Here is a 72,089-nt window from a genome sequence, read left to right as displayed (position 1 = left end):
CTGGACTGTGAGCATGACAAGGTCAAGGCAGGGATTACTCACCAGAATAGAACTAGCAGGCAAGGTAACACACTAACCAGCCAAAAACACGCTAGCGCTAGTCAGTCAGAATAGCTCTTTGCGCTTCTATTTTCTCTGTACTGTGATGTTTGCTCCCTCCTGGCGTTTTGCTCTCATGAACGCACTGTTTGCAGTTAGTCAGCAGTTTGAATATGCATGACAGATTTCACCAAAATTGAATTCGATTAGATCTGTAAGCTTCCATTGAAATAAAGAGATGTTTCTGTGAAATATTGCTATTTTAAATGCTGGTGTGGTTGTGAGTTTCATGTCATAGTGTCATATAGCCTAATTATTCTAGGATGAAAGAACCTGCTGTTATATTGTGTACCTGATATACTCAACATTAACAAAGACAGTTAGTTGTCATCAGTTCAGTAAGTAGCATCAGTTGAGGATCATGTTCCCTAATTCTTGCACAAACACAAACACATGTTGATGGATTGATGTCTACACACCATAAGCACACCAGGAAAAATTCACACACAGACACACACACACCCACAGAGAGAGTCAACAAGGACCACTTCACTACACAGAACAACCAACTGGAACCCAGGTTCCTTCAGAATAGCATTAACCCCATGACTTCCACAGACAAAAACATTGGCTTCTATAGAAACCACTCTATAGGATGTTAGTTTTGTGAAGTTTCCAGGCAGATCGCAAACAAGAATCCTCCTTTGCCCTCCTTTTCACTCCAAATTTTTACTTCACACAAACGGACAGGCGTCATTCAAAACCCATCTCGTTCCATTGGCTGACCCACAAAGGCTGAAAAGCTGCCATTGACAAAAAAAAAAAAAAAATTGCAAAGAGGGAGAGTTTTCATGTCTCTAAGTCCACGGTCAAGCTCTGAGCACCCGGCTGTGAATGAGCCTTTGGTGAAGTTCAGGCTTTTAATGAATGTTATTAAGAACATCTTGAACTGCACCAAAGTCCCAAGGTCAGCAAAGGCCATATCTATTCACTCTAAATGATAAAGCTTCAAGGCCACTTCCCCTTGTTTCTAGATCACTAACCTTTCTCTGTTTTGCACCTCAGGAATGCCAGTCAGAATCACACAGTCCGTCCATCTGCAAAACACACCTTGGCATCGGAGTTACACTCAAACAACTGTGTCCTCGATGCACAGATGTCGTTTTTTGACTGCTTTCCCGTAAAAAGTAAACATGAAAGATTACGGTGCGCTTTGCGCCGCAATAAAAATCCAAAGTGTGGATTCTGTTAAGGAAATGAGCTCTGTAACACATCTGCTACAGCGTTTTAGGACACCATCTCCCTCATACCTTTGTAGCTGCGAAACAAAGAGGCAAAGAGCATCTCAGTAAAAATATTTAAGAGGTATGAAACCCTGCTGTTTTTGCATAGAAATAGAAGTATTTCTTCTTCTAGTCTTTCATTTACCTTGTGAGTCTTGAAATAACTGTTTGTGCTGGATGCACAAAGAACCATTACATGTATCTAACAGGCATACCTTGTCATTTTTTGAGAAGCCTCCCAAGTTAAAAAAAATGGCAGCTTCAGGCTTCAGTGTCAAAACTGGAAAAAGTTTTTTCATCTTTAGCCACCTAGCAGCATTTGTTCATGTTATTAGATCTGAAAGCCGACAGCAGCTGAGTGCTCAGTTTCCAGTATTTCTGCTTGAAATCTCAGTAAAGTCTATAAAATGTGTTGTTTATTATAGTACATAATGTTTAAAGCCAATCAGCAACATCTCATTATTGATTTGGTCACATAATTACCTCTCCTTAAGATTCTTTTTTACAATTGTAAAATATTCATCAGACCATAAGTCTAGACTGTACAGTCTGAATGAGACCTGATTTCTCCGGTCTTAACCCCGACTTGGTCTCAATCTTCACTTCATCTGCTCTGGAAACTCATTGATGTAATTCAATTCCCTCTTGTGAGAGATATTTATAGGCAGTTTAAACAAACCATCACATCATTTCATCACCTCATGTGATAAACAGTCCTCTTCAGTGTTCCAACAAGTTTTTCTCCCATTTTTCTCAGGGGTGTCTATCTTTCAATATCTTTTTATTCACTCTCTCTTTCTCTCTCTCTCTCTCTTTCCAACCGTTTTATCTCCCTACATCAGCTCTTTGTCATGTCTCTCTCTCTCTCTCTCTCTCTAAGGCCACATCCTATCAGCGAGCTCATCTGAGTGCCGTCTCAGATCGCTGTTACCTCGCTGACAGGCTATGATCCCGGCAATCACTTTGGGGGGAAAGGAAAAGCCAGTTGGGGGTCTCCTTTCATGTTTATCTGACACTAGAATCATTAAACTGAATTTACAGAGAATTTGCAGCACGGGAAAGTCATTTTGTAATCGTTACTGAAGATAAAATCAAGCCAAAACCTCACCAGAAAGACTAAAAACCTAAAAACATTTTTGTCATCTGTAACGTCTCCATGCCAACACTTTCTTTCTTTTTTCTCTCTTTGATTCATGCTACCACCTCGTCCCTTATGTTTTGTTTTTTTTTGCTTCATCTCACTCCTCTCATCTCATCACTAATCCACACAGCTGATAAGTGTTGCAGAGCAGCGCTGATTGGTGTAGATAGTGATAAAGTTAACAGTGCTCCATCTTCTGACCCCCTACAGGTTGTAAACCAGACCAGATGACTTTTAGATGAGAGTTATGGTCCACTTAGAGGGAGCAAAGGGTCAGGCTCTGGGACACACACAAGCATTTAGGGAAAGTGTTATTGTGGGCTTGGCATGTGTTTATCGTGGATTTACTTAATGGATGACTGGATTATATTCTGACAGCTGAGGTGCTGTGGTACCAGAGGCAGCTGTGTGTTTCCAGGTTGAAGCAGCACAGCAGAAATATTTATATATGTATTGTGTAGAACAGCAAATCAAATGTCCTGAAAGAGATACATTGATGTGTTGAAAATGAAAGATTAATGCCCTTATGAAATGTGTACTGTAGCTCTGACAGCTGAGGTTTTGTGGTCACCAGAGGCTGATGTTTCTTTCCAGTTCTTCACTGCGGAGATTTAAAATAAAAACAAGAGAAGACACTTTACAAGTTTTAGTCACATATATCTTGTTAATTCCCACATTTGAAGTGTAAGAATATCTTACAGGAACAAGAAGAAAAATATGTTTTTGAGTGGAGATAGTCTTTAATGTGGTATATGGTTAATTTTGAGACTTATGATCTCTACTGCACTGATGTGTTGTTGTTGAAATTTTAACATTCAATTCCAATTTGTCAGACAAACCAAAAATATTTATAATTGTTGAAGGGAACTGCGTCAAGCAAGGTCTTGTAGCCTGCATTTCTTCAAGGATACGTATTATGAACTTGAATAAGGACAGATAATCTGACTGTAAGTAAATATTCATTAATCTAAGAATTTTGTTGACAACAATTGGCATGCTCATTCTGTCCTTTGTGTGTTTTGTAATTACTGTACATAGCACAAGGAAACAGTTAAGAAAATATCAGTTGGACAAATTTTAATATATTTTGATGCGTTCCTTAATAAATTAAGGAAATAATAAACGATAAGTTTATGAACTGTGTTCTACAGATGTAGTTGGCTGTGGATCAGCAGATCTGAGGTCTGGCTGGCGCCTTTCATGCTAGCTCGCTGCTATCTTTGTGTTTGTGTGAATGAAGAATAAGAGGCGGTTTGGATAAAAGCACCATATAAATGCGGTCCATTTATCATATACTGCATGGGCTAGGGTTACCTTAAGGTTAAGGACAATAGCTTGGGCTCAGTTTTCGTAATAACTAAATCAAATGAATTTAACAGAAAAATTACTTTGTATGAGTTGGGAATAAAACTTATCCTAACTAAACTGAAAGCCACTATGTTATCTAAATAAACACAATTTCCTGGTTGCCTTTCTTTAGTATAGGGATAATGTTTGTGTCTCACTTTCTGAAATACTGTCCCAAAGACATGTCATATAGATGTTAATGTACAGATAACATCTGGATGTCTGGCTGCTACACAAACCTGGATATTAGTTCACTTCAACAAGACCGTAATCACCCGCAGAGGGACTGAGAGGAGGAATATCCTGAGTCCTGCTGCATAAATGGTATCAGACAGTTAGAAATACTGTGGATCAGCAAGAGGATACGAGTCTATGCAGACAGTATACTCCTAATCCTTTGACACTTGCTTGTGCATATGTATTCATGTTAAAGCATAAGCATGCCTCAAGTCAACAGACATCGTTGCACCTCTCATCATCCAGAATCGATCTCACGTCTATTTCCAGGGGGATAATGAATATCATTTGAAATAAATAGTCCCATCGTGCAGGACCATTCTTATTTTTACATCTGTACAGAGAGTAGCGGAGCATGCATGAGTGGAACAAATTCATTAAAACATTAAATCATTGCTTTGTTAAAAGTCCAGAGTGTAAAGAATTAAGTTGTCCTCTCAAACAAAGAAAACAGGTGAAGTGACTTCCTATCTCAGCACCATCTGAGGATCGTTCAATCATTTCAGGCCTCACGCAGAGGCAGTTTCATTCTTGCATTCATATTTTTCAATTTTTTTGAATTATGTTTCACCGAACTTACGGGCAATCCATTATACTAATATTTCAATTTGAATTACAGAATATTTATACCTTTCATCTGGTTGACAAATCATTTTAAGTCATAAATTTGCCATTTTTTATTTGAATTGTATATAAATTATCCAGTTGCATTTGTGTTGGTTGTTGAAAGCTCTATGAAAATGTAACACATGGTGATTCATCTCTTTTTACTTTTTACAATTGATGCTTCAACATAACTGGTGTAACTAAGACTCTAGTGTAACTCAGCAGATGAAAGTAGAGATTTCTAGACCTCATTTACAGATGAGGTTTGCATCAATCAACCTAATATAATTCACCCGTGTGCCAGTGACTATAATTAATTTAGTTAGTTACTTCATATAACTGAGACATTAAAGCTAAATATTATCTTAATAAACAACAATTTAACATGAAATTGAAATAAATAAGGCTACTAAAAATAAAGTTAATCAATTACTGAAACTAATAAATATTAGTTTATACGAAGAAATAAAGATTTCAAAACCCAAAAGTGAAGAAGCCAAATAAGAGCCTTTGTCCTCTATTCTCATCTATTTTCAGTGACAACAGACCTGCCAACATAATTACTACAATTATTTTAAATATCAGGCATATTTAGATTTGTTTTGTTTTTACCGTGACTGAAAGTGAAATTAGATAAATGAAAGCCCAAACAGCTGTCTCAAAAGCCAAAATGATATGGATTAGAGGAAAATGAAATTAAAATCTTAAGTAAATTGTAAAATCATAGTGACAGATGTTTAAACATAAACAAATGCCGACATCTCTAATCACCCCCCTGCAAGACAGATACAAAAACCAAGACAGAAATGTATGAAACTACGGGTCCTCCCTGCCTTGATGTATGTGGGAGACGTGTTGATTTAGCCGTAACTCCACCATCTGTCATGTGAACCATAACCAGAGATGTAAACCCGTGGTGCTGAACCCAGCTGCTGCTTTTATGGACGGCCCTGACCACGTTTAGTTGTCCCGTCTAAAACTGTCACCTCCAATTTGTGGGTACACAGGTAAGAAAACAGTGGAGCCTGTTTGCGTTGATGGACATTATGAGCTAGGAGAGGTCAGCTGCCGTAAAGTTTGACCACCGAAAGACATAAAATAGACTGCGAAAATGCATAAAATACCGTGTTGCCATGTGGAAAGATGTTTTTAGAGAATGTTTATGTGTTTAAAAAAAGCAGAGAAAGACAAGCAGGGAAAGAGAGAAAAAAGACAGAAAGAGAAAAACACAGGAGATAAATATGAAATCCAATCAAATCCCAATCCCTGAATCCCAGCTCTTTATAAAAGTTGGACAGCTGTCTCAATTTGTCTTACACAGAACAAGCTTCTGTTGAACAGAAGCCATTTTGTAATGTTCACCTGACATTGAGCTCTTCATTTTTTAAAAAAACAAAAAAAGCATTTTCAGAGCTGTTTCTGCTGTTTTGGTACTACAGACTATCATTTAAATGTCATATGATGTTCTCATCGTGAATTTTTGAAACCTGTGAATAGGTCATCCGCCAGGTCGACCATCTGATAAAACAGATCCTTGGCTGTTAAATTTAACATCTGGGGAATTTTTTTTCTTCTCACGATTCTTCTATTTTTCCATATTATCTATGGACTGTCAGTCATCAGTGAGAACTCTGAGAGAAGAATATGCAGATGGAAATAAAGACGATGAAACAACATTTTGGGAAATTTGGAAAAAATCTTATTTGTTTTCTTTCTGAGAGTGTTGACACCACTCTCATGTCTGTACATTAGATATGAAACTACAGCCAAGAAACTGTTAGCTTAGTCTAGCACAAAGACGGGAAACAGGGGGAAACAGCTAGCTTTGTTTTGTCTGCCTACCAGCATCTCTAAAGCTGACAAATTCATTCAAGATCTGATGTTTGTTTAATTCGTACAAAAACCAAAGTGTAAAAATGATATGTTGAAGTTTTACGATAATTTTTGTCTCAGCTGTCTGCCTGTCACAAGACTCTGCATGTAAGACTCCCCCTTAAAAGTACAATGGACAAACAAGATATAAATTGTTAGTGCGCTTCAAAGATGCTGGTATGTGGATTTTGTTACCTTTGGAGAAAGTCAAGTTAGCTGTTTTCCCCATTCCTAGTCTTTACGCTAAGCTAAGCTAAGCTAAGCTAAGCTAGCTAGCTGCTGGCTATAGCTTCATATTTGCCGTAAGCAAATAAGTGTTTTTCTTACAATGTTGAACTACTCCTTTAAAAGACAACAAATTTGATAAAATCAGGACTTTTGCAATAACCCAATAAACTTCAGATTATCACTTAATTTCTATTGTTTGGCATGACAGCTTTGTGATGACAAAAAACAGGGAAATCTGGAGTTGACACACTGTAAAAGTCTAACCTGGACTTAGATAACATGAGAGATAAATGCATGAGGCACATGAAGGAAAAGTTGGAAAAGGATGAGGAGTTTATTGGGGTCTCCTCTAGTCTTTGGAGACAGGAAGAGTGAAACTGGGGTGGGGTTTGAAGAGGGGAGATGAGTTAGGGAGCTTCCGAACCACAGCAGCGTTTTTATTGGTTGCTCGTAAACCTCTGATGATCCCGGGGCTGACAGGTCACTCATAAACCGTCATTTAAGAGCGTCCCGGAATGCTCCAAGCCTAGACTGATGCTAGGTAGGTAAAAGGACACCGTCGGGTTCGACAGGTTTTATGAGACCCCCCCCCCCCACCACCTTCTTTAAAACAGACAGGCTTTTAGCTGTCTCGGAGGAAAGAGAGGATTCCATTTCTGTTGATCCGAACAGGGAATTCCTGGCATTAGTGAACCAGAACAAGTGGGATCAACGCTTCTCTGTGTCAACCCAATGAGCTGGAGAAGAGGAGACAAGGCGGGGTTGTCAGGATGGAGTCAGGAAGACAGAAGGGAAGGGACTCCGTGTGTTTACCTCCACACATGGCTGCACGACATTGTCAGATTGTCAGCTTAGCCTGAGAGCGGTCAACACGTCCTGCCGGTTAGACATAGTGCACCTTTCCCACAGCATGCTGTTTGCAGCTTGAGAGATTAACATGGCTTGTATTACAACAAAATTAATATTTCCATTTTTTTTATAATAAGTCATAAGGAAAATCCATCAGCCTGATGGATTTCAGTGCTTTGACGTTCTTTTATTGGCTTAAATTCAACGACAGAATATTTGAGCACTTCATGAGAAAAGAAACCATATTCATCCCCCGTGTGAATACATCTACTGGCCGTCACCCCTGTCACTTCCGAGCGCCCAGATGTTGTCTCAAGTCTGTTTTTCCTCTATTGCACATTATCGCGCCATAAGTAAAAAGAGGAAATCATGTAAAATCAAAGTGGCCTTAATGGATCCGTTATCTAGATGATCCTAATGTGATACTGTGTAGGCAGCAGGCCATGACAAATGTTTTTTAAATTTTTTAACTCAGTCATATAACAGTGTGCTCATTTATCAGTCTCTCATTCAGGCCAATGGCAAACACAGAATCTCAGTGTGTCCTTGAGAGATAAACACTGACTGCAAACTTGAAAACATGACTCCCGCTCTGATGAATGGTTATTGGCAGTAACACTAAGCTCAAAGTTCAGATTTTTTTAAAATTAAAATATAGTGAAGTACGTGTGAGGTGCTAAGCAAGACAAACATACTGAATTTTCCACTAATGGGCCCCGTAATAGAAAAACAACATTAACTCCATCATTGAAACACACACATTCAAATAGAAAATGATTTATATGCCTGTGCAAAAGCTCTACTGCTGCTGCAGCGTGTGTGCAGCATGACACTTCTGTTTTTCTTTCAAGTGAGGAAACTCGATACACTGAATGAAACAAGCACTTTGGCCACAATGTCGGCTGTTTGGAATCAGCACTTAAACCATTACATTCCTGTATCATCGATAGGAATCAGAGGTCACTCCTCGAATAGCCGAAGTGGAGACCATTACAGGAAACATGGACAAAAGTCTGAGGAATTTCTGGAGTGGACTATTTCCTCACTCCTCTTTATTGACTCTTAAAATCTCACTGTTTAGCCCTCAGGGTGCGGAAGTCGGTTTTGAGAGAGGCTAAACAAAGACTTTATTAAAAATGATCCCAGAACAGAAAAAAAAACCAGAAACAGAAAGTCCCTGTCTCCACAATCCTTCTTTTAATGTTAAGAAAGTCACGCTCAGGTTGTTCATATGAGGTTGATGAGTGATGGAGGTTGACCAGGGAGGGTGATGTGCGTGTCAGACATATGGTCTCATGTCGGCAAGCGTGTGTGTTATAGATAAGATAATAGGATAACATTTTTCTGTTTTCTAAGAATCACGTTTCAGTCAGGTTGGAAAAAGTCCTTTTTATTAAAAGAAAAAATCCTTATTATTAAGCTTTTCTGAGCTGAAAACAGCCACACTGCCTCACATTCACAGCAGGCAACAGTATATTTGCATTTAGCATAGACTGCACAAAGTTATTTCTTATAAACGTCATAAATCAAGTCTTTTTTAACATTTTCGATGTTTATCAATGCTGAAAGAATTTAAAATGATCGCCTTACATTACTGGGTTTCATTACTACTCGAAGGAATAATTCATGCAGATAGAAACAGATAGAGTCATCGACACTTCAGCGGACCGTCTCCAGCACAACGTTCGTTTGATTTCAGATCTTTTTGCTGCAGGGCTGTTACTTTACCTCCCAAAACCATATGCACCTGTAACTTGTTAGACGGTGCAATTGTTGGATGTTTTACCACCTCTCATGTGGTGTTGAAGTGAGACACAGAGCGCTCTACAGTGGAAATAGAGCCACAAACTGTTTATTGTCCTGTAAAATCCACACGAACATGTCAGCAGGCAGCTGATGGACCAGTCTGGAGACACATATCACAGACTATATCTATCTATCTATCTATCTATCTTTCCGTCTGTCGGTCTGCTCCTGTTTATTGATCTATTGACATCTATCTACCAATTACTCACCTTAGTTTAAATTGAAATTCAATTATAAATTTAATTTAATTTAATTATGAACTGGGATTGCATTTAATATGTAATTAAAAATGTAACTTAGTTACATTAAATTTTAGATTATATTATACAAAAAAATTTAATTAAATCAATTTATATCATATACTGAATAAATAAAACAGATAAATGTAATCTTATCAATTAAATGAAACATTAAATAAACAAAAATTCAATTCAATTCAATTAAAAACTAAGCCCAAAAAAATTAAATTAAATTTAATTAAAATTAAATTAATTAAATTTGATTTAAATAAATACAAATTTTTAAAAAAGTTTTGAATTGTTGGAGAGCTGATTTGATTAAAACTGCGCTTTTAAAACTTCATTATTTTTATACTTTTCCAAAACACTGACTCGATGAGGCTCGTTACCTGCAGCACTGAGTGCTTGTGAGCAGGTTGTGGTGACATACGAGCCCTCTGAACTTCCTCTCATTTCTCTCACACTAATGAGCTCCTTTCAGCACTAAAATGTTTGTGTATTACTCTGAGACCAAAAACTGAGTTCTCAAGTTAGGACTGACACACACCTTTATTTTATTTTAGGGGTTTCTCCGAACTTTGAGAGAGTCTTGACACAATTAGTAGTTTATAATACAGCATTTCATTTTTGTGTGAGGGTTCAGCCTCATCCTCTCATCCCGTTCTGTATAAATGTGCAGACACATTTAAAGTGTAACGGGGGTTTTATGCCAGTCTTACACTCCAAACAACTTAATTGATGAATATCTTGAAATGTAAATAAAACAGACAGGAGAGCTAAATGTTATCCTCCTCTTTCCAAACATCTGCCAGCACTAAAATCACTGGTTAACATGGAAACTGACTTTCTCTGATTATTATGTTGGTGCTAATACCAGTGATGATGAGCCTTTCAACACATTTTTGCTCAACATACAGAGAAAACACCATATATGTTTCTATAGGTCTCCGTCAGTACCTCATTCCCTCTTACTTTTGACCTCTCACCTGCATTTTTGGCCATCTCAACTATATACCGACCGAGCTTTTGGCCCCACGGATAGCTGGGGCCAACGGGGATATTTGCAGTTCCTATGGGGTCAGAGGTCAATTTTGGCCCCCTTAATGGAAACTTCTCCTGCGAGCTGCCAATCACAACTGCATATGCCTGAGCCAATCACGATGTCCCATTACCCCACTGGAACTCAAATTAATTTCAGCCTAAAGTGCATTTGGGAGCAACAAATGGAGCAAAGCAGCTTTGGATGGTGATGTAATGACTGAATTACTGTCGCTATGGAGAGAAGAGGTGCTCATGGGAATGTGTAGGATGTACTAGTGAGTTATTGTTGTAATGAAGACATACCAGACAAAGCACTTTAAGGTACATATTTGGTACACTAGCTCATATGAAGTGACTGAAGAGTGTTTAGCTGCTAAATAAAGCTTCATGTTCTTTATTGTGTTTTTATCCTGTGTATTCACCATACGATTCAGTGTGTGGCCTATACCTAAGCCTCTTATATAGAGAGCAATAAAGATCTTATTGAAACCATATTAAGTCTTTGTGGAAACTCCAAGGGGGTCTTCCTAAAAAAAAGATTAGCCAACATGCATTCAGTGCCAGCCTAAAAAGCACAGGATTAAGTTTCAATATATGGAGAAACATGTGAATATCAGACAAATACCTGACAAACTCCAAACATCTATGTATGTGAGTGCGTGCATCTGACTTTCATAATACAACGAATAAATCACCTCTTTAAAAAGAAAAGTTTCCTCTTATTCTCTGAGGAAAACTGATAAGAATGCATTAATTCTTAGTTGTGCAAGAACAACGGCCGGAATATAATTTAATAAAACTCTGAGCCAAGTTTTTTCCCCAAGCTATGAGCTGCAGTGCGGACCTTAAGTTGAACATAATTTAAACATAAGCAGAGAAGCATGCCAAAACCTACTATTTTGATGGTTTAGAGAGCATTTCATACAGAAGTAACTGTATCCAAACAGTTCATCGGACAGATATTGCTTCCTTTTTAGATCGTTCAGCGAAATGTGTAACGAAATGAGAGATTTGACCGAGTCAGATGTCAGAATACATGTGCAGATGTCAGATTCCGGTTGAGTTGATGAATGGATAATGAAAGGGGTGGCAGCTATATTTGATTGAAACAGAGACATGGACAGTGTGATGAAGCACGTTTATCCGGTGATGAGCCATCCATCATCTGACAAAATCAAACACAGCGTACTATAGTTTGAACACCAGCCAGGTCTGAGTACGCACCGCTTAACATTACTGTCTGCCATGTGTGTGGCTTGTACATGAATGTACTGTTCCCTACTTTAGTGTGTGTGTGTGTGTGTGTTACATACAGTATCTCATATGGAAGCGATTGCCTGAGCCAGCCTGAGACAACCTGTTTCTCTTTAGAAGGCAACAATTCCATTTATCATGATTTATAGCCTGTGATGGATGTCAGATAGCGTTTCATGGGCCTTTTCAAAGTGACCTGAACAAAAAAAAAAAAAAAGTACAGATATTCGTAGGACATTTAAATGGTAGAGATCAGATTAAAGTCTTGGAAATGGCTACTAAGTGAACAAAATGCTGCCATTAAGTAATTGAGAACTCTGATTATCCTCCTTTTATTGGCTGAAATATGTAAAGAATTAAAACACTGCATTTACATTAGAAATTCTTTCATATTAACCTTGACTGCACCATATGTTTGAAATATCAAGAGATTAAAAAAAAAACCCAAAATAATGTGATTATTGGTTTAACTTATTTGATCAAACTAAAAAAAGCCAGATTTTTTGACTAAAATAGATCACATTTGATCAGACCTTTTTACTTACTGTAGTCTTTGATCCGTAATGTCATTATTGCTACCAGACCAACAAAAATACACAGAGATAGAGAGAAAATACTGATCAGAGGGATAGATACACATAAGATTACAATCTGTCGGTTTTGCATTTACATAATTCATAGATTAAACCTTTAAAGTTCAGATTTGTCTATTTTCACTGAGCAGATGGGGAGCTCCACCTCTGCTGGTCGTCGTCCGTTTCTCCTAGTTTTATGTGGGTGTAGATTTATCTTGTCTGCCGCAAAGTGCTGTGTTGTGGTGAGAGCTGCTCCCCTCTGTAATCCTTGTGGTCAAGTGTTTATCGCTTTTGGCACTCGACTCTCTCTCTCTAGCTCAGCTGCAGATTTCATTCTGTTTGCTTTGTCAGTATAGATGTTTGGGTTTTTTTTATTATTATTCTACAGCCAGGAGCAGGTGCATGGGGTTTCTGTAGAGTTAAATCAAAAATCAAATGTTTTAACACCCATAGTTTATATTGTATATTACTGTAAACCTATTGTATATCATTAAAATAAGAGCTTTATCTGCCAGAATTAAAGAATAAAAACAACATATCTGTGATAATCCTTACAAGACTCACATTAAAACATCAAAGACATGCTAAACAGGAAGTGAACAGCTGTTTGTGTTCCTACAGAAAAGGTACATAGAGTTTACACATAATTAGTAAAATAAAATGTCACAAGATGATTAAGAGGATGCTTACATATATAAACTCAGTGTTTACTTGTACTGTACAGGATATGGTTGTTCATCCTATATTGGTATGATGCTGGTTTCCAAATATGTTTTCAGCTGATTTGATCCAACAGCAAACAGCATAAACTACGATTTATAAAATCATATATGGAATATGAGCCTTAATTTATTTACCATGTAAAATGTCTCAGCCCAACTTTTCTAGTGTGTAAAGCTTGTAAATTCTTCCAGCTAATGATTATTCAGTGAGGATAAATAACTGCTCCACATGTGTGCATCCTGAGGATCAACATCTTAGTACGGTACAGCAGTTGGTCTGTTTTTTGGAGCCATTAGAGCCTTTGAAATATTGTGCAGACATGTTTGAATTCTAAGCACAAATAATCAGTAGCAGCAGTATTATTTGTACTCTGTGAGCGTGTGGAGTGAAATGTTGTAAGCAGGCCTTCTGCCAGTCGTCCACATTTTCTCTTCATGTATCCCAAAACAGAGCTACAAGCAGAATAGAATAAAAACTACACCAGAGAATGAGATGTCACTCTTGGTATTCTCAGAAGCCGACAACAGAATGAAAACCACAAATAGAGACTGACAACAAGGGTGTGGAGGGCTGTCATTTCTCTTTTAAAAAAGAGGACCACATTGTATTTAATGTTCATCACTGCCCTGCTCTTTACTGCTACCAATGTTACAGTATTTGTCTGTACTAAATGGTCCTTTCACAGCATTGGGAATAGAGTTTTGAATGGGGTCGAGGGAGAGCAAGGGATCGAGGGCAAAGATGCAATGGCATGCAGTCTGGGCACAGAGACAAATGGACAGTGGTTACACACTAACACACAAACAAACAAAAAAGAAAAGAAACCACAAAATAACTCTTGGTAAGTTTTAAATGTTAATTCTTTATATCTAATAATGTATGCATCCAAAGATGTTTTTTTTTTCCTTATTTTAAATAAGGAGGCTAAAAAGGGCATCGTCTTCTCACAGCAATCCGAATGGTCAGACTATTTATTTAAACTTAATGCAATTTAAATTTAACAGGATAAATGTACAGCCAAACCTCAGTTGCACTTTCAAATATTTGCTGGTATCTTGTCCAGTGTAGCTGGTTCTTGTTTGAATGTTTATCAAGACAATATTTGTGCACAAGCAAAGATTTTCTGCCAAAGATGGGCTTGACTGTTGAGATGTACTCCCATGTTGATCATTCTTTTGCAATAATTAACCACAAGGGGAAAAAAAAACAATACAGTGGATTTTTGTAAACCAGAATTGGTATGTTGATAGCCAGCTGCTGAGCAGTTGGGCGGTAATCAAGAGGACAGACTGCAGAGAGGGAACCTGCTCCAGACAGTCATTTATCAAAAGGGCAAAAACATCAGGATGTCGTATCCCGAGGTTGAAGAGGAGGCCTCTGGGTTATGTTGCTCTAACAGAAAGACTGATATTTGAAAGGAGCAACAAAAGAAAATCAAGCGGTCTGCAAATTTGATCATCACTCACTAGCAGTTGGAACACAGTGTGTTGCATCCTGGAGAAGACTGAGATGGAAACCAACTGGCCCTAAAGAGCAACCTTCCTCCGGAGCAGGGTCCGCCGGGTCCTCATTCAGCGCTTAAAAATGTTTATCGACTCAATCAAATTAATACTTCTGGACCAGTGTGATTCGCTGGATGTTTTATTTCATTACTGCATTACTGTGTGGGATATATACTGTGTGCATGTGGTCCTACGAGCAGTGGTAGTAGTAGAATGAGGTAGGTAGGACAAACACTGGGGCTAGTTTATCTAGTGTCGTTAACACTGCAGGTAATTTAAGCACAGCAATAAGAGAAGCCTTGTGGCTTATTTCAATGTCTCAACCAATTTTCTCACTTTCATCTCAGGCTAGGAGTATGCACGCATATCCAAGCCAAAGAGGGATAGGTGCTGGGCTCAAAGTGAGCAAATGTTGAAATAAACGTATACACAGCTCCAGTGTCCGCTTATAATTTATTGCACCAAGATGACGTTTCGAGCACTACTGCTCTTCATCAGACTCAAGTGACTCACTTTCATCTCAGCCTTATTTTGATGTCATGTAATCCTGTCACACAACTTAAAAAAGACAAAAATATGGAACTGCAACTTTACAGGTATGTTAAATTTATATAGCTAAATTTATATGAATTTTGTGAGCCTGAATCAAGAAAGTAAGAGAAAGACAGAAGATAAATGGAAAGACAGAAAGCAAAGGAGCACCTACAGCTAAGAGGCTAAATTTCCTTCCTTCTATCAACGCATCCATTGTCTGCCTGCACCAGTATGACTGTTTTTGGTAAATGGAAACTAATCTACCCTCACACCCTCATACTCCTGCCCCGCATGATGCACCTGATCAGCATCTTGGTGCTTGGACATTAACTGTCTGCACATCGCCATCATGTTAGATTAACTTCAGTTTATCACCAAAATTGTTATGGTGGTTGTAGCTTAGGTTTCTTTTTTCAAATGCCAGTCTGAAGTCTGTGTTTGATTTAATTCAGGACTTTTGTCCTACAAGGCCTTAATGGTATATATAACCATGATAGTTAGGTTGTTTAAGAGTCGTCACCTTATTCAGATATTTGGATACCGCTTCAAGTAAGAGCCTTGCTCTTTTAAATGGGAATTTAAACTACTTGCATTTCAAGTAGCCCAAGTATTTTTTCAGAGGCTTAGAAATACCTTGTGGTCTCATAAGTGTAATTTCAGCTCTATTTCCAGCTTTTATCAAGGCCTCGGCTTCGTTAATTGTTCTCTCTGAGGACCCACAGATGACAATTACATCTCTACAATAATCACTGCTGCTCAATTTATTAGCAGCACCAAAAGGTTTATGTGAGCTTTAAAAGTGCCAGTTGTGCAGGGGCTCAGCTGGTTTCCATTTTTTTTTTTTTTTTTTTTTTTTGTCATCATGGTTTTGTCTTTAAACACAAAAGGCTGCAGAGCACAAAGAAATCAATACCTTATGTCCGAAGACCATGATAGTTAATGCTCATGTTGCTTTTCCTCTAATGACGAATACAAGATGATAAAAGGCCTTATGGGAACTGGGATATTGCACTTCTGGAGAGATTCAAGATGTTCTCCACTTCCACAATAAACTGGAGATGATTTTTCATGTTGTGATTCACTGGTGTGTGTTACTATGGAGACAACATGTTTCAGCAGCAGCCCACCTTGTGGATGTATGTTCCCCAGCGAGAGCTCGCTAATAGCTCACCACGCCAACTGTCCCTCCAATGCCATCCTCAATTACACTGATAAGAAAATAATTAATGAGCCACTTTGCTTTCCCCCTGAATCGAATCCATTTTCATATTTAGGTGTGAAGCTAAAATCGGGCCCATCGGAGTATCGGGTTAAGCTCTAATTGAGTAGAAATAATAAACTCTGTTCAGGTTCACAACTTTGGCCGAGGGGGAGGTGCGGTAAAGCTAACACCGCCCGGGATCTCCACACTGACGAGCTGATTGCGGCATTGAGTGCGACGTAGAAAAAATGTTTGGGGTAACTCTTTGCACTTCTGAGGTGTACCATGACGGGACTCTCAGAGAGCTATGAAGAGAGTCCTTGTTTTCCCAGTGCACGAGTGCACCGTGAACGCGGTGTGAATCTGCATCTGTGTCTGAAAGATGTGGTGGGAGTGAAGCCCTCAAAGGCAGAGGGTCATTTCTGTTTTATGTTCACCCAAACCTGCTTGTGTAGGCCTCATTGTATTCAGGAGAGGTGAGGATCCATGTGATGGCTCACTTGACCAGAATGAATCATGTTTCGTCATGCTTTCTTTCCGTCTAGAGCCATTTGTATGTTGCCAAGACACATTTTATAGACGTACTCCTCATCTCCTTTGACAATATAGTGACATAGAGTCATGCCTGAGCTTTATTATCAAATATGATGTTTGGCCGGTACAGCCATGAACTTGTGGTGGAATTTAACCTGTACAACCACATGCTTGACCTTAGCTTTTAAAAACAAATACTCTGAGCGCAGTTAGTCATCTTTTGGGTCTGCAGCAGCTCTACATGTGTTGTTTCAGTGTGAAGGTGTGAAAGGAAAGTAGTAATGAACAAACCAAACCACCGTAACTGAGGCTGGAAATTTACGATTATATCAACCACAGATAAATCAGTTTAATGTGCAGAAACCATTTAGCAATAACACAGGCCAAGTGATCTTACTGTATACTGACTGTTTCTCCTTTTCAAACAATGACCATCATAAAGCATTTCTATAGCCACATTAAACTTGTTGTTTAACATCTTGGCAAAGTTAACTGGCTTCAGTCTTTGACTTCCTATTGGTATATACACTGTTTACAATCGGCAATTATATTCGGAACTTTAAAATGGCTGTAGGCCAGATAGCAGGATACACGTATATATTACATATATACACACACACACACATAAATAATACACATAATAAAATGATAGAGTATAAACTCATATACTTGAATATATACTGTTACCCCCAAGTCATAAATAATGTTTGGAAGTTTTTTGTGCTCATAGTTGGAAACTATAGTAGGTGTATTTGCTCAACTACTGTCCTTAAAGGACACATCTCATGCACATTTCCAGGTCTATTTTTATATTCTGGGGCTCTGCTGGAATATCTTTGCATGATTTACAGTTCAAAAACACTCCTAATTTATCGTATACTGGTCCTTTACGCAGCCCCTCAGTTCAGCCTCTGTATGAAACAGACCGTTTTAGCTTCTGTCCCTTTAAGGCCCGCCTCCCGATGACCTAACTCTGCTCTGATTGGCTCCCAGGAGCTGCCCCTCAGCAGACTTCTGATGGCTCCAAAGGCAACGTAAAGAGAAGTAGTAGGATTTCACTTCTTTTTCTTGTTCTTTACTCGAAATGTCAATTTCTCAAATACATCTGTACATGTTCAAACCTGAATCCGATCAGAAAATGCGAATGGACAATCTGAACAACCTGAAACAACCTTAGCAACTACCTTATTCACAGCCTTAGTGTAGCCAGGTAGTCTGAGCAGTCATTATAAAATCAAAGTCATCAGACAGGTATGACAATATTAGAATAACTACTCAGTATTTGTATTTGTATCTATTTGTTGAGGCAGCAAAATTATTTATATTTGTATTTGTACTCGAATAAGAGTGGAAATAGGCGTAAAAATCCAGTTTTTGTTTTTATTATGCTTTCAATGTTATGATATTAAAATAAAGATAAATGAGGAAAGGTTCTTGGAAGCTGAAAGAGAAGTTATGTGACGGAGCTGCTAACCCCGTCCAAACAGCGTGTATATCAAACATTTGGCCTGTTTTTTTGTTTTTTTTTGTCTTTTTGTTGAGACTATACTACAGACAGAACTGTGCCTCCTGGTCTCCATCTCCATTATCACGATCTTCTCGCTGCTCACTGGCTCTTCACTGCCATCATAATCTTCAGAGTCTGCATCTCCATTACTCATCAGCTTCCAACTCCTTCATCATCCTCATCCTCTTGGGAGCCAGTTTTCCTTGCCAAGTGTGGTGGTAGGAACTTGAGGGCACTCAAAAAAATCATAAAATAGAGTTGAACAAACATAAAGACTGATTTCATGTTACTTCGGTTATTTCTATGAAGAGTACAGACTGTTTCTGTTCCAAGATCTCTCTTTTTTTTTTTTTCGTTGTTCTTGTTGAGGCCCAACATTTAAAAATTGTAGGTGAAATACATTGGGTCTGAACTTAATTGCCCTTGCTAAATCTGGTTCCCATATTGAATAATTTAGGCTTTCTGTGAAAACACTATAAATATAATATACTATAAATTAGTCAATTATAGGAATTTCATATCATTTCAAGTTTTAATTGGTCCTGGTTGTGGGTGAAATTTTGTTTCAATACTCAAGATGTCTACAAATTCAATGACTCCTGTAACAAAATGGAAAGTGTAGTGCTGTAAATGAAAGAACATATGCAAGGTTATTGTTCTAAGGAAAAGGAAATAAGACAGGAAAAATAAACAATAATGCACTACAGTGAAACATTAAGGTATTCAGTTGTTGGTGTGTCGAATGTGGCGACACACGCCAAGTGCATTACATTAACAGCCGCGGCTGTGGAACAGACAGTCCAAACAATCTGACGTCATCACAAAGAGGAAGTACAGGTAACATTGCAAACGATGCGTTCAGAGCAGGTTGCAGCCTGAGCTTTTGACTTGCAGGGAGCATTTCTACATACGTTCACCTCAAGTTTTGGAGCCTTGACCATATGTCAAGCTGGATATGTCCCCTTTATGTACAATTTTGAGGTATTTTGATCTTATGAGCTTATGTTTCTTTACATTTTTTAATTTAACCAATGTATACTTCAGAGGGAAATATAGTACCTTTTAATGCAGTACATTTATTTGACAGTTAAGTTACTAGTTACTTTGTAGATTACGATTTTACATACAAAACTTGTAATATAACAATATGTAACATATGTAAAATGAGCTTAGTCTTGAAAATCCTTATTAATCATTTTATGTTAATGCATCCCTATTATGTCCTTTCATTTGCAATGGAGCATGTTTACGTTGAGGTATTACCACTTTTACTTATGTGAATGATATCAGTTACTCTTCTACCACTGCTGATGCTACATAAAAGATAAAGCAGTAGCTCTCGATGCATGTAAAGAATCTGTCTTTTTTTTTTTTTAATACTCAGACACATCATAATAACAACTACAGTTCTTTGTATTTCAGTATAACACTTGTTAAAGCTTCAGAAACCTTCATCATCTCTGTGAAGATTCAGATCAGAGCTAAATTTTCCATGAAGACTATGAACTCAACAGCGACATCAGCTGCAGCGATTCATCATCACTGATTGTGATCAGATGACACACTTGGAAAGCGGTATGATAACGGTGACACTGATGTACAAGTAGGGATTTAAGGCTTATCGTAAGTGCCTTGTTAAAGCTCTGTGATGATTAGGAACGTTTGTGAAACATGCAGTGAAACATGTGTCGCTGATAAAACTGTCACTAACAAAGCTTTAGTCACCTTGTTAAAGGCCCCTAATGATGAAAATGATATATAATAACTGAGTGAATGACTGTGTATACAATTGTTGAAGTGATCTTTAGGTCCTAAGTGATTTTTTTCTTCCCACTGAGAAAAATATCCATAAATCAATAGGAGATGTGACATCTTCACTTATACCAGTCGACAGTGTAATTCGTCATCATCGGCCAAATGTCACACTGTGACAATCTGCAGCTGGACCTAAAGGAAGGATAGTATAATTGTGCCTTATAACAAATCAACCATCAAGTAAAATGCGAGCATTCCCACAGCGGATACTGTATAAGAAGGCTATAACTGCCTCCGTCTTTGTTAGAATAATAGACGATGGCTGAGAACGCAAAAACAATATAGAATATGTTAACAATAATATTATTTACATTTACAAGTAGTTTTGGTTCATTGTCCCATCAGGTTTTCACTGGTCCTGCATGCAATAGTGACATTTCAATTTACAGTACTGCACATATATGCTGTTGAGATTTTACAATAATACATACACGCATTATGATACCATAATACATTATAGAATTACACAATAATGTACAACATATTGTTACACTTAATTTGTTGTTTGTGCTGGCCAAAAGATCTGGATGTGGTGGATATCTAATTTTGGAATTAGACTAATTGAATCACTAAATGAACATTTAGCCTGATTTGAAAAGGCCCCCCCTCAGTGTTTCAGGTGTCAGCAGGACCTCAGGAGCGAAAGAGCTCCATCACACCGGGCCAGGTCAGCTGGCCGAGGCCGTACAAGCGTAGCGCCTCCAGTGTGTCTGATCTCTGGGGAAGCGAACCTAATACCTCCCTCCATCCTTTCTCTCCACGCTCGGACGAGTGCGCTCACTGTACCATGAGTCGCACAGTATGTGATTTCACTGTTTGGGTTGGCAGCCTGGACCAAAATCATCTTAAAGAGCAGGCTGTGCTGGACCGTGAGGGAAAAGACAGGTATCACAGAGGAGGTATTTGAAAAATCCCCCTGTTTGGTTCAGTCGAGCTGTGCATTGTCTGTTCTGTTACAATAGGAACATAATTCATGACAATCACCTTTGTGCTGAGGCATTTCAGTGGTGTTATGTCATGTGTTGCTTATGTTTTTGATGTTCACAGCTGAATTCAGACACTGAGGTCATATCCATAAGGTCACACACCTCACATTTCTCTGTTCCTTGTTCTCCACTTGAGTCCCCCTTCCCTTCCCAGCAATGCCACGTTGCCAAGTTCTTTTTTTAAGTCTTATAGGGCATCATAAATGTACTTCCATACTTCATTGAATTGCTTCATTTTATTGTTATCGTCAGACAATGTCTTTTCTGTGGTCAAATAATATCTCATCACTTCTCTCCAAATCTCTATGGGCCTCTGTTTTTTTCCAGTGTTTTAAAATGAGCTTCTTATAAACAAGGGAGGAAAACATCATCTGTCTTCCATAGGATACCTTAGTTTTTTAGGGATTTAAGAAATTTCAAAGCAACATAGTTGGTATCATGTAGCATGTTTTAGTCACTTTACTACGAATTGTGTAAACTTCATACCGCTGCTTGCTTTTTCAAATCATGATATTAATTAGAAGGCATTCATTTCACTGCACTTTGAAAATGAACTTGTAAAGTTTTGAAAAGTAGCTTATATATATATATAACAATCTCCCTGTTAGTATGTTCAAGTACACTTGAACTCCAATTTCCACAGTCACCAGCCAAACAGCAACCTTTTATTAAATAAACGACCAAAATTAAATTATCCTCTTTTACAGCTCATTTCCTCTGGGCTTGACTTTCTGAAAACATTATTGCTTATATAGGCAACACTTTGTGGTAGCTGACTCTCAAATCTCAGATGAATGTCCTTGAACAGAAGAACAGGGAGGATCTCCAAAACAGTCTCTGCTAGCACCTGAATTACCACAGGATGAATAATGACAAAAAAACAGTCATGGAGTATTTATGTTGTCCAAGTATTTGTAAATTGATTTTCACAGTACTGGGAAACTGGCCTGAACAGAAATCAGTGGCCACATGGGAAGCAGGAAATCTTTGAGACGTTATTGATCTTACATGATTTGTAATTATTGGGCATACCACATGCAATATTTTCTAATAAATACTTGAAATGCCATCATGTTAGGTTGTCAATTGTTCGGCTTTCTGGTTTATTAAAAGAGCACTACGGCCACAGATGCTTCCTTTCATAGACTGTTTTTACAGTCTATGAAGAGACGTTTTTACTTCTCATTGTAGGGGAACCAGGATGTTACTAATGACACTGAGCTCAGTTCTACTGAAGTGTTACAGTAAACCAGTATGAGTGAGCCAGCATGCATCAAATATGTGACATTTTATTGCACAAAATTTCAGCATAAAGCTTATTTGTAAAGCAGATATCTAATTCTTGGATCAATCTCTGCATTTTTAGTAAATAGTGTATTTGTTTCCAGTGTGATTGCTGGTTGCTAAAAGCCGAAATACTTTGACCCTCCTGGGACGAGGCCTGTAGAAAATTCCCAAATTTACCAAACTTAATATGAATGTTGAGATTATTGTGGTTGGTGTTTCCAGCAGGATCTTTGTCTCTTTCCCGTGTCCATCCTGTGAAAACTAATTAATGGGGGGTAGGGGGGGAAGGGGGCAGCATTCCTCTAACCATCTCCACACAAGAAGTCTGTATCTATTTTTGGGTACAGCTCCTGCATCCCACACATGCATGATTCCCCCTGGAGTGTCTGGCGATATCTTTTTCCCAGAGATCTATGTATACATGCGTCTTGGGTTATCTTTATTTGTCATGTAGGCACTTACACATCAAGTATGCAGTTCCCAGAAACAAGGTTTGCCCTTTAGAAGTGGGCAACATGGTGAGAAAAACAACAGAAATACAGATTTGTTTGCCTATGCCAGCATAAATGAATAGGTTTTGGCATCTAACTCATAGATTAGACATGTATGTCAATATTGAGCCTATAATAGGGCACAACCAAGGTTTACTGTTTTACTTATTACATCAGCATCAGATATTTTACATACAGTAATAACATGAGTTCTTGGCTCGTATTAGATTTCCACTGCCCCAAATAAACATGTCAGATCTAATAATTTTGATTTGAGATCAGATGGTTTGGTGTGCATCCTCTCCAGAGGACGATGGTGGAAAGTCTCCCAGAATGCAACATGGTCTGGATCCTCTCTGACAAAATGTTCCACTGTTTTCCAAAAAAAAGTGACAAATTGTATCAGTGGCAGTAGCTCAGTGTTGTGTTTCACAAACCATTATAGAGTCAGTGATTTCCACAGTTTATGAAAAGTAGTTTGGAAGAAAATTTTGCATGTTTTGCATTAATAGTTAAAAGAAGGAAATTTATATTAAAGGGTCAGTTCATCCACATCACAGGGAAACAAACATAATTCCCACGTTCCCCAGAGGTATTTAGTCATGCAGATTTCTGTTTGATCAGAAGGGATTTTGAGACCTCTGCTGTTGAGAGATTTGTTGCCAGTTGAGTCAAAGTCAATTTTATTTATACAGCCAAAAAGTAACTTAGATACTATGGAGAAACAGAGTGACAATATTTGAATAAATAAACATACTGCATATGAAGAGTGTAGATCAGAAAAAATGTTGAGAAACTTCCAGGTGCTGCAGAGGAACGGTAGGACAAAGAGCTGGAAGGAGAAGAGAGTCCACACAAGAGGCAAGACTCAAAGATAGACAGAGAGAGAAAGAAAGAGAGAGAGAAGAGATGCTGAGAGAGGATAAAGCAGTAACTGCAGATAACAAATGACGTGAGAACAAGAATAAGCAAAGACAGAACAAACACTAGCCGACATTTCATTACAGTCAAAGCATCGAAAGAACTCAACAGCAGAGTATTGTGCTTATCTGTCGTCATTAATTAATAGCAGGGGAAAAGAAAAGACCCAGTCACTCAGAAATATATGCAATCGGCATATTTTTTCAAATTGAGAGGTCACTTTAAGTTGAATCTGACATATTGTTTTAGGAGTATTGCATGCCGTTACAGATTTAACATCTGATAAAAGGTGTAATGCTTACATTTAGCTCGGGCTTAGAGCCCTCCTCTTACTGTACCTACAAATACAAGATGAGGTGAAGCTCCCTGAAGCGCTGAGAAAAGCCATCTGAGTTGCGCCATGATAGTTCATGTTTTCATCATTTTTGGTACAGCAGCCAAAATCTAATTTCTTGGCTGGATAAGTGAAGACCCGACTCCATTTTAAGAGCACTTAGAAACAGGCGTGTGCTCCGTCTTTCACAGTTGTAAAGATTATCAAATCATTGAGCGGAACAAGTGACTGACCAAAGACATAAACAATATAAGGCTGATCAAACCGACTGTCCACTTTCTTCCATTAAAATATAGGGTTTCAGGTTAACGGTCAGGGTGTAATCTACATTTTCTCTGCTGCTTGGTTGACAGATCTATGCATCATTTTCAACTTGGATGTTTCAGAGCTTGACAACGAGACAGCAGTCATTTTTCCTCGCTGTATCTATCTGCAAAGGAACATGATGCCAAGTTCCAGTAAGAAAATCTGTTGCGCAAAACTAAAAAGGGAACTGACATTTAGTTGGCAAGTGACTGAGAGAGATTTTAAAGCTTTTATATTCAACATTTTGTCAGTGGAAAAAGTCAGCCATATATGGATTTGTTTGTTAAAATGACAATATAGACCTACTGAAACTTAAAGAGACTTAGCTTTGTTGATTGACTGTCATTAGCCTCAAAAGCCAACCTGTTGCTAGGTGTGATCATCTCTGCAGCGATGATTAAATGTATACATGAGAAATTGTTTTCAGATGAGTAAGCCATTGCACAAGGAAGAGTAATGACTGCATTGTATGACACACTGAAACATCTGAGTGTAAATGTGGTTTCAGCTTGCTGGCGCATTATTCACGTCCAGTCATTTATCAACAAGGGGGCAACAGTCAGGAGCAGAAAATGACTTTTTGATCCAAAAAACAATCAATCACGTTGCACAATATACTGCAATAATAGTCGATAGATGGGCATTTGAATTGCAAAACACAGACTATCCAATGAAAAATATATGCTGCAATGAATCTCGTTTCATCATTTTGAACATAGGTATCTACAGTAAGAATTAGGCATTCCTTCCTTCATTCGACCGTGCCATTAAATCTAATTGTAATAGCTTCTTTAGACAGTTTGAGCCTTTAGGCCTGACAAGGCTGGAGGTCCTGATTTTGAATCCATGAAGCGTGAGAGTCATGGCGGACAGAACTGCACTGCACTGTATAAGGCAACATGGAAACAATTTGATTTGATGGAATAATCCGGTTTACTCTAATACATCATTTTATAGAGGTTTCTTTCCTCTAATCACTGCAGTCTTCGCTTGCAGACAGTGGAGTGATCCCAGCTCGTCTGTGTATGTCCCGTGGTTTGCAGCGCCATGATAGAGTGAGGAACAAGGAATGTTAATGTTGATTCCTCCAGGAGCCATCAGTCGCTCTGCAGAAAACCTAAAAATGGCCACGAGCTAGTATACTCATCTTCCCACATGCACCTTTGCAAGTTTACTGTGATGCTTTGCCATCATTCTGATATATATGTTTCTCCCCTCAGTCGGTATTTGTTTGTGTCTTGCGAAGTGTGTAGTTAATTTATTTCAAAATCCTTCATAATAATTCAGCCTTGACTTTTTTCATCATCCTAGTACCATACCCCCCCCCCATATGTCTGTCAATGTTTTTTTACATGAATGCATAACAACATTAGGTCCACTCTCGTATGAAGAAAAGAACTGCACAATTAAAAAAGCTGTCGATCTACCTTTCTTTCTTTTAATCTATATGCTTGTTTAGTGGTGTTTTAACCAAGAATAACTGGCCAAATACTAATGATGTGACATCAAATTACAATATAAACAAATGTAAAAAAAAATTGTGTCGTCATTCCCACAGAATCAAAAAGCAAGAGCTTATTTTTCTTGATGAAACCCATCGGATGCAAACGAGATGTCCATCAGTTAACTGGAGCCACAAAGTCCACATTTGGTCAACGGGTAGAAACCTGAATGGAGCTTAGGTGGGTCAAGTGGCATTGACCTGTGCTGAGTGTTGAAAGCTGACAGACCTGTCAGTTAAATTATTGACTCTGATGTAGTACTTTGTATTTGTACAGAGGATTTGGGGGTCACTTCAGAGTTTAATTTTGGAGCCAACATCCAGCAACCATTAGAGGAACTGCATCTGCTGGCTGTGGCACCTTCTTTCAGACATTGTGGATGCCACTTGAGAGAAATCCTTCAGACACAAAGGCTGATAGACAGATTTCTCTGCTGAAAGCAGCCTCAACAAACCACAGCGAAACACAGTGAGAAGACGTGTTGCATTTTGGGGATGTGATGCTCATTTATATGTACATACATATACGTATGTACATACGTTTTATGTACGTTTTATTTTAATTTCTACAGCTTCCTCTTGGGTCTCGAAACAGATTTTATACTACGCAGAAGGAGGCGGGTTCCTGTAATGCACTGAACATTACAGACTAATGACAGTTTAAGGGTGGATTTTCCCCCAAAGTCAGACTCAACAAAGGGGGTCTGGACTACAGTACTGCCACTATGTCACCAAACACAGTTTGACATTACACTGATCCATCACAGGGAGGTGGGAGGGCGAGGATAAGTGTTCCTGTAATGCGCTACTAATGTATAATCCTGAACATGGCACACTCTGACACACTACATATGTCAGGCTTTACATTAATAACTGCCAATGAGAAAAGTACACAAAGCCTTTAAGTAGACCATTAAAATTGTACTCTTATAGGTTGTAAAAGACCTTCAATTGAAAATTATTCTTTAGGAAAAGTATTTGATCTTAAATCAAGGACCAGAAGGAATTTACCACAACTTCTATTAAGATGTGGTTGAGTGTTAATGAATCCCCGTTTATAGTTTTTCAGATCTGTATTTGCAGACAGGTAAAATAACTTTCGTAAAAAAAACTGTTAATGGTTTTAAGATCATTAGATAACACAAAAGTACAGCCTAAATGTATTATTTGGGGCAACATTTTATTCAACTTTGCAAGGAGATTTTTTCTTTCTTAGACATTAAACAGGTTGCTAAAAGGTCAACTGTGAAGTTCAGCTAACGACATATCGCCTCACATAAGGCAACACACATTTATCTTTCTTCAGATCCATGATGAATGATTCATTAATCTAAATATAATTTACACTAATGTTATTTAGATTGTTACTTCATCGAGTGACACCATCATTGTACATTTTCCAAAAAGTGCCTTATCTTATCTGGGAGCTCAGAAAGAAAAGAGTTCAGAATGGGTAACCCAGTTTGACTTGATGGATTGCAGAAAGTAGCTGTGTTATCACATACTATAACAATATTGGAAGTAGATGATCAAGACAGAGGCTGCCCCTGCACAGGCAGTATAATAAGGCTGCTGTCAAATACTATAAATGATGAGGAGAAAAGAGGAAAAGAGGAATTTAAAAAGTGCAGCAACAAGAAAAAAAAAAGTAATAAAAAAGAAATATAAGTAAGAGGAGAGAAATGTCATAAACAGGAAGTGTCACTGTCCTCTCTTTCCCATATGGCATATGTACTTTTCTGCAACATACAAACACAAAATAAACTCTACCAACACGAGCAAAGAGTAGTTAAATATTTCCGTGACGTTGTTTCTTTACTCCTTTCTTCTCCAGAGAACGGCTCTTTGGCCTCAGTTCCTCTCTCGAGCCGCCCCAGTTCAGACTTCTTCTGGCCAACAGCAGCTTTGGCAGAAGGAGTTTGTTTTGCAGAAACTGTTTAACTAAGACTCCCCAGTCTGCTTTGTCACACAGACCAAGATAAATATACATCTGATGGGCTTTTTTAGATAACACTGGAACCCTAGGGTCCACACATACACATGCAAGTATGTGAGTGTGTGCTGTGCTCTATAAGAGACATATACACAAGAGCACACACGTAGTACGTATTCAGTATATCACTCTATTTCTTTCATTGAATTGAAGGTTTATCTGGAACATAAACTATGAACCCTTAACTTCACAAACATGCCATATATTGTATGTATGGATAAAGTCATTAAATTGTCACTGGAATACTTAAAAATAACTTAAATAGCAAAGAATGCATTGAATGTTTTTACTGAAACACTGAAGTTTCTGCAGGGCTACCCATGGAGCTCTAATTAAGGATACAGGTAATCGCCTTTTTCCAAATATGGCAACATCCAGCGACTGCAGGCACAGAGCAGTAGTTAAGACATTAAGACATTTTTGTCTAGTTGCATGCATTTGTTTTATATTTTATGAAATTAAAAATAAAACAATTAAGTGACCCAACAACTGTGATCATCAGTCATCTTGTCACCTTTAACCTCAGTCTGTTACGCTGACAGGATATTTATATTGTAGTGTTGTTTTTGAAGTGAAGCGATCTTGCAATCCTACCACTGCTGTGTGGTAGTGAGACAGAGACCGTAGGTGGTCTTGGTTCATGGGAACTTTTTCTGTTTTTGCTCATTTGCAGTGCAATGATTGGCATGACGTCTGTCCTGCTCCTCAGTTATAGTCCAACAGGCTGTCATTAAGCATTTGTCAGAGTTTATAGTGAGTTGATGTGGTGGATGGAATTGACATTTTCTGGAGACCTGCAACTAAAGCTGGATTTATACTTGATGCGAGGGCTTAATGGGAGTCTGACTGTAGTAAAGCCTCAGATTTCACTTGTTGATATCACCAACACAACACTAAACGGGTATATCAGTGATCAGGCGGTATTGTGCTTTCATTAAATACCCCACAGGTGGAAAGTTTTGCTTTGTTTCATTACGTATGTAAGTATGTTGTTCCATTCAATGTGATAGTGAACAGGGGCCAAGGTGAGCCAAAGGTTTTCAGTGGAAATGGTTTTGCTGGATGTGAACAATGCTGATCAATCACAGTTCTTGTGGCCCCCCCTACGGTATCTCCATAGCTGCAGTAGTCCCGACATGTAGTTACATTTTTGCGGAGGTGCACAACAGCTTTGAAACCTGTGCATGAAGCTGCTGTAGATACAGTGTAACCCCTCAACGCAGACGCATAAATCAAGTTGTCATTACTATTTCATTCCTATTTGAATGAATTACTGACTCTGTGCAGCTTTTGGATTCAGTATATCATAATATATCATTTCAGTTCACATTATAATGTAACTCCGTTGCACCAAAGGTGATGTCTAATGATATTGCTATTGTGTTGCATTATTTTTTAAATACCTGTCTATTACAGTATCGCTAAATGCTATTTTATTCCATTTATCATATGGATTGAGTTTTGAAGCAAAATATCAAGCACATTATAAGAAATCCAGGTATTCTGAACAGCCTAATTGAACTGGCAATTAAAGTACCTGCCACACACCTTTGAGTCCTGGTTGTTAGTTTGGTTTTTATGCACCCCAACCCTGAAGAAATCTGCTCCCACACAGTATTTGTATGGCTAGTCCATACTAGCCCATTAGCTTATTCAGGTGTAATATAAGCACAACTTTTGCAGGCTGGTTATTCCTCCTTTTGTTTGCATGCAAACATTTAGAACTGACCTTTTCATCGCCCAAAGTGACAAATATTTAAATTAATTCACTCCAAAAACAGCCTATTGGTGCAAATCTTCTATTATGTTTTTGTATTTCCTCCTTGTGGAAATATATGGAGCTACTTTAGCATCTTTATTATGCAACCAAACAGAATAGGTTTGCAATCAAAAAATAGATTTGAGAGTAACACTATTGACACTGCAATCAAAAAATGTTTTATTGCAAGTAAAATAAATTTGTGATTAAAATATGAATCAAAAAGTGTTGCTTGCTGTTGAGCTGAATTTCGTGGGCGGGAGGCTACACTGAAAGATGTAAGATATGTATCTATTGAGTGACAGCTTGGCAACATCTACAGTTAGTAAATGAGAGAGGGAGTTTGGAAGTCCAACAGATAATCAATGCGCTGGTAATTTATTTTACTTGCAATAAAACATTTTTTGATTGCAGTATCAATAGTTTTGCTCTCAAATCTATTTTTTGATCGCAAAACTAGTCTGTTTGATTTCATAATAAAGACACAAACGTAACTCCGTATGCATGCAGACTCCTCCAACAATCTCTTGCAGAATTTGTCCAGAGAGGTCAAACAGCCACAGCCGGTGTGTTACTTTTCGTCTAGCGTGCAGTTCCCACACATAGCCTCCGAGCCCATTTGTACAGTATTTTCTACTGGCAAGAAGAGGATTAGGCCTGGATAACTTCAGGGATGCAGCAGGCTCTTGGTGGTCGGCCAACAAGTGCACGGAGCTGGGCTGAGACTGAGCACAGAGGTGTGGGGGATGAACCATCATGCTTGCGGTACTGAGGTGGTGAAAGTTCATGATTTGAGAGATAGATGTGAAATGCAGGTGGTAGTTGAGCAGATAGGGCACTCCCGTGGGATTACAGAGATATTTCAAGAGGTTTAGTTCCCAGCAAAGAAATCTCAAATAAAAATCAAGTGGCCAGCTTACCACACACAGATGCTGTCATATTTGGACAGTATACAAAATTAAGTGAGTTTTTTTTTGTTCCCTGATTCAGTCAAATCCTCCATTTGTTAAATGTTGTTTATTGAAATACACAAACAACGTGGCGATGTAAATCAAACGCTGGTATTACGGTGAAGCAGCAGCCTGCGCCTGCTAACAGAATTGTAAAAACAATGCAGATTTAAGACCTGCTATAAGCTATTACTGAATTTACAACAGCTGGGCTCATTACTGCACACAAAGTTCATGTCCTCACTGTACGCTTGACAGCTTTGTAGTACTTCTACCATGAAAAAAAAAACAGGTGACTGCAGCTACCTCGCTACTGCAGCCAGCTATTAAGGTGCGGTGGGCAAATGAGACCGTTTGTCTTTGTCACTTATAGGCTACTTGTTTCTCTGTGCTTCCAGTCTTTAGACTAACACACTTCAGTCCTATCTCTGAACTGAAAATGAACTTTTGACTTTGAATAAGACAACAAATGTTTCTCAAAATGTTGAAATGTTTTCTGTTCTCTTGCAGGAATCTTGTTTTGGCAAAGAAATATCAAAACATTAAGCAAATATATAAACAGTAATCTCTACATCTCCATGTGGCTGTCCACTTAATCATTATAATATCAGTGATAACTCTCCTTTTAGGTCTATTTTCAGAGTCTAGCTGCTAGATGTTGAGTTTCTTCACTTGCTAGTTGCTAACCTTGTCTGACTTTTGTAGCTACAGCAGTAGGTGGTGTACAGTGGGTTCACAAGAGTTTGTTTGGTGTGAGGATAAATGCGAGAGACTACAATAAATGTGAGTAAAACGGAAAAACAATGAGCTAAAAGAAGAATCGTGTTAAATCGTTTCATCTACACACACACACAGATGTTTTCACTTACCTTCCTGATTAGAACCTTACATCTTTATCATTCTGTTGGCGCATTGACTAATGTGATTCCCAACATAGCTCCATTCAGCCTCAGCAGATATCTAATTAGTCAGATTAATTGAAAACACCTGTTTGGGTGTGCCTCTATATATTATTCATATTATATTATTAAAATATCGATTAATGCAAGTTTAAGACCTTTAAAACAAGCTACAACCTATTGTACAATTAAAAAATTCAAGATTTTGAAGAGATGTCAATCTGCATATAATGTTACATATTTTTAAAGAGTTGCTTGAAACATGTAGACACTTACTTTTTCATATCTGAGAAGAATATTGTATACTTATACTGGCACAACATGAAACACAGCCTGAGGAGTTCCTGTGTCTTTTGACTGCACTAGGATCAGCACAGGCTTGGGAGCAGCGAATCCCTGAATTGAAACAGGAGATTTTCGGATATATATTAAGAGATTACATATAGGCTATACTGTTTATGAAAATTGCTTGTTTTTATAAAAGAGAGAAGAAATGATGAAGAGTAAATCTCCACTGTAAATCTTTAGGTCGGTGCTGGGAGAACATAAAGTGTAAACAGACTATATTAATGTCCTTTGCTACACTGGACACACTTAAACACACACAAAGAATGTGTTTCTTCTCGCTTTTCGTCTGTATAGGCCTCAGTTTTCCTTGTTGCCTTGAACTGTTTGTTAGCTGCAATCTAAATAAACTAAACTTGATTTGCCTCAGAGTACATTTCCCATGTAGTACAGTGAGGAGTCCAGGGGTCAGACAGGGTGGCGGAAGTAGCACATTAGCATGTTTTATGGGTCACGCACCATGCATAGCCTCTTTTCTGATACTGCTTGGTAAAGTTTCACAGGCGTCCACCGAGGGCCACAATATCATATGTTCGGTTCTAATTAGACAGAGTAGCGATGACAGCAGGGATCATTAAATCACACGTAAACGCAACGTCTGACTTCTCACGGCTCTTTGGTGTCTCCTGTTTCTGACATTAAATATCCAACGCTGGTCTTTTTTCTAGTCTCCTAGCTGCCAAAATAGATTTTACCTTCATGCTGCCAAGAGAACGGATCATTCGAACATCCGTCAGGACAAGTCATTTAGTCTTAAAGCTTAAAGACTTTTTACAGAACGAGAAGAAATCGGCCAGTGGAGTGAAATAATCCTAGTTGTTACTGAAGGATTTTCTAGAAATTGATATATTGACACCACACACCACATGTAATTACTGTTTGATATGGCAATTCTTTGCTGATTGTTTTTGATGTATATAACCAGGGATTCCCGGAAAGCAGTATTGATACTGAGTGGATTCTCCAGGTTACAGTGAAATGAAAAGAAATTGATAGGGATTGCGCAAGTGTAATGTCCACTTTAAGTTGATTCCTATCATTTACATTATGTGCATAATCTGATGTATCTGAAGTGCCACATGGCTCTCTGAATACACACAGTAGGTGAACACTGAATATTTGTGATTGCAATGATCAGGTGTGAGAACAGATAACTTGTTTTTGCAGTTATAAATGAGGCACTAAGTCAGACATCAATGTCTCATAAATAACTTACATTGTACATTTTCTTAGTAATAATGTTGCAACTAATGATTATTCATTATGGATTAATCTTCATAAGATGCTCTACTCAATTCATCAATTGTTTGGTTTATGAAATGTCTGATCGGTCACAGTTCGGTTGCAGTTCAAAACACAAAGATATTACATTTAAAATGATATAAAACACAGAAAAGCTGAAAATTCTTACAATTCAAATAAATTAATGTTTTTTTCTAGAAAAAAGTTAGCAGTTTATGGTGTTTAATAGATCACAGTCACATTAATTCATATTTTTCTCTACTTATGTACATACATTTTACTGTACAAATTAAGACAATTTAGATGTTTATAATATTCAGTCACAGTTTACTTTTTTCACTTTGGCACAGTACTTACTGTTCTGTCTGTCAGATCTCAGCATGCAGTTTTATTGTATAAATACCCTTTCATCTAAACTACAAGAAAAAGAAAATTTCTCCTCCTGCATGACTGTGTATTTGAAAAAATAAATCAAGCAAACTTTACAATATGAACCCTTGTAATAATAATTTTGCAATTTCCTTTCTCGTATTTTCTACATACTGTTTATATTAAAGTTCCATCAACAGTGAGTCTTTCACCATGAAGTCAGTGATACTCTGCGGTATGATCACTGATACAAATACCAATCAAAATCAGAGAACAGGAGCAGCATGCGGTACCCAGTCTGTGTATTAAAAAAGTTACCTCCAGAAGTTTAACTGACAAGTGTAATAAATCAAGGCAGGACCTTCCAGCTGAACCAAATCAGAACAAATGGATCACGCCAGAACGCTAATTCCCCACCAGCCTCTGTATAAACACAGAGAGGGGGGAGGCAGAAGAGCGGCGTGGACGAGAGGGTGAGGGCGGGTGAAGAGGGGGTGAGGCGGGGTGAGGCAGGCTGATGAGGGATGGTCAGGAATTCACTGGCCACTCGCAGAGAGTAGGAAGAATTATAAGAGAGATGATTGATTGACTTTACTGCATTTTATGATATAAAGAAAATATAAGAAAATATAAAATAAAGGACTCCATTCACTCCGCTTGACCCTCAGCAGATCCACTCTGTAAATGCACTCATATGGGCAAACAAGGCCTTATGATAACATTACATGAAGCCAAAACTGTATTCCATTTTAGGGCAATAGGGAGCAGATGCCACCTATTTCAAATAAAGAAATCACATTTTGAATCAAATAGAAAATAAACACAAGCTCAGAAGGAAGAGAGAGAACAGAGGAGACTGAGAAGAAGTGAGTTTGAAGGGTTACGAGCCATTATGTCTAATAATCAGCAGTCATTGAGCAAGATTATGAAATATCACCCTCTCAGTAATGGAAAGCTGGTATGTATAGAAACATCATAAAAAAATGCCTGACATCTAAATGTAAAACATAAAGTGCTATTGCCGTCTGATAAGGGACCTCTGGTGTGTATGTGAGACCTATAGTGGAAGTAACAAGGCCGTATATTAACAGTCTGTTATGCTGATAAGTGAGGTGCTGGGTGTGGATGTGCTGCGAAACTAAGAGCATGCATTAACACTGACGTTAAATATTTTACTCACTGTGTTTCCTAAAGCTGACATGCCCACAGATACACTTCTTATTTAACCTGGCAGCACATCAAGATGGTTTATGTTATATAAACAGTATAAATACTTTCCCTCCTCAGTACTTAATTTCTGCCCCCGCACCCCTCATCCCCCTCCCTAAATGCAAGCACCCTGCATTAGCAGCTGCCAGATGTGGCAACGGCTGCGGTTGTGTAAGGTAGCGCACTAACACGAGTGATATATAGTATGTGCTATGTCCTTCACAAATGAAATGAAAATCTCTTTGCATTCTTTTAAAACTATTCTCACTGAATTACAGACAAACTGCTCTAGCTGTGAGTGTTTAGTTGGAATATTAAGATACATTGTTTTTATATATTTATTTTTAAGGATTTTAATCTGCTCCGCATCTCTTTTTATATTCCCTGTCATAGTAAATTTATTGCTGTTCTATCTAATGTTACGTCATTTTTCTGTTCAATATTACATCTGGTACTGATATTTGGCCCGGACACTCCTGACAATTCAATTTCAGTGAGGTCTTTGGTTAAATAAAGTTATCTACATATGAATAATGTTATGATATTTTACAAAAAGCACTGTTGTAAAAATCCGCTAGAGTATAAGCAAAAAATTTGCTAATTTGAAATTTGTCTGTAACAGTTACAGAAAACGTTTCAGAAAGGAAAACATTGTTACCGGATGATGGATGTAATGTTTTCCATGCACCTCTCAAAGGACGAAAAAGAAAAAGAGGCTAGAGAGTATTTTAATTGGAAACCAAGTGAAATAAGTTCACAAAGCAAATCCAGATGACTCTCAGCTATTTTTATTAACTGACCATTGTTAGTTTATGAGGTTTTCCAACACAAAGACAAACGAAGCACACAGAGCGGAGCTCGAGATACAGCGATTCCCTTTTTCTTTCCCTGCTGACATTCAACCAAGTGACTGTGAAACACTGAAAAACTTGGTCATTCCTAATCACTTGACTGTAAAAACTCCCTCCCGTGATCAAGAGAGTGTGCGAGATTTAAAATGAGGATTTAACACTCAAATCTCTCTGAATTACAATGTATTATTATGGGTATTAATTGTAAGTAAATCTCATTACATCTGCAGCAACAAAGACTATACATGGGTTCAAATTACTCTTGCAAACAAGTACAACTCCAGTTAAAGGAGTAAATGTCATTATTGTCGTTTTCTCAGCCCAGCAACTGATTAGCCATCATGATAAATAAAGTAATTTCCTCCTCAGTGTTAATACATTAGTTCTGGGTGAAACGGAGAAAACACTCATTCCCATGATAGCAGCCACAGACAGAGTTGGTTTATGCATACTGGGCTCACTCAAATAAACCATACCAACGTAATGCCACCCACATGCCCCTTTAAATCATAACATCTTAACTCTGCAGTGAACCAGGATGGATGTGAAAATTAAACAGGCTTTAAAGTAGTTTAGGAGGCGAATAAACAGATATTTCAGCCTCTGTGTCACGACTTATTTCCTAATCAGTCAATCTCTCTCCATCTGTTTTTCTTTACTGTACGCTGACTTGGAATACAAAGGACACCGCCGTCACTCAACCCCAAATTGCCAGACTGATAAATATCACGGAGCTGTCCTTTTACTGAGCTACGTGGACGCCAGACTGATGCTCAATCATACAAGCGAGGTCTGACACCTAGTGGACGATTCGTTAAACATAATGGACATTCCCATAATAGGAAAAAGAAATCAGATTTAGTTGTCTGATTTGTAGTTGCGTGCTGCAGTTACTAAGTACTTTGTTTTCATAGATTTACCTGATAGTCTCTTTGTTATATAACTGATACTGTTTAAGTGATGCATGAGAAGTAAAAAAATAAAAATAAAAAAAGCTTGAGACTGTTTTTCCAGGTGGTTAAGGTCATGGATGTAATAGCTCAAATAAGCAGTTTAGGGAGGTTTAGGGTAATATTGTATCCAGACATATACAAACATCTATTTAGTCTCAAACTCAGGAAATAGAAATAGAAATGAAAAATCAGACAAAAATAGCAAGAGAGAGAAAATATCTGGGAAGATATCAGAAAGATATTTTCATTTCCAAGACGTTTGACCAACAGCTCTAACATTTATTTGGTACTTTTAATTGATCATCTACTGCTAACTTTATACTATTATTAGTCAAATCCATTCTACTGATATTAACATCTAGAAGTCAGAGTATGTGCCAGTATCGGACATCATTGCCTTGATGACAGCCTGTGCCTGAAAACTCAACTGCAGTGCATTCCAGCAGCTGTGTATGCATGGATCCATCTCTTTCCAGTCACTTATGCAGTAAATAAATACTTTGTTTGTGCCAAGTTGTCAGAAAAATACACTAAAAGGAGTTACAAATAACATTCTGGTCATATTTTTAGCTTACAGCACACATTGTGTATCATCTGATGCATAATCCACCAAGCAGGTTAACGCAAAGGTCACTCAAAGAGGTCAAATTCTCTTCATGTTCACTCTACACAGCAGCTGGTCTTGTCAAACAGGGAAACAAAACCCTCTTTAATTAGATGTTCAACTAATTGCATAATATCTCCCATGGGGCTGCGGGGTGAAGTGAAGCATAAGGCAAAAGGAGAATGCTGTCTTTGTTTCCCTTTTTTGCTGATTTTTTTTGGCTCTTGCAGCTGATTTGAGTGATTTGATGTACTTTACTCTTGTCCCCCAAAAAACACACCAAAGAAGCAGCGATGATAGATAGATACATAAATAGATAAATGCTTTATTTATTTTAAAATGAATTAATCAATGAACATAAAGGTAACAAGTGTGAAAACATGGCAGACATGGACATAAAATCTGTTGTTATTCTAAAGGAGAGGGGTTTTGATGATTTACTGATGTGTTGTGAGATTTGACACAATCTTTTTGAAAGTTTAAGACATACAGTAGCGCACAAATTACAGCATGTTGATCACAAGTATGGAGGGCGACAAGACGTCAGACATGAAAAGGATGTAAGTTGCTTTTAAAGAGAAAGAACTCATGAGAAAACCCCGTCAGCTTTAGTTAAATTCCTCTTTGCGTCCTCTCACACATTTCCAGTGGTAGTCTTTGCAAGCTGAACGTTTTGGGTCACCACTCAGCTTATTACAAACAGTATAAAAGGCCCAACATCTCCCTCCCCTCAGCGTCTCCCCCCCCAAAAAAAAAACGCTGAACAGAATAATGAGCAGTAAACAAGAGGAGTAGCAGAGAGGGAGAAGGGGGTATCCAAGTTGGACCGCAGGGGTGACAAAAGAGGGGGTGTCTCCACAGCGACTGAGTCAAGCTGGTTGAGTCACATGGCCCGGGTTTCTATTGAAACCAGTGAGAGAGGATTGAAGCTCAGCCTTTTAGTCCATGTTTTGGAAGCCAATGGCAGCGACATGAGTGGAGCCCAAGCGAACGGAGCGATGACGGCGGACGGCCTCCATCTGAACGAGACTGCAGCTTTGGGACTGCAGGATGAGGAGATGAACACAGCCCTGTTTGGTGTGTTATACTCTTTTTATATCAGTTATTGACATTTCACAGTATTTTTTTGCAAGTGGTTTAAAGAAGACCTATCATTTGCAGTCTCTTGACCAACCTATTTTTTTTTCTACGTAACAAAACAGGACTGATCTTAATAATTCTTAACAAAATTGAACTGAATGATCTCTCAGTGTTCCTACTAAGTGGAACTCTTGTGTTTTTATCCTCTGCAGAGTTCAAAGTGTTTAACATTGTCATGATTGCCCTGGCCTTGTGTATCCTCACTATCACCGGCCTGTACTGCATCACGGTCTGCTACAATCGCACCAGGTGACAATCGAATATCATTACTACTGTGAATAGTTGTGTATCTGCTTTTTACACCTAGTTTAATAGCATCATATCCTGTCTACTTGTAATTTTAGTCTTTACTGATTACTGTAAATTCAGTACAGTAAAATGACATTAAAGTCATTAATACAATTAGTGCCGTCTTCTTCATCAGGCAGTCAAAGAGAGCCCACGTGTATGAGAGCGCAGTGACCCGAGGCGAGCCAGTGAACCCCGTCGCGGTCAAAGCAGTGAAGAGGTCGACCAGTTTTATCAACCCTCTCGCCTTCTTCAGGAGACCAGAGGCGGCGAAGGACAACTCCAGGATCTATTACATCTACAGTAACCCGTTGCCTGTAGGAGTGAAGGAGGAAGAAGACGAAGTAGAGGAGAAAACCGCACTGTCGCTGCCGCTGTCGTTTCAAGAGTACGCCAACGATCCCAACAGCGGCGTCATCCTGGACCCTCCGATTTTTTACATGCAGCTTTAGAGGGCGGTGAGGTGTTACCCTACGGGGGTGGGAGGGAGAGACTTGAGAGACTTGTCCTGAATCTGAAAGGTCTGACCCGTGCAGCTGCACTGAACAAAAGTGATGTCACCGTGTACACGTCATTAAAGGAGCACTTAGGGCCAGTTTTACACAGGAAATTCAGTTTACTTGTCAAGGCGAGTACTCAGTCTTTAAAAAGTAGTGATGTCATCAGGCTTATATCAGCATAGACTACAAATTTATAACAGAAAGCTTTCAGCCTGGAAAAAGAGGTTTGAAAGACGCAGGTGTTCACCAGGTAAGGAAGGTCTAACGAAAGACACTGAGTTGCATTATGGGAATTGTAGAATCCAATCCAATTTTGCAGCTTGACCCATATTAAGAGATTAAAAGTCAGGATATCTTGGCCTCTGCCTCTGCAGTTCTTCTTCTAATCAAATATACAAAAATCACTGGAGTACCCCTTTAAGTCTTAAAAATCTCTTCATGCATAACAACTAACTAACTGCAGAGTTTCAATTTCAGAATAAGAGTTTTTTTAAGACTGTTTCTGCCAAATCCAAAAGAAAAATTAAAAAAATAAACCACAAAATAAACTACATAACTGGACAGAAGTGCAGCATGGTTTAAAGTGTAACATACCCAAGAGGTGGATGAAGATCTTAACTTGAAAGATGCTAAAATTAAGCTGTAGATGTACTTTGAATTTTTATTAGGATAGTGCTGAACTACTGTATAGTGATGCTGTCATACACACCTCGCATAAAACACTATGTACATCTGAAGAAAATTCCACAGCTTTTGGGTTACAAAGCACCCAGTGGGTAACCTAAATAGATCGTCTGATTGTTTGAATGTGAGACTGTCACAGATCCTTAAAAGCTAAAATCATTTATGGGACAAAAAGTACACGACAGGAAAGTTCTCATTTGATTTTGAATGATCTTTAATAAAACGGCTGATACACAGTGTTTTACAAAAGAAGCCGAGTGTGAGACACAGAGAAAGATGAGAAAAATACAAACAATTCTCACTGTAGAGCGATTGATCATACAGTACTTGAGGGCAAAAATGATTGGATTGCACAAAAGTCAGGCCTCAGACGATCGGCTGGGTCTCTCTCATCAGCCACTCCAGAGCTTCCTTCCTGCCCTGCCTCTCCAGCTCGGCTCCGATCACCTCCCGACAACTCCTGTGGTACTCGTTCACCCAGTCCCGCTGCGGGACAGAGAAGAGAGTGTCAAGGGCTGCGAAACCTAAACAGACTCCTCGACAAGTTTAAAAAGTAGTGAATAATGTAATAGGAATATATGTATATTTTATGATTGTAATATTAGATCATATGAAGCTAAACTGCTAAACCATTTCTCACTTTTCTCATAATCTCTTACAGAATGTACAGTAGGCTGGTAGAAAGTAGGCTGCTGTTGTGTTTGAAGCAATGTGTTAATAATATTTCCAATAAAAGCCTTTTGAGATTCATTTTTAAGTACATGATGGTGAATTTGTCTTTGTTAAATTACACTATGAAACATAATCATACTGGATATTCTTTACCTCCTTCTGAGTGAGCATCTCTGTGTTCATCATCTTGACTTGGATAGGAACCAGAGTGATGGGCTCAAATGTCAGGCTGCCTCTGTTTCTGTAGTTGTGCTGGAAACACAGAAGAGAGAACAAAAACTCATCAGTTTTATTTGATTTGAGTTAAAGTTTTGATTTTACATTTGATTTGGTTCTCAGTTAAAGGACCTACTTTGGTCTTGGCCGGTACGACAAGGACCACGTTTTCAATACGAATGCCAAAAGATCCATCTTCATAGTAGCCAGGCTCTAGAAAAAAAAAAGACCAGAAATGAGATGATTTACAACATAAACAAACTTCTGCAAAGAAACAGGTTCCTCTCAGTTTCCCAGAATGACAAACCACTTCAATGCTGATCAAAACACAATATTTCTACTTCCAGAGGGGAATCTTTTATGATGACTATGTTATGTTTGTGTAGCTGCATCCGTTTTTTGGTTGTACTGTTTTGAGGAAGAAAAGAAACAGATGCAATCTATCGCTCATTCCTGCAGTGCAATCTGAAGCCAATTTATGACACCTGTGAAGATTAGTTTGTTTAATTATGGGCTGCTCTTGTGGTGCTGGTGACATTTAGATTACGCCTAAATCAGTCTGTTTATATTAAAGACTATACTGCTGGTCAGATGTTGTTGCTTTTAAAAAGGTGAAAATACAATATAGTGTGCAACGCTTTTCATAACGAGATGTGTGATAAAATGATCTGTATCCATACCGTCACTGACGATCATGCCGGCCTCCAGAGGTTCATCGGCGAACGTCTTGTAGCTGATGCCGCAGGGCCCTTCGTGGACGTTGAGGAAGCAGCCCACACCGTGACCCGTACCGTGGAGGTAGTCCAGCCCGGAGTCCCACAGGGCGGCCCGGGCAAACGAATCCAACAGGTGGCCTGGAGAGTTAACCGAGGTTTGAACGTAGCGATTACACTTTGTATATAAACCTGAAAAGTTTTGTTTTTCGCACATTTCTAATGAAACATATCATACACTAGTAGACTTTGAAAAGATTTGACACCCTCTCACATGTAAAGACAACGTGTCTCAGTCTCAGTCAATCACTGAGTTTTTAGTCACAGACGAATAATTTGCAAAGTCTGAGGATCTTGCAGCATCACTGTTTGTGAGACTACAACTAGACTCCTTTTGAGATTATTTCCCATCGTGCTCCTAATGGAACAATGGAGCAGAAACAAGCTGCCCTTTGTGTGCAGTGGTTTGTCCTGAAAAACCAGCCAAAGAAAACTTAAATTAATTAATTCAGTTGTAATTGAACAACAACTGTGAAGAGAAACAGACACTACACACTGATTGCTCCTATTATTAACTCATTTTCATTTTTTTGGGTTAACGTTTCTTAGATCATATCAGCTAATCACATTTCAAAAAGGCCTGTACTTGTATTTTTACAACTTTAAAACAGCTACACAGCATACGGCTGCCCACAGAAACCACCTTCAACCATTAAGTATCTGGACGCTTTCAGCTGCTGGATGTTGGAGTGTTTCTGTTTGGAAACCCACAAACTGCATAAAATACAGAAGAAACAGCAGCAGCCTGGATAATTATTCAACGGCACAAAGTCACAGTTTAACACAGTTGAACTCGATTCCTGTGAATAACAAACGGTAAATACACTGCAGACACGCAGCAGCCGACAGAAAGAAGAGGTCACACTATAGAGAAATATTCGCTTTTTCCGGGTGAGTGAATTAATGTTAATGTGACTTATAAAAAGGGAGGCTAAAGGGCAACAAGAATGATGAGCTTTCAAGTTTGATCAGGAGTCATTAATAACATTATTGCATCATGTTTCACACACACACACACAAAGGGCATCCATTAACTGCATACCGCCATTAGAAACTGAGTACAATCAGCCATCGTCAGTAATCATATAAACACATAGACGCAGCATCCAGTGTGTCCCAGAGGCTGTAAACCATTAATCAAACCAATCAAGCATTTACTTGGTGTTGCCGTAGTGGTGACAAAACATTAAAAAATATACATATTAGCAGGCGTCATATGTCGACAGTCTTCTTGTCAATTCAGCATCAATATAATCCACGAAGATAAACTGTATTACTTAATATTTTGGATTTTGTCACCTCCGCTTGCTACCAAGCCGAGACGTTCACTGTCTATCGTGTGTGTGTGTGTGACGGTTTGCTGCTTCCTGTTTGCTGCTGGAGAGAGCGCACCTATTGGTCGTTGACAATGTTCACGTCACTGAACTTCACTATTTGCATGAGCGGAGACTGAAGACTTACGATAATATTAAATATGTTTGATTTCATCCGACCGACTTAAGACATAAGCTCGGACTGAGTTTTTTTGATCACCCTACACCAAACGATGAAGATGAGTTGTTGGGAGCGCGCCACGACTCTGGCAAAACTCTCATGATTTTATTCTGACATTGGAAATTTCTCTGCGCCAGTGAGGGAACAGCTACGGACCGGGTTGGGTCCCTGCGTTGGGTCCCTGCGATGTGATGTGATATCTCAGACACCATCGGTTAGATATTTCCACCGATTGGCCCGATGGGAACGTTATAGTTAAAGATTAAGTTCTCTGTAGAGTAATTACATTGGCCCAAAGTCTCTTTTCTCTAAACACTGTTCCCGCTTGGATTTTTCCAGAGCTGCATGAGTGTGACGACACAAGAGGAGTTACTGATTTGCCAAAAGGTCAACAGCAGTATTTTTGAGAGACAAACACCACAGCTGTTGACTTGTTATTGTCTGAGATTAAAGAAATACTTGTATCAAAAGGAATCATTTCAGTCTTACTGTTTGTGAATGCTGAACATTTATGATTATTAGTTTTTTAATGAGGTAATATGAGAGCGGAGGGCAGCACCTTTGGTTCCGTTGGGGAAAACGGCAGCGCTGACGGCTATGTGTCCCTTCAGTACGTAGGTAAAGCATTCCTGGAGGAATAAAAAGAAAAACATAATAAATATCAGAGCTGGGATAAATTTAGTCAATGCAAAATGGAACTGGAAGTTTTTTTGCACATTCAATATAAGAATATTTTATATAGAATAAGCAATTGGATAGACTGCCTTCTCAAATATAGAACGTACCTTCTCAAAAGCAGATGGTGTCCCAAAGTGCATGGTGCGTGTGACGTCTGTGGTTCCATCACTGCCCAAAGAACATGAACGTGATTTAATATCAGATTATCAGCAATGTTCTATCACTTATTTACTAGGTACTACTACTTATTTACCAACTTGTTGGTTGGTAGATGCAGAAAAAAAGGATGTAATGGACAAAATACAAAGCTATCCCTGTGTCGTTTGTGTCCTAGCATCACCGGGTAGGAAGGTGATGATTGTCTGAATTGAAACATGCAAGTCACACCAAACCTGGACATGATTGGTTCATCTAAATGAAACTGTTTTGAGAATGAATGATAGATTTTGTTTACATGTATTGAGCTCCAGAATCTATCAGGTAAACTTCATTCATGGTTAGCGTTCTGTTGGTTTCAGGCAGCGGTCTGTAGAAGGGAAAAAAAAAGACACTTGTATTAAGGAACAAGAAAACCGTTTCCATTAAAAACATATAGTTACATAAATACCTCACACCCGGGCCTGTTTCATCCACCAACTGACCTGTAATGTATGATCGCTCCATTTGGACCGACGCTGGAGATGGTGGGGAAACTGAGGCCGACGAAATGTTTCTGTTGACTGAAAAAGACACATTCAAGTCAACATTTTTGTTTCACTTCCATATCCAGTAGAGGGGGACACAAGTTCAGAATGGTCTTTATCAAAGCGTTCTTCATATGCACACATCTGTCAAAGTCTTCATCTTTCATCTTTCCACAGCATGTAAAGCTGACAAGAAGTTAAACTGGATGAACTTGTTAACCAAACAAGGAAAAACCAAAGTGGTTTGCAAATCATCTGTGGAAAAAACAAAAAGAGACACCTGCGTAATTCCTCAGCCTTATCAGAGGCGGAGATCTCGGTCACGGTGCCTTTTGGAATCTATAAAACAATAACCGCAGAGACAGAAAGAAAAACAAAGCCGAGTTATGTGAAATCCTCCGCCTGAACACATTATTTCCACTAATACTGATATTGTTTCTTGGAACTCAAGGATATATAATTGGTGTGTTTCAGGCCAAAATAACAAATAATAATAATAACAGATGGTAAAATACTAATTTCTAAACAGTTTCTATAACAATGAAAATATCCATATCAGGGGTTTAATCAGCACAAAAAGTATTTAAGTAAGAATAGAGAAGCGAGTGGAAACCTAGTGACACAGTGACACAGACTGGAGGAATCTGTTCTTTTCTCTTATAGATCTAAACATGTATGACCTGAAAAGCAGAATTGAAATACCTCCTTTTCCAACCAAACGAAGAGTTCACAAAGGGCGACTGCATCCTTGATCTGTCAGGAAAATCGCCCGTTAACATAACGTTTTAAACGAGGGAAATCAGACAGACGGTTTATGAAGATGTCATAAAAGATTTTACAACGAGTGAAAGCTTCTTACATGAGCCATTCTCATGCCTTGAATCTCCGTGGTGTTCTTAACAGCCTTGGAGAGGCAGAGTGGAGTGTAGGGAATTGGAGTCCTGTGGGTCTGAAACAGATCAGGAGGAAAGTAGCTGATGTTACCTTCAAATAAATGTTACGATAAAACAGGTTTCAATTTCTAAATCTGAAATATTTCAAGTAATGTATTAATCCAACTCTCAAAGGCAAGAGAATTGATGCTATTAAAACAGCTTAAATGTTGTGTTCTACTGGTTTAAGTAGATGAAATAAATGCAATCATACAATTTTAAGATTGTACCACATGATGACTATGTCTCTGTCCTTCCACAAACAAAACCGCAACACGTTTGTTGAGTGACACTGTGCATCAATCGAACTACAAGGAAACATTTAAAAATACATCAAGTGATGGGTGTAAGGACACGGATGATGACATCTGATAGACACCAGGAAACGGAGAAAAAACACAATGTACTCTGATTAACTATCTTTTTCGAATGTTCGGCGTGCTCGGCGGCACTCTCTCACCTTGGGGATGACCTGTGTGAGAGCACAGCTGGCCTTGTCACAGATCCACACTTTGTCCTTTGGGCCGAGTGCGGCGCAGATGGCCTGGAGCTCGGTGTAAACCGACTCGTACGGGAACGTCTGGATACTCAGCTCGGGCTTGCTGGGAGAGTCCAGCTGCAGGTGGTCTCTTAACGCAGGATCGGAAAGACGCTTTAGGTCCACGAAAAGCCTGCAGAGAGGAAGTTTAGTTCAGTGAGGAAATATTGTCTGTTCCTCCAGGAGTTCAGGGTGCCGATGCGCTGATTAGGATGGACGAGGGTACTGTGAAGTTCAGTAAATTTCTCCAAAATGATTGTATATTACTGGTATCTGATAGGGAAAGTAAATCACAGTTCATCATCATATTGCTAATACTGATTTACTTGCTTTAAATGTTTCAATATGGAGTAATGGGGTATTTTTTTCCATTATTATATTGTTACTGGACTTTGTACGTACTGTGGTGGAGTGCAAGTGTCAAAGGACTTATCTGTATTGTATTTGGAAGTCTAAGTACTGCTGATTATCTGGTTAAAAATTAATGTAGTAATTAATAGGACACCGATCAAACCAATATGCTGCGTGTCATATTTCATTACCTTATTGTGTTCATGCCTACAATCGTATACACAAAGAACACTGGGTTGTACTCGATGTCTGCACCACGGAGGTTGAAAAGCCCTGAGAAAAGGAAACAATTACATTTTATAATTAAAAAAAAAACATTGAACAACATTAAAGACTAACATTTCTCTGCCAAAATAACTGCTAGCAGTAAATCTGTGTAAAGATTGCTTAAAATTTCCCTAATTATCTTCTGCAAGCAGAGCTTCATATGTGACGTCTCTTTATGACAGTAACTTCCACTCACTCAGTCACTCATTTGATAGGTTAATATACAAAACAGTATAATAATCCTTAAATATCCATTTAAAATACCCTGATATGAAATATGTCTTTGAAACCTCGTATAAATGAGTTGTTAGTAGACTGTCAGTCATCCTCTGTGGATGCCTGAACAAATCCCCTTCAATTTAACGCCCATCGAGACTCTTTGAGAGTCTAAATTCTACCTGATGACAATCAAAATCAGCTTCGCTCTAATTAACAGAAACTCTCAGACCAAACAATCAGAAACAAGAGCTCATTAGGCACGGTTAACAAGGTGCTCAAACAGACATCTAGAGGGACACCTGTGCATCCCTGGGTCCTTGGATCGTGATCGTGTATCAAAACGGACTTACGTAACAGAAATGAAATCGGGTACGGCTGCTGATTGTGTTTTACAGCGAGAACTGAAAACTAACTTTACATGAACATGAAAGATCTCAAATAGGCTTTTCACTCTGTGATCAGTTGTAGTTACATGTACATGCAAAAACATGTTAGCCTGAGGCTAAAATGTTTTTGCATGACATATTTCCGCCCACAGCTCTGAGCTTGACAAACACTACTCTCGTACAGTGGGGCTGAGATTTCTATCTGTCGTTGAACATCTGATTGTTGACCTAGTTAGAAAGTAACTCAAGTACTGTGCTTAAATGCAACTGTGACTTTCCTAGTAAATGTACTTCAATATATTTATCTTTTTACTTTATGCTTTATAAATCTTCAGTGATGTGCAAAGCTGTCTAAAACAGTGATATTTTTTAATACTATCACAAAAGGAGGCAAAAATTTTTAAAATTCTACACATTGTTGGTTTAATATAGTTCATAAACACCTCATGACTGTCTTCATTTACCTCCTTGGCAGAGGTAATTATACTAATTTGTACTTTCCGAAATATTAGTCATACATGCAATCTCGTCCAGCGCCGTGGCAACGAACCAAGTGATTTTCCTCTCCGTCATCTTGCCTCTCAGTGCTGTGATCTTGTCTTGCCAGGACATACCTACAGGAAGATAGCATCAACATGGCATGATGCTTATTAAACTTTCCTCAAAAACCTGTATATCTAGTAAAAGTGAACAGAAACTATTTTGTCAAACTTAAAAACAACATCCAAAAATGGTGCAACTACACCTACAGCGTGATTCAAATAAAGGGCAATACTGTAAATAAAAGAATTCATTTATTCTACAAGCATAAAATGATGTTGATGATCTAGCTGTCAAATATAAATTCTGGTAGAATTTCATAACTACGGATCTCTGTGTGTTAATCCAGCGTCACACTGACCGGTGTATTCCAGTCCCATAGTACGGAGCTGTGTGCTGGGTCTCGCTGGGCGGTCGGGCCACACGGCATCGATCAGGTTGTGCTGCACCGCCACCAGAGAGTGGCCTGCACCAATCAACGCCTTGGACATGTTTTTCCACTGGTCTGAGATATACAACATCAGAAAGGTTTCAGTTAAGATGCACAAAAAGTGGTTAAAAAAAAACAACAATATTTTAACAACAAAAAAAACGTCTGGGTGTTTACGGTTCGATAAAGAGGCTCTGCAGGATGCAAAAACAGGATTTAGGATTTAAATTTTTTTTGTATTGTACACTTTAAAGTCAATTGTAGGATTTTTGTTAACTGGAGCATATTTCTTGCTATACACTTGTAAGAATGCAGCGTTCACACTGCTTGAGCCTTTTGCACTTAAGAGGAAAATGGAACCATAATGTACCAGCAGCAATAATCCAAGGATCCACTCCCACTTTGGAGTTCTCTGGCAGGACACTGATCAGCCAGTCCTCCTGAGAAGGTGTCTCCTTCAGTCCTATATAAGATTAGAAAAAAAAAACAAGATAAACTAAACACTGAAGATAAAGGGGTGTTAAGTGTGCCTGACTGATACCACTGTTGAACATCTTTAAAGATTTATTTTTGTCTCAGGTCAAAGTGCAGACATAAACCAGAATACCTTGCTTGCCAAAACAGGGAATTGGAGACATGTTTTTTTTTATTCTAAAATTAGGTCAAAACATTCTGGTAGAGTCAAGCTGTAAGTCATGTCTTCTCACCAGTTTGATCCTGAGGGTACCTTATTTCACTACACTATCTGAAGCTGCAAATCCTAAACTTATATCACTTAAGAAAAACAACTAAACTGGAGCTTAACTCTCAGTACTTTTGTTTAGAGCTTATATAACATTATAAAGAGGCAGTTGTTTACTGTCATCAACAAACACATCAAGTTGGAAATTACCCATCTTCATCAGGGTCCAGTTGTTGTCCATCTGCTGGCTGGCCTGGAGGAAATAACGCCCATCGGTCCACATTGCAGCATACTGCTCTGTGACAATGGCTGTACCTGTACATCACAAATCATACACACAAAGCAGATGCAGACTCTGTCGGATCAAGTCTGTATAACAGACAGAAGGTATGCAAGTAAACTGATATCAGAAAAGTGACACACTAGTCTATTACTGTCTGTCTGCTACACATCTAATGTGTCAGTTGTGTTTGTACAGTGAGACACGGGGGGGAGGGAAAAAGCTGTTAGGTCAGTTCTAAGAAGCAGGATATACAGGACAAGCTTCTGTAATTCGATGTTTAATTTGTAGGTCAAGTAGAAAGAGTAGAGGTGATATTTCACACAGGAAATGCTATGTATTTAATGAAAGTCACTATCACGAGGTCATCCGGTGCACTAACGAAACGAGATACGTCAGGATCTGGCATATCATGAATAGATCAACAAGACAATACAAGTCAGATGTCTCTGCCCTTTTTTTCCTGTACATAAGATTTATACATAAGCTTCTAAGCATTAAGATTTGACCTCTTGCTTTTAAAATACACACACACAACATACCTGCAGAGCCATTGAATCCACAGATAAATTCACGCCTGCAGTCACACGGTGCGATGTATTCACTCTACAACACGCACGAGGACAGAAAGAGAAAGACAGACAAAAGGGAGAGATCAGCTTCATTAACAATCAGCGCAAAGAGGCCATAAACCAGTCAGACATTTTAAATGCCACCTTTGCTGCTCTTCTCACATCATGGCTTTACATGGAGAGGGGAAAAGGGAGGGGCCGTGGGCAAAGGGCTACAATTAATTACGAAGGTCAGACGAGACGATCAGAAGTGAGGAGTCAAGACAAACACACGCAGAGAAAGAAAGAAAGAAAGGAGTAGCAGCTGTACTACTGTGAGCGTGTACATGTGTGTCTTAGTTTATGTTTAATAATGACTATATTAAAGCCCTCGTGTATAAATGCAGAAAATATGTTGTTCCATGCGTGTGAGAGATCTCACTTACCTGGTGTGCGTCTCCAGAAGGGATGATGTAGGCTTGTATAGGCTCAGTAAAGTATTTGCAATTCTTCATCACCTGGCGAAGCTGCCTGAGCAACTCTCCTGTGATCTTTGGAGACATGGCTTGGTCTAAAATGGAGAAAGAACATGAAATAGTAAATAAAGACTTAAATTTACTTGATGCAACAGAGCTACAGTGCACTCAATACGCAGTCAAACAACAGATGAGTTTAATCTAAAAAAGCTGAGATGAAAGCTGTTGACGTTTGCAAAGTGCAGACAGTGTCTCAGCATTTATCGCATGAAAATAATTGGTTAAATCTCCCAAAAATAGTAACTGCAATAAAAGAAAACACAAGCGTTTAGGCAAAAAAAAAGACACTTATGAGTTTCCCTTATTCATTATAATTCTAAAACCCACACTATGATTACCTGACTTTTGGGAAGCCATGTTGACTTCAGGTGGCTGGAGCAGGACAGTGACTGACTATTAACGTGGAGCTCAAAGTCACAGTCCACACCTGGATCTTTAACCCTCTGTAACATGCTGACAGAGCAAATGTCACACGAGTCTCGGTTAAATATTAATGAAATAGCTTAATTGGCAGGCAGGTCTGTGACCTATTTACACCGCAATAAATTCAAAACACAAGTGACTTTTATGTGCTGTAGTGTTCCTATAATAGTAGTGCAATTTAACTCGATGCGAAACCAACCGACCAATCAGGTTGCAGTCTTCTTCATCGATGAGCTCTCTCATTGGCTAACCGCTCCGCATGCGATTGTTGTTTACAATTTGGTATCCATTGGTTCAATATCTTAACCGACTAGCTAGCTACTAGCTACAGCAAAAATGCTTCCGGTATTATGAAAAGACACTACGACGGAGACAGAGTTTAGCTGTGTGGTCGGGAGTCTTTTTTTTGTATTTCATACATCGTTATCAACAGGCCAACCATAACACACAATAACTGCTTCATTCATTGTGTCGCCGTTGCTGTTTGGCAGTGGATGTGGTAGCAAACGGTAGCGCGTCAGGAGGATGTTTGCAGTTGCTTGCCAATTTTAACCAATTTCACAACTGGGAGAACAAATGTTTCGGCCTCAGTTTCTGTCACAGACAATGCGCTAACAGACACAACCGTTTCCTTCAGTTGAAACACAGTCAACGTCTCGACGCTCCTCAGTCTAACAGTGAAGTTTCCCCACATGCAGCCAATGAAATGCTGGAGACATACCCGGGTCGTTTCGCCTCGTAAATGTGAGTCTTGCGTTGAGAAAACAAAGCGTTTCACGTTAACAGCTCGCACCTCAACACGAGGCTGCCATTTCGATGTTGACGTTTGCGGTCACATGACTGCAGTTTCTTCCAGTAGACGCAGAGGGATCCAGACTCGCCTCTTTCCCTGTGATTAATCCATACATACACTCGCTTCAGCCTGTATGAACACATGAATACATTCACTAAATATACACATATTAATCAAGTCACTGTGCTCGAGTGCATCAACCCGACATTAGTGATCATACGGCGCCCCCAGGAAAGTCAAAAATACAAGTGATCCCATCAGCTACTACCGTTAATAAATCATTCAAATGGAGTGTTAAATAAATATAAACATTTAAACGTTTCCATTAACCTCCAATCGGTTTATAATAAATGCAAAAAGCATCTAATGTCTGTTGATAAAAGTTACCGCCACTGGCTTTCTTTTTTGCACTCCATTTTAATTATTAACAGTTTTATTTATTAATGTAATCTGTTATAATTTTTTATCTGATAACCTTTTACTGCCTTTTGTTACATTTGTGGCTCCTTGTTTGCCAAAATGTACCACTGTCTAATAAAGAACCCTGAAAAGGCTTTATAATTTATAATTGATAGCTTATGCTTTAACTAATACTTTATAGGTCAATTATCTACCAGTTAATAATAAAGTGTTTTTACAACTATCCATGAAGTCCTTGTCCTTAGTTGTAAATGTTAATAAGTTAATAAATTCATTTTGGTTCATATGCTCTGCAGCAATACTAAAGAACTCAAAAACTAAAAAAAGGAGGAGGATAAACACCAGGCAACCCAAAATTTGCTCATATTAAAGGCTTGTAACTGATCTATAAAGAATTAGCTAGTCAATTTGAAACCATTAATAAAGTAATTACAATTACATGCCTCTCATAAAGGGTGCCTTTTTTAGAAAGTGGTACCGAAATAGTATATGAATAGCCTATTATTTAATCATTTCAGTATTTGAATAGCATCTCCCACAGTCATTGTGTAAATCTCAATAATTACAGGCACACAGCATACAAATATTGCATTTTATTCACAATTTTTACACAAAATTTGACAAGGAAATTGATAGTGCATACATAAAGGCAAACATCTGGAGATCTGAAAAAGTACAGCATTGACTTCACCCAACCATTTAACATTTCAAATGAATGAAATATGAGCAATATTTGTTGTGAAAAAAATAAGTTTCTAAAGGCTACATTGAGCATTTAATATGGTATTTGCAAAAAATTAAATAGTAAAATAGAAAGATCTTTATTGGTTGACAAAAGTTGTACAAAGAGACACAGTTATTATTTTGCTGGATAGTAAATCAAATGACCATTATATCACTTGGTGGGCTACATTTCATAATCATGTTCACAATTTGAGGATCCATGTATACCCAGTTATGATGCATGGTGTGGCTGAATCTCTGAACTATACATAGGTTGTAGAAGGCAGCAGGTATGCAGCAACAGACATCAAGCCAAGAAGAAAGCTTCCCGGCACCAGCAGCACACCTTTATTCCCTGAAGGCGTCAGACCAGAAATGTTTCCACAGATTATTCAAATGAGAAATGAAACTCTGTTAAAATATGCTATTTTTACACTCTGAAACAGTAACCTAACATAGTGTAAATTAGTAATCTTTGAAAGCATGGCCCTGGGTATGAAATTAATGTTTTAGTTGAATTGTTTATTTTATCAGTGGTTGGCACGACTTCCATGCTCTCCAGGTTGTAAACATCACACATCTCATGTCAGTGTATTGTTGAACAAGAAATGTTAATTATAGAGAGCTGCTCATATATACACATACAAGCGTTCCAAGAATGTAGGAGTTCTGAATGCCATTCTCCCTTTAATGAAGGGTATGAACAATTTCCAGTTATTCATTCATTCATTCATTTATTCCAGTAATGCACCTAAGGTGCAGTGAAGACAATAATTACAGTAAGCAGCATACTTACTGGAACATCGGTTAGACTCTTTGAAGTTGCCCATCTTCTCACTGGTTTTGACAGACTTCAGAAGTTCTGCGGTGACATCCCCTTTAAGATACAGACAATGTGGCAATGCTTAATTACAAATAGACTGTCCAAGCCACAATTACTGTTTCTTATACTTGATAATTACTGCATTTGTGTCTAAAGGCAGATATGGACTTGTTACAGTGTATTTCTAATGTTCCAGAAATAGTTACTTCTATTACATCAACTTTTGATGATGATTGCATAGTAAACTTTCTAGCTTGTGGGATATGTCTGAGGGCATAAATGCCCATCCTGTGCTATACTGTGTGAAACCTCTCTACAGATACCTCTCTGTTCCCCCCTGGGACAGAGGAAGGGACTGAAAAGGAGACACACGGACACTCAACTCCAGCATCAGGTTACTGAGCAATTTTTCAGGTTTTCTAAAGATTTTCAATGCCCGTAATTGTTCATTGTCCTGATGAACACAGCCTGGGCACACAGCTTGCCCAGCTAGGCCCTGCACGGCTGTAAAAAAAAAAAATCTCTTCCTAGGGAGGAAGAATCTGAGCCATGTGTTTGATTTATGTATTTACTGTATAGACTTACACATGTACATGCAGTCTGATATCACACAGACAAACCTAATTTCACTAGCAAAGCCATGTTTGTAGATATAAAACCTATTATATAAGGCATTGTCCTGTGTGCTGCTAAATCTGCTTTTCCACTGTTTAATTCCTCCTTTTATTATGTACAGATTCTCTTTTGATGTTTATAGATAAATATTCAAATGAGACTGATGGTTTTCCCCTCCTTGGCACTCCCATGTTGTTTTTTCATTTCCAGAGAAAGTTTACATTCTCTGAAGGCACATAATTATTTCTTAACTGTGAAGTGAAGTGAAGTGTGAACTTAAACTGTGATACAACCCTCATTTAAAAAATACCGACAGCTTCCTTGAGGAGGTGACATGATTCAACCAATATTTTCATACTCGCAACACTGAACCAGGTGATGTGTGTCTGCAACCTGCTGATTTTAATTGTTGCGGTGTCGGATCAAACTTGGGTGTTGCCATAGTTATAGTCATTATAATTTATGGTCTCACATACCACTGGGACAACACCTCTTCTAAGAATTGAACATGAGTCATGTTTACACTGAAATGTCTACTTCTTATTTACATAACATGATTACTTAAAGTAATTAATAAAGAGAGAGAACATTCACTCACTCACACCCTCAAATCATCTTTCCTCATGTTTCAAGCGTTACTGTTCGGTTGTTGTGTCGTTAGGGGAATATTCTCTTTGAGAGGGTGTTTCAGGGAAAGCATTAAGAGCTGGAGTGCATACCAGACACCATGAAGTTGACTTTCTGGCACCTTCCTTCAGCTGCAGACATGGGAGAGCTGGGCAGGATGGTGACTCTTGCCATTTCCAACTGAAGGACATCAGCAACCCTCCTACGGAAGTCATATCTGAAAAAACAGACATAAAACATAACTTTATAGTCGCTCGATACTCAGATTTTTTTCAGTGTAATTCCTATAATCAATCACAGATATTAGCAAACTAAGGTAACTGATGCAGTTAAAGTGTTTCCTTCAAAAATGAATAAGAAATCATTTGAAATATGAATGAATTTACTCCCCCGAGTGTAGGAATCATCCAGGTAGGCACAACATGATTGATGCCAGATTTGTCATAAATGGCATTTCAGAGTCAGCCTAACTGTACTAAAACAAAGTGCCAACATTGGCCCAATGTCAAAACAAATCCTGCAAACTGGAGCTCAGACCAAAAGATTATTTTCAGACATTTAGTTGTGATGAGTCTGACTCAGCTGGCAACCGGGGACCCCACACGTCTGAAAACTATTCTGTCCACTCAAAGACACCGACCAATTTAAGAACCACGTAAACCATGGTAGCACTCATACAAAACAGCGTCTGTTCATGAGTAATCAAAGTTTGCCGAGAAGATAAAGGTAAAATTCAAATGACAGGTTATGAATCATGCTGTATGAGGTTTTCTTTTTCACACTCAACCTGCTGAAGGTGGTCACAGTGGGAAAGGTCTGATCTGCTGAAGGAGATTCTGGGAGGATCTCAGCACATGCGATGATACTGTCTCCATTCTTCAGTACTAGAGATCTGTGGACCACTATAAACACAGAAAATAGAAAACATAAACCACATGTTCTTTTTTTCCGTTATGGCACTCAACTAAAGCGATCCTGAACTAGCATTAACGGGTACTTGTAAGTTTGATTTACCTTTTCTAAATAAAAACACATTTTCCCTCATTTCAATAGAAAATGAGAGAATTACAAATTTATGACTGTGACTGTAACTATTAGAACCATGTATGGGGGTACCTGTGTTGTCTCCAGAGAGCTGAATGATGCTATCAGTGTAGAGCTGTCTCACAGTCAGGCTGATTGGGCCATTTCTTGCGGAGAACTCTCCCACCACACAGCTCAGAGGGTTTTCGAGTGAACAGCTGGAAGTCTGAAGGAGGAAGAGAAATAAGGAAGTGCATTTCACATGAACCACACAAGCACGATTTTGACACCATAATTGCAGCTGTTTATGCAAATGTTTTGACCTTTAATGGTCATGTTTTCTGTAAAGTGAAAAAGAAAAAAAGGAAAAAGGATCATTGCTTGAATTTACAATTGAATGCTTAATTGACGTGAATACAATTGTCATTGAAACATCATAGTGCATTAATTAATAACAAAAACCTTTGCACAGAATATCTTAAAATCTCAAACTTTCTAACTTTAAACATATAAATGGCCTAGTTTTGCAAATTACACTGACTAGGCTGATTATGGTAGTATAATTAAAGCTCAAATTTAATTACAGCACATTTGGAGCACAATCTTGGAGAATTTACATCTTTTTGCAATTTTTTCTAGTAATTACAAAATAAATAAATTACTGGCCTAATAAAAGTAATTTGATAAAAAAGTTGAAATTTCCAACTGTAGCTGTTGTATTTGTAGAGGACAACATGTTGGTTATCTTGACTCTTGGCTTTTGTCTTTTATACAAAGTACATACAGCACCTCACAGAACATGTAAATCATACAGAACATGACCATATAGTATCAGAGGAACTTTAAAAATGTAACAAGCCAGTATGAAGTTTTTAGCACCTTGTGTTCACTGAAATTTGTTTCAGATTATCTTCCATCCTTAAAATCAACAAAAATCTGAATAGAATCTGAACGTGGTGGTCGTGGCTCAGGAGGTAGAGCGGATCGTCCACTAATCAGAGGATCAGCGGTTCGATCCCCACCTCCTCCAGTCCGCATGTTTAAGCCTCTGCCATCAATATATGTGTTTGTGAGTGGGTGAATGTTGACATGTGGTGTAAAGTGCTTTAAACGATCAGAAGACTAGTAAGGCACTATATAAATGCAGTCCGTTTACCAATACTTGAAGGGACCAGCTCTTGCCCATTAAGTGCTATTATAAATTCTGAAAAAGCAAGAAACTAAAAATGTAGTAGTGCCAGCATAATAATGAACCGAATCAGTTGATGAACTGTTGACAGTGCAGTCTCACCATTGATGTCATGTTGAAAGGATTATACGTCTCTCCCACACCATTGCACTGGCTGTTGTTGGCACCCGCGCGGCCGTTTGTGATGAACAAGGATGCCTCAGTAGTCTGAGAAGTAAATGGAAGTGTGAGAGTTTGATTTTAATTAGTCACAATCACACAAAAATACAAAGTAACACACATACATGTTAACACTGAACACATATTTCAGATACACATTTACAATCTCTTTCAAATCCTGCTGCAACCAAAGGCAAAGAAATTAACTTGCTGAATAACAATAAGTGTCTGGGAACTTAAATCGGCTTGCACCATGTTATTTATCCATGGTGTCTGACCGCACAACCTCATGTCCTCAAATTACAGGGACTGCCAATTTGGATCTGTGTGTTGCAAGTATTTCCTCCCTCTCAGACACTGGTCACTGACTTATACATGGCAGCAGTTGTGGGTGCTAGGTGAGTCCCACCCCTTACACAGTATTTCTACCTGTTTCTACTTGGCATTGTGCATGAGTGCACTCTTATTTCATGATCATTTTCCATGTTATTGTCCATTTTACTACTCTGGGAACAGTTGCACACTAAGCCATTCAGGTGTCTCACCTATTGTGCACGATTTCCTTGTAAGTTTTTCATAGTATGCTGAAAGGTTTTCAGGGCGTTGGCACAATATGTATATGCACTCATGTTTGTCATTGATTGTCACCTTCCATTGAATTTTTGTTTCCTTGTTTCCTCCTCATGAAGACGTTCTTTGAGAACTGTTATAAATCTATATAAATAATTGAAGGTGCATTAGTGTTTATAAATGTGTGTCCCTATGTTACATGCTTACATTTTGCCTTTTTGCAGATTGAAGGTTCACCTCCAGTGTGGTATCGCTGCTACTCCCATCAGGAAACATCTGCTGGTGCTGGAAGAGAGGAAAACCAAAATATCCAATATCAGTGAACATGTAAAAGGACTGAATTGATCTTCAACCAGATTGTCTTTTCTAAAATACATAGGCAGTTCAAATGGACACCAGTGGGGATTTGTGGATATGGCATACATACAGCATTGTTATGCCATTCTGTGACTTTGTGCTCAATCTGCCTGAACAAAACTAGCAGATTGAAGTTAAAGGGACACATATATTCCCCAGACTGTCATTTCCATTTTTTTCTTTGCTAATATTGCCTCTTAGGAGATGCTGTATTACTACCTCTTATCCATAGATGTGGTGCAGCAGAGCTCAGTATGGGGTCTCTGGAGGGCAGCTGACAGACACAGCTGTTCCCTCGGTGAGCTTCCTAGATCAGGGAGCCTGTAGGTTCTACTAGCCAGCAGACGGATGCTAAGCTAAGCTAATGATCTTGCCCCAGCTTCCCATACCTCCCTGATACAACCCACCACAGGCATAATTAATTCACTGTCTGTCCAGCACAGCAGAAATACCCTGTCATGTTTTTGTGGCAGCTTGGTTCCTAATAAGTTAGCAAGAAAAATATCTTGCATATGTTCTGTTGAAATCTTTTTCTGTTTCTATGTGGAAATCTTGTAACTTCTCCTAGGTAAAATTATTTTCTTCAGAATAATTTGAGAAATATTCATAATCCATTTCATGATGCTAAAAATGGACTGTAATCACTAATGAAATGTTTTGAAATGTTCCACCGCTGCATAGTTTAGCAACTTGAACTTGTGCAATAAAAAGTGGGTAGCTATGTTCTCATCAGATTACTATAGTTAGTAGTTATAGTTGTGATCCACCAGACAAAAATGCAATCTTTTAAAGGCAGTGTATGAGATGAGAAGAGCCAGTATTTCATTTATTATCACTGCAACAAATAAATTAAACTTTGTATTTTGCATTGTTAGTTCTTGCACAATTTTGCACAATTCATAAAATAAATAAAACTATATACAGATGTACATTGTAATGTAAGTGTTTCAAATAAATTGGCATTAGTGGAAACAATGGATTGAATGGATGGAAGACTTTGGCTGCTGTTTTTACCAGTCTGACTGTCCCAGTCAAGGTGCCATTGAAAACAGCCTTGGCAATAGTCCATTGTCCATCTGGATCTCTGTCAGCAGAAATGTCCGCACACCGCATTCTATAGAGAATACAAACATGCATGGACATGTATAGGAAGACACAAAAACACAAACAAGATGAGCAAAACATATCCAAATCCTGCAGGGATAACCTTTAGGATTTTCTCCTTCACAATATTTTGTTGAGTCACTCTCAATGAATGAAGAAGATTATCTGTGTGTTATAATAAAAAACATGAGGAGGATACGGCACAGTGTCTATGACATCCTACACCTGTAATTGTCCTCAGTAGCCTGTTTAAATCTGTTATTGTGCCAGAGAGCAGCTCAGAGTAGTAAAGCTTGGATGTCTACACATGCTGCAAAATCATCAATGACTACTCAAACTGCTATATATCATATAGTATTTATATAGTACACTATGATATGTATTGTATCATATAATATGCACATGAAATGACAAATAGGATCATGGTCTATGAAAAAAGTCGGGGTTTACAGATCGGTGGTTACAATGCTCACCATTTCTTCTTTAGATATAGGAAGCTGTGGCCACCTATGAGTATTTTCTCATACTATATCTCTTGTCTCTCTTTCATTTTCACTATCTCTGATTTTTTCTCTCCATCTAATAAGCATTCTACCACTAAAACAAAGACATGCATTTTTGCACACAGGTTCTCACCTTGATCCGTTGCTGTAATGAACAACCAGGGACCTCCCCACAATGCTATAGGGCCCCGTTAATGGTAAGGTTGCATCCATGTATACATCCTGAGACTGGTCAAGGCCATTCAGCATCCCAAACTTCCCACTAATGTCTCCAATCTCATACTGGTCAAAGGTGCCATCTCCAGGTGCAGGGGAGTTTGATGCGTTCCAGGCTAGTGGATTGAAGTGGCCCATAATGTTTGCTCCCGAGCAGGGCTCCACGCTGTCAGATTCAATGGGCAGTATGTGAACATGGTAACCCCCAGCTAAGGCGTTCAGGTTCATCAGGGATATGTTTATCTGTGTGGGGCCTTGTGGGATGGACTGGGAGAACCGAACCTGCCCACTGGATATCCCAGGGCCAAACCAAGTACCTGAGCTTGCTTTTGGGACCCGCACCATTGTAACGTTGGCACAAGCAATCCTTTGCCCTCCTCTTTCTGCTTGATGGATGACCACAGAACGACCAATAATGCCTGACCCTGGCAACCAGGAAGTTACATCAGTGAAGAAGTTTTTTCCTTCCACTCCACCCACTCTGGAGTCAAGGTTGATCGTGCTGTGTTTGCTGGAGAGGTCTCCCACTTCGCAGGACAAGGGACTGGAGGGGCCACAATGGAGGGCATAACTGCTGTCTCCTGTGGTAATGTTCATGGGGTTCCAGTGACCTCCTGTCGTGCTGCAGCGCCTAGTATCATCATCCCTCTCTGAGCTGATGGGGTAGGTGTGAATGTGCCAGTTGTGGTTTCTGGTTTCACTCATTGTGGGGTTTCCATATGATAAATCCATGAAGATGGATACATCAGACAGAGGGTATTCGTTCAGTTGGGTGAACCAGATCTCACCAATCACAGGGCTCTGGAATCTAGCTCTGGCAACAGTCACTTCACCGGGATAGCCAATGCTGGCGCAAACATACCTTGCACCATCTGTTTGGTGAATCACAACTGACCGACCTACAATGGAGTTTTGTCCAAACAAAGGGAGATTGAAGTCCGTGAACACCATGTCCGAATTGTTTTTACCTGCAAGGGACATATGCTTGTTGCTGAGGTCACCGATCTCATACTTGTCATGTGTTGATCCAGGCACTTTGGGGTATGTTGGGTCACTTTGGCTGACACCAAATGGATTCCAGTGACCACCCACATTATCATTTGAGCACAAGCTTGAGGGAAGCGACCTGACTGAAGGGACAGGGAAATTGTGGACATGGTAAGGGCCAACTCTGCTCTCTAAGTTACTCAGGTTCACCCTCAACTCTGTCACATCAAACGGGGAAGCCTGATGGAAACTGAAGTATCCTTTGATCCCTCTCATATTCACAACGGCTCTCACCTGTTTCTCTGGCACATTATAGATCTGAGCACACATGTAACTTGACCCCATAGGGAGGAGAAGAAAGGCAGTGTTGATATTGAAGCTAGTGAGGTCCAGACGGGACTTCTCAGGTTGTAAAGGGGTTCCAACCTTTATGATGCCCAGACGGATCAAAGCTGAGGGATCTAATATTCCAAGAAGAACATCACAGTTTGCAGCGGTGTTCACTGAGCCAAAGATGGTGATGTTTGTTTTGGAGGCATTGACCTGACCGATTGTAACTAGGTCTGCAAGAAGCCTGGGGTTGGTCTGGTCTGTGTTCAGGCGGACATAAACATTACCCGCAATGGGTCCGGTGAACCTGGCCTGACGTGTCAAGAGCGTTTGACCTCGACTTACAACTGTGCATACTTTGGTGCTGTTACAGGTCTGCAAAGTCAGCGAGAAGTCATCCAAGTTTGATCTCTGTTCAAACAGGTGTGACACATTGATGGAGTCTGAGACGGAATCAGCTGTGAAGGTAAAGACACTAGAGCCAATGTTTGCTTCAGAACAGGGCTGATCAAAGTGGCCGTACATGACGGGAAACTCGTTGACGGAAAAGTTAAGGGAACCACAGGATCCAGCACCGGATATGTTGACAGTGGCCAGCTGGGAGGCAGAGTCAAACTGCACCTGCCCTGTGACTCCTCCCATGTTTACAGGTGCCAGAAACTGAATGCAGGAGATGGAATCTGAAAAGGATGACAAGGAGGAGGTGATGGTAGTATTCTGGGTTCCTGCAAATTGTTCTTGCACAACCCACCCCAACAAATACAGGGCTGATAATGGATGACCCTGCAAAACCTTGACTTGTGTTCAGTGATGTTTTTGAATGTTCAATTGCCAATGTGTTGTTAAAATAACATTCCTATAATCTCTGCAATTTACAGTATGGTTGATGTTAGGCAATTAAAACAGTTGGTTAATGTTGGGGAAAGATTCTCATCATGGATAAAGAAATCCAAAATTAATGGTTTGAGACATAACATGAACTCTGGTCTCCAGCTCAAAACTGAATCCTTTATACATGCATCCACCACTATCACCACACCCTCCACACCCTTACTTTTTGCCACACTACAGAGATGTTTCCCTCCATTGGCATTGAATATTAATCGTTTGCTGACGTATCATCCAATATGAACTTAATCTCTTTAGAGAAGTTTTTGCTCCAACAGGAACACACACACACATAGAGTACCACATATTTAAGGAAGTCTTTTCATTTCCTATTAAATAGTGTGTCATAACTTACAATGTGTTGATATCTGCCTTTTTTGTTGATCTGTATCAATCTCCTGTCCATGACTTCCCTTTGTTAACTTCCCATCTTGTGAGTGCCCTTTGTTAAGTTGAGGCTTTTTCTGCTGCAGAGACAATTTTAGGAAATCTCATTGGCCACCCTAGTGGTCACCCCAGATCTGATAGGTCATTGGTCAATCAATGATGACAGCTGATTAGCTGATATAGGGCAGTTTACCATTTCCAACTACTATAGTAATTGTAGGACTGAAGCCATGACAGCCAATCTTTAGTCAGTGGACTTTTCTCCATGAGTCACAAAAAAGCAGGTCTCAAAATTGAAAGTACTGGAACATGCAAACGGCTGCATCCACGTGCCCAGGACTCAGGACTCTGGTTACAGTGACCAAAAGCTGAGCTAATGCCATGATGATATGAATAATGTGCTGACAACTACTTTATATATGTTTTGCACAGGTAAGAAAAGTATAATGGGACTGTTTAGGTGGCAAAATAGAGTTAGCTCCTGTTAGTGTTGTGGACATTGGTTTGGGGTCGCATACAATGTGAATTTGAATGTACATGTGGGGCATGTGTATATGCTGCAAGCATTAGCACCTCACGCTAGTGATTAGCATTAGTGATTGACATGAAATTTACAGTCTAATGTGTGTTAATAGATAGCATTAACAGCCACTGTGATAAAATAAAGCCCGTATTTAGTTTATGTACACCCACAACTGTAGTTTGTTCAGTTTTGTTTAATAGCATTTTTCATGTAGGTAATGTTATCTGTGCTTAGAGTGTGTAAGAGTGAGAATATTGCTAAAATACAGACAGTTAGCCAGCCAAGGTAAACCTGTGAGCCTGTAGAGATGTAAACTGGAAAGTGAGGTTTATTGTATTTCCCAACCATTGTTAGACTGCTTAGGTCATTCAGTAAAGACAGTAAAAGGTATAATGTGATGTTTTCAATAAGGTAAACTGAGTAAGAGGTAACTATGGAACATAAGAGAGTTTTATTCATGCAAATGTTAAGGTGCAGTTTACACATGAAGAGAACTGTAAAGCAGGACTGTAAGCTAAAGTTAAAGTTCACAGTTCAAAGATAGTAGAGCTGATGCAAGCTGAGCTAATGCCACAATGATATAAATAACATTGCAGACAACTGTTTTAAATATGTTTTGCATGGATTACCCCTGTGAATAAATGTGTTTCACCAGTTTGGACCGAGAGCTTAATTCTTAACCTGTAACATATAACATATTAACTCTACTACAGGGAAACAGCTCTTGTGTAGTCTATCCTGAACATAATTACTGACTGAAAATAGACATGTTTAAATAACCACTGCTTCCCAGAGACTGGGGTATGTGGAAATGGAAAATGTGATGTACATGGAATAGAAAACTGAATAGAATGGTAGCTGCATCTTAGTGCTGTTCTTGGTTGTAATATGAACTTTAGTTGTTGTGAGTGGTCAGCATGGCACCTTTAATTTAATGCTGTATTATAAAATGCAAAAACAACAACCTGGCCTTGAGTACAAACATTACAATGGATGCTAACATAAGTTTTGGAATTCAATTATGATTTACCTGTCTATAGGTTGAAGCAATGTGATGCATTGAACACCTGTATTTACACATTTTGATCACCAGCCCTTCATTATGGTTTTCTATGCCATGGCTACCCCACACTATAGCTCTGTGTCCCATCTTGACCACCCCAGTCAAAATGTCCTGGATACCACTGCGCAGTGATCTTCTTTCCTCTCAGGGTAATTTGAAGTTTAATCTCATTTTATGTTAAACATTTAAGTACTTTTAATCCCAATCTCTATTTACAGCTACATCATAAATTCAAATGATATACAGTATGTGCATTCTTGTGAGCCAGTGAGGATTAACTGTCACAATGAGGTGCACAGCCCTCATTTGCACAGTAATACCCACACAGGTATCAAGGTATCCACTTACTTGCAAACTTTTTACCTCTAGTTCACATATCTACCACCTCACAACCTAATGCTCATTCTGTCAGAGATATTCATACCAAGCTCTAACTCACAGGTGTGAACTAATTTTTGGGCTACTGCCAACATTCTTTCAAACTAGAACATTTATGAAGAGAATGTATGTATGCTCACTGCTAAAACTTTGTCATTGAAACATTTGAAAGAGTTAAAATACTGAAAAAAGGTTGTGGTTAAAGTTGAGGTGACATGATGTCACACACACTGTTTCAACATTCTCAACATACAAATCGGAAAAGGTGTGAAATAAGTATAAACCTGGAAATGGGTTTAACGAAAAACTATATAAGGGATGGAAATGTTAAACTAATACAGTAAAGTACAAAGGGTGGAGACTGCTTTAAAGTCTGAATCAAGTTTTTAAATGAAAGTATGAGTGAGTATGAAGGGTTTAAAGAGGAGTTGAAAGGGTTTAAAGTTGGGTGGAGTTTTTATTAATAACATTCATTTCAATATGCAAAAAAGTTGTATTGTGAAAAGTATGAATGATATGAAAATGTGTTGACGTGTGAATAGAATGTCTGTATAAGGAAGTTAGAGCATCTCAAAAAAAGTGTCCAAAAGAAGGAATGGAATAATAATAATAAAGATATAAAGATAGTTTTAGAGTGCATTCCTGAAGCGAGCACAGTTATGAAACCTGTTTCAACATGTCATCTGTTTATTTATTTGGCGCTACTGGTTTATTAATGCAGCCTTAGGTGCCACATCAGTGGCGGCACACCCATGGGAGAGAAAGTTGAGACAATTAAAGGCACATGATTTGACATGTACTTTTATCTGTTTATTGTTTTTGAGAATTATATCATTTTTATACAGGAGAAGCCTGCATGATGTTGGTGTGCTGGTCTACTGACCATGCTGACCTCTTCATATGAGACAGCTGTCACAAGTCAGCCTGCAGTTGTCCCCATTTAAAGACTTGAATTTGTAAATTCCAGACACACAACTGCTATACCACAGAAACATCACACATATTACTTGACTAACTTACACATAATGTTGTTTCAAATAACCTATAACTCTGAACAATTCTTTTGTTAGGCAAGAAACTTTAAATATGTTGTTAGATTAAGTTGTTTTGTAAGTGGCACAATAGCCACCATCAGGTGGAAATACATCTAAATCTAAATTTGTTTGTAACCCCTCTCAAGTTTCTATTAGTAAGAAGTTAAATATAGTAGACGCTTTCATTTCTGTAAAGTTATTCAGCCTGTATGGCACTTGAAGTGACAATCAATAGTGGAAATGCTACTTTCACAATGTGATCACAGTTCTGGTGTAAAACCATTAGCTCTATTTTAGTTGCAATTTTAATTCTATTAAAATATATAAATAGCACAAATAGAAATTATTCTCTGGCCATTGTATAAATGAGATGAAGGACTAGCGAGGCAGACCTTTGGAAAAAACACTGTTTTGGTCTAGTCAGACAGTTGTAACATGAATCAATCCCGATTGTTGAGAGAAGGAACTTCAGAAGTTTTCTTGGACTACGACCAATATTTAATATAGCAGGTTAGTATCAGGGCATCATCTGCCTCTGAGACACAGACTTTGAGTAAACCTGAATTCTGGATCAAAGCCTTTTCTGTGAGCCCCATTTTTTGGGAAAAGAAAATCCTGGATTTCTCAGAATTTCAATGTAACACATCCCACTAATCCCACTAATTTGGTAATCCTCCTCACCACCCTGATGTACTAAATGTCTGGTGAAATATCTCATTGCCTGTGCAAGATAAAACTAAGGATTCTTTGAATCCTATTGAACTCTGGGAAATACAAAATGATCAATAAAAAAGCAGACTGTTTGAAAGGTTATACATTACAGGCATCAGTTGGTTGCATTGTCAGTTTCTTATGTTTTCAGCAAATTGCAAATGTTTGGGATTCACTTAGAGTGCTTACTAATATCAGATGTTTCTAATTTTATCATTTACATCGTTTCAAGCCTTTCCACAACATCGTGGGATTCTCAGGGGGGAGATGCAACCTGAGAAGCTCATATCAATAAAACTGAGCTGCTGGTAAAACTACTGCACAACTGGTTTCAGAACAAGTAAAACATGATAAAGAAAGATTAACCCAGAAATCATTAGCCACATGCTTATGAGTAATTGAGAGCCTGCAGGTTTTACTACCAACCAAGGGAAAGGGATGATTTCACATAAAAATACAACATCAACCAAAGCAGAGAAACTAATGACTGAAATTACCAGCTGTTTGAAGAAAACCTCTCCGCCTACATGACACATAGTAACATTAGACTCATCTATGAGATCCACTTTATTCAAAAGTTAAAAATTACAAAGTACTCACCAAGTAATGAAAACAGCAGGGCAGCTGTCAGAGGGCCCATGTTGGGAGATGTGTGCAAGACAGACAGCGAAGAGAAAATTTATAAAAGAAAATTATCTTTAACAAAACTGAGGTCATGCAAATCCTCACTGAAGGTGTAGATGAGAAGGAAAAAACAGCTCAGTTACAGCATGAGAAGTTTAGTGACTGCAAAATGATGGAGTGTGTGTGTGTGTGTGTATCATGTGTTCTCTAAGATTGTGTCATATATGACTGGTTTGCAGAAGTGTGCAGCCTCTCTTGTGCTTCTTTTTCAGCCGCGGTCTGTCTGTGTCAGCCTGTGATTGGCCAGCTGGGTGACAGTGTCTCATGTATGGAGGTAGGGGAGGGAAAAAGAATAATTTGGAGCCTGGATGGGTGGAGGTTGTCATGCTCAGCTTGAGAAAACAATGTGGGTATAAGATTGTATTGTATTGTTGATTCTATTGTTCATGTGTTCAAGGGTTCATAGTACAGTCGATGTCAATCAATTCAAAACACAAAGAAAAGATTTAGTAGTTGGACACGGAGCACACTTTCTGACAATGTATAAATATAGCAAGATATCAATCCTTTGTTCAAGCTTTCATTCATTTAGTAAATGTAAACTTCAATCAACTTCAGACCTCATCTGGTTGAACTGAAAGTGAAGTAATTCTCTACAAGTTTTACAAGCAAAGGCTATTTGCTTTGTCAAAGAAGATTACACTGAAATACTTTGTACTATACAATTCAAATACTTATCTGCTGCGAAGTGTTGCTAAAATATCTCTCAGTTTTACTTGTTTTGGTCGTTGTTCAATTGTTTCAATAATTTCTTAATAAATGCAGGCAAACAGGCAGGCATTAAACACACAGGTCACAGGAACACAGTGTTGGCAACAGCAACCATATAGCCAAAGACATAAAAACAACAAAAAATATGTTTATAAAAAATAATATTGTAAGATCTAAGATTAGGACCAATGCCAAATATAGAGCCAAATGAAGTGCAGTTCTAATTAAGTGCAGGTGTGCAAATATCTGTACAACATTAAAAGGCTCAGCCTTCCAGCCAAATTGCTTTATTCTATGTAGTTAAGCAAAACAAAGTAATCAATATTATTGAGAGCATACATATTATACATGGGTTTGCTTTACAGGAATAATTAAGTAAAAGGTGCCAGAATCCAGTTTCTAGAGGAACATCAAAATGTAATGTTTTTAGTTTAGGGTTTTTTTTGTTGCTGTGGCTCTTTGAAATTTCTTGTGGTACCAGGGTCAATAGTTTTCTTTCCTCTTTTAGACCCTTTTTCTGCTTCTTCCTCTTTCTTCTCACATAATATTTCTCAGCTGTCCTTGTAACAGGGTTAAGGAAAAAAGACGAAGAGAAAATAGTAACTTGTTTCTAAGAATAGCAGCCCAATGGCCCATCATTGTGAGCTGTTTGGGGTAGGCCACGCAGCTATTTACACATTTTAGAGAGCCTGTGAAGTGGGTCAGGTCCTTCACTTGGCTTGTTTAGATCACTGATTGCGAAGCTGCAATTGTGACCTGACCGTGTCTGCGTCCCTGTGTGTACACAAGGGTTTGCTATTTGCACACACACACACACATGCAGAAAATACACACTGACAGCAAAGGACTAGAGGAAATTGGAAAGAGCAGAGTCACTACAGTGGTAGTTTTCTCAATGAGGTGATCCCCACCACAGTGTTATAAAGGATGAATGTGGGAGTGTTTTTAGCATCTAGTGTCTCAAAATGTATGGAATACTAACACCAGTTTTATAAAGTGACGTTGTGAATATAATTAAGCACCAGAAGCACCAGAATAAAGATGTTCTGCACCCTTTCATCAACACCAATAGTTGTATCGCTGTGCATTTTGAATTATACAGGAATAAAAAAAAACCCCACTGTCTCATGAGAGCATGCTTGACATGCATGTTCGACTTTCCAGTAACAATCTGCGGTAGGTGAGATAAGATAATCAGTAAGATCACAGTTTTAAGGAATTTAACAGATGCAGAAGGAATTTAAGCATGCAGAATTATTGTTTTATGACTTGTTTAGGTGTGGGCAGCATTTCAAGTTGAAAGCATTTACTAGAGAATGTGCAAAAAAATGTATGAAATCTTGTGGGCGGATGTGATGTTTTCTACACTCAAACATGTCCAAAAAATAGAGTTTTGCTGGTGAAATGGTGAGGGTGGTATACTTACATATGATGTGACATATTAATATAATAATAATGATTAATAAGACCAAATTTATCTTGTCGCACCTGGTGGTTAAGTTCTCTATGAATGAGGAAATGTGATTTTGTACTCCACTGACTCATATCTTGTCAAAAAACATCCGGGGTTATTACAGGTGACAACAGTGTAAACATAAACATTGAAAAAAATGTCTTATAATATCATCATACCATGCTGAGATCACAATGGATTCAATCGTGAAGTCATGGAAGCATTGGGAAATGCGTCAAAGTTGTCAAAAGTGTTTGACAGAGATGCAGATATAACAAGAATGACGTAATATGACGGAAATTAAAAATTACCCATTGACACCGTTGTCTATTGGTAAGGTCACATTTAGTAAGTAAGTAAGTAAAGTTTATTTGTATAGCACCTTTCACAGATAAAAAACAAATGAGATAAGATAAACATAAAGAAGTACAAAAGTTCCAAAACACAAACCAGGAAATAAGGCAAAAAAGATGTGGAACAACTATTCAGAAAGGCTTGATGTCACATTATGTCACAGGAGTTACAGGAGTCTAGTGTTTGCAGCGATAAGGGGAGAGCATCACATAACTTGGGTGCAACAGCTTGAAAAGCACGGTCACCTTGGGTTTTATAGCAGGTTTGAGGGACAGCCAGTCATTTTTGTTCAGCAGGCCTAAGAGCCTGACTGGGCGAATAAGGGAGGAGGACGTCAGCAATATACTGGGGTGTTTGACCATGCAAGGCTCTATAGGTTAGCACCAGTATTTTAAAATGGATGTGAAATTTAATTGGGAGCTAGCGCTTGTTATTTCTAGTTAAAAGCTGAGCAGCTGCATTTTGGACAGTTTGGAGACGGTTCAGAGAGACAGGGGGAAAAAAGAGCATTACCATAATCTAAACAAGAAGAAATAAAAGCATGAACAATCATCTCCAGCTCAACCTTGGTAACCACAGATCTTAATTTAGCTTAACTGGAAAAAGCATGACCGCATAAGCTGACTGACATGATTATCAAAGGACAGGGACTGGTCAAAGATGGTTATGCTGAACACAAACATTTAATGACCCCATATGCTGTTTGATGTTTGGAATAAAGTTTTCAGGAGCAATTATAAGAGCTTCTGTCTGATATGCATTTAACTGATGGCAGATGTCAGCCATTCAAATCTTGACGGCATCCAAACATTCATTTAAAATGGACAATCTGTTGCTCTCATCAACTGAAATATCATCGGCATAGAAACGATAAGAGATGCCGCTATAATGGCTAATAATCTGTCCAAGAGGCAGTATATATAAAGAGAAAAACAGAGTACCCAGGACAGAACCCTATGGGACACTGCATGACAGCAAGGTAGGAGGAGAACCAATCCAAAGCAGACCTGGAAATACCCACTAACTAGTTTAGCCTATTTAATAGAATACCATGAGCTGAGGTCAAGTAACACCAATAATGAGCATTTGCCATCAGCTGCAGCCATCATAATGTCATTACTAACTTTAAGAAGAGCCGTTTCTGTTGAATGTAGTTTACAAAAACCTGTTTGAAATGAGTCATACAGGCTTTGTGTTTCTAAAGCCTAAGCATTGGCTGCTGGGCGACAACTTTTTCCAGCAGTTTGGATATAAGTGGCAGCTTGGATATAAGCCTATAATTCATTGGGAGGGTGGTGTGTAAATTTGTTTTTTTCAGCAAAGGCTAAACTATATAGCATGTTTAAACTGGCTAGGGACAGAGCCAGTTGAAAGGGAAAGACTGATCATGGCTCAAACAAGGATGAGGGAAGAATGTCTAGTGGACCAGATGAAGGTTTAATTTTGTGCAGCAATATAGAAAAACGTCCCTCTAAGGAATCAGGAGAAAAATGAGTTCAGGATTGTGGAGCAGGAAACACCAACGGTATGTTGGTTTGATGATGGGGGAATATTTGCTCTGATATCAATGACTTTGTCCACAAAACAATTATTGCAATCAGTCGTAGAGAAAAATGTATTTGTTTCTGACTCTGGGAAAGTGGGAAAAACAGAAAAATTCCCCTAAACTATTGTATCTCTTAACTATCTCTTTAACCAGATTACACACATTTAGGCTATTCTATGTGATCTCATTTTGATAACTAATGTAATATTTTTTCAGTTCCATTCACTGAGCCTCCCCTGAAACTGTTTGGAGCCCCCCTGGTGAGGCCCGCCTCTGATCTACAACAAATGTTGTTTTTTCTTGTTTTTGTTGTTGTTGCTTTTTGCAGATGACCACATTAGTGTATACAGTATACACTCAAAGAAATTTAGAAAATGTCTCTGCATGCATATCATACTTACAAATATACAATTTACCGTATTATCCAATTATTTTTTTTCAGCCAGTGCTTATAAACACGGAAATGACAAACATAAATTGCATCCTTTGTCCTCAAACAGCATAGTTCAGATGTTTCACAGAACAATTAATCTTGCTGGCTTTGAAAAAAAAAAAAAAATACTCAGTAGTCAATGGTGATCATATTTAATTTCATCAATACATCACATGCCATAATAAGTGGTCCAATTTAATGAGGAAACTGGAATACTGGGCATTTCATATGATAAAAATACTGTAGAATAATAAAGGTTCTCACAGTACATGACACATACTCTGTGTGAATAGTCTCCATACATCCTGCACTCAGGACCAGTTTGTCCTTTCCTCAGAGTCACGAGGAGGAAGAGCAGGAAACCCATCCAATTACTTCAAGCCTTATTGACTCAATTCAAGCTGTCACAAGACCCGATCAATCATCTACACTGAGTCCTGTTATGCGTTTCCTTTTAGTCGGTGCTTTATCATATTTCCGCGAACCATGAAAACAAAACAAAAATAATGAATAATAACAGTTGGGTAGGTGTCACCTAAAACAATAAAAATTCCAGAAAACAGTGACAATTAATCGTGATTCAGCTTAAAGGAATATTGCGGTTCATTTGAACCTGATGTATTTCCCGTTAATATGGCCATTGTGGCTCTATGTGTCATGCTAATTTTACTCTCTCCAGCTCCATTATAGAGATCTATATCTTTCCATATAAACGTGATTTTTACATGAATCGCTCCAAAAAAACTTTTCTGACTCTGAATGGAAGTAAACACAGAAACTAGCGGCCTGTAGGTCAGACTGCGGATAGCTTAGCGTCTATTCCTGCTAGAGAAGTAGAGACTAACCCCTGACCCTATCATATGTCCCATTCATCTAGTGCTCCATGTTG

At 38.6% G+C, this 72,089-nt stretch overlaps 2 protein-coding genes across 4 annotated transcripts; both read right to left on the bottom strand.

Moving 5' to 3' along the window:
• Window positions 1–40,141: 40,141 nt before the first annotated feature.
• On the bottom strand, window positions 40,142–51,456 carry xpnpep1 (X-prolyl aminopeptidase (aminopeptidase P) 1, soluble). 3 transcript variants are annotated; one of them, XM_042397029.1, is made up of 21 exons: window positions 51,318–51,456; window positions 50,512–50,626; window positions 50,084–50,208; window positions 49,629–49,692; window positions 49,017–49,121; window positions 48,495–48,587; window positions 48,056–48,199; window positions 47,673–47,768; window positions 46,474–46,555; window positions 45,854–46,064; window positions 45,321–45,410; window positions 45,164–45,214; window positions 44,742–44,800; window positions 44,420–44,497; window positions 44,233–44,304; window positions 43,886–43,946; window positions 43,660–43,729; window positions 41,514–41,687; window positions 40,970–41,046; window positions 40,771–40,869; window positions 40,142–40,431 (listed from the first exon to the last, which is right to left on the bottom strand). In XM_042397029.1, the coding sequence occupies exons 2-21, from the start codon at window positions 50,528–50,530 to the stop codon at window positions 40,312–40,314; spliced, it is 1,890 nt and encodes a 629-aa protein (XP_042252963.1). In that variant the 5' UTR covers window positions 50,531–50,626; window positions 51,318–51,456; the 3' UTR covers window positions 40,142–40,311. The 3 variants fall into 3 exon arrangements, with proteins under 3 accessions (XP_042252963.1, XP_042252974.1, XP_042252985.1); XM_042397040.1 differs by lacking the exon at window positions 51,318–51,456 and adding an exon at window positions 50,800–51,294; XM_042397051.1 differs by lacking the exon at window positions 50,512–50,626 and having other exon boundaries at window positions 51,318–51,455.
• Window positions 51,457–52,436: 980 nt separating this feature from the next.
• cusr (Copper-only SOD repeat protein) lies at window positions 52,437–66,790 on the bottom strand. The gene is made up of 10 exons (XM_042391711.1): window positions 66,620–66,790; window positions 59,636–61,715; window positions 58,910–59,009; window positions 57,746–57,823; window positions 56,912–57,016; window positions 55,714–55,846; window positions 55,385–55,499; window positions 54,690–54,814; window positions 53,329–53,409; window positions 52,437–52,887 (listed from the first exon to the last, which is right to left on the bottom strand). The coding sequence occupies exons 1-10, from the start codon at window positions 66,657–66,659 to the stop codon at window positions 52,796–52,798; spliced, it is 2,949 nt and encodes a 982-aa protein (XP_042247645.1). The 5' UTR covers window positions 66,660–66,790; the 3' UTR covers window positions 52,437–52,795.
• Window positions 66,791–72,089: the final 5,299 nt, after the last annotated feature.

The sequence above is a fragment of the Thunnus maccoyii genome, chromosome 2 (assembly GCF_910596095.1).
Source record: "Thunnus maccoyii chromosome 2, fThuMac1.1, whole genome shotgun sequence".
NCBI lineage: Eukaryota > Metazoa > Chordata > Actinopteri > Scombriformes > Scombridae > Thunnus > Thunnus maccoyii.
The sequence above is the reverse complement of the archived record's forward strand: the minus strand, read 5'-3'. Positions and strand labels throughout refer to the sequence as shown.

Bases quoted from the DNA above. Each gene is read 5' to 3' on its own strand.
- xpnpep1 (XM_042397029.1), bottom strand. The intron at 49,122-49,628 runs GTATGTTGTGTG...TGTGATGTACAG, and splicing joins TGGATTCAATGGCTCTGCAG to GTACAGCCATTGTCACAGAG. The intron at 48,200-48,494 runs GTACATTATGGT...TGTATATCTCAG, and splicing joins TCCTTGGATTATTGCTGCTG to ACCAGTGGAAAAACATGTCC.
- cusr (XM_042391711.1), bottom strand. From the start codon at position 66,659: ATGGGCCCTCTGACAGCTGCCCTGCTGTTTTCATTACTTG. The intron at 61,716-66,619 runs GTGAGTACTTTG...CATCCTTTTCAG, and splicing joins CCTGCTGTTTTCATTACTTG to ATTCCATCTCCTGCATTCAG. The intron at 55,500-55,713 runs GTACCCCCATAC...CTGTGTTTATAG, and splicing joins GCTCTCTGGAGACAACACAG to TGGTCCACAGATCTCTAGTA.